Raw genomic sequence first — 72,089 nt, 5'->3', positions numbered from 1 at the left:
GTTAATGTTTGGTATACTCGTGTGACGACCCCACTTCTCCCAAGGGCGAACCCAAGGGTATCGGCGGGCCGCCTGCCTAGCTCGCGCCAGGACTCAAAACCTAAACTAATAAAACTATATAAATCGAAATAGCACCATATACAATATATACAAACCCCAAAAGTGTTCTAATTACATTCTTCAAAAGTACCTGCTCATACTATTATATCCTTATAATTATAACCAAAACCAAAGAGTAGACCCTAAGGAGGGTCCTTATACAAACCACCACAACAAAAACAAACATCCTAATTGTCCAACTATTACAAGCAAACCTAACTATACTAGTGTATGTGTCAAAAGTCCCCGCGTCGGCCCCTGCTAAGGAAAACAAAAGGAAAGGGGTAAGCTATATATGCTTAGTAAGTAAACAGGGGCAAAAGCGTAAATTTCACGTAACAACAGTTACACAGTAAGAGTAAAGCAAAAGCAGAAAAATAACATCACATAATAAGGATACGGGTGGCTCCAAAGCCAATTCATGTGCCATGTATGATCTCCTGCCGACACTCCGTCGACCACAAATAATGGTCCGTAGAACTCCACTTGTTCTCCCACCGTACACCTTATCACCCTTTCTGGCCAGACACCTCACAAACTTGCTCGAGCGAACGAAATTGAGCTTGGTTCACCAGCTCGGGTCACAAACTTGGTCCACATAATCGGTGAACCGGATTCACAAACTTGGTGACCTCAAACCAGGTTGGACTGACTTCGACCAAGCCCTAACCGGCTTGAATAGTCCATCTAGGCCATGAGATCGGGCCCCAAACTCACAAACTTCACAAAATTTACTCAAAAGTCACCCCGAGCCGCAAGCTCAAGGGGTTTAGTTCCAAAATGATTCATATACATGTGCCATGTACAAATATGTGCGTAAATTAGGGTTTAGGTCGAGTACGATAAAGTACACCCTCGCCTAGGTACCCTTTTCATACATATCGAAACACATAGGCAACTAACACATAAGAGCGGCCTGAATACTTACTCAACGAACAAAAGAGCAAAAGTTTGAAATTTGTGCCGCGAGGAGTAGCTAGTAGGCCCCACCGACTCCACCTAGCTAACCACCATCTGAAATAGAAGATTGCGTCACATAATATCATAAACGGCTACTAATATGCCTAAAACAAGCAAAACGGCAAAATCGGCACTTACGAGTGCGGAAACGGCATACGGAAACGGGATTGGTAACCTAATCGCTTTGCCGTCAAAACTGTTTTGAGCCTAATTGAAGCTACAAGTGTCGGATCAAGGTACATGAGGTACCGTTGCGAAGCTAAGAGGAAGGGTTACAGTTTTCATGAAGACACCTCAATCCGGATCTAAACGGAAATAGGTCGAAAGTACAGAAAACCGTTCCAGGAATTCGCACTCTAGAGTAACGAACAGGGTATGTTTGCTGGACCATAACTCCCAGCTCACAAATCTAAATCAGGAAATTACAAAGGCATTAGAAAGCTGAGACATAAGGCTAAAACTTTGATGTTTTGGCCAAGACCTGAATTGATGTGTGCACGAGCCTCGGCCCACGCAATGACCCAGTCCGAGTCCCATTAGGCCCAGTCACACGTGCACGGGCCAAGCTTTTCAAAGAATCACTCCAAGCCCTGGTGAGAGTCGTCCAAGACCAACATGGAGTTCACAAAGATATTGAGGGCTTAGAGAGAGACCACCGGGCCATTTACACCTTGATCCAAGCCCATGAAGACTCAAGTGGGTCACCAAGAGCTTTGGCCGAGTAGGGCCTTAGCCTTTGATAATTATTAGATTGGATTAGTTTGGTTAGTAGAATGGACCGGCCCATCTTTACACTAAGATGGCCGACCACCCTCTTAGGGTTTCTTTAGGGTTTTGCTTGTTACCTTTTAGCCTATAAATAGGCTAGCTTTGTAAGGTTAAAGACACAAGTTTTACGAATAAAATTCTTAGTACTTTCGTTTTCTTTCTAGAGAATTCGAGCCTTTAACTTGCTTTGGCAAGGGTTATTGAGCAATCTTGCGTCCTGTCCTTGATTGTTCATCCGACCTATTCCCCTGGAGTATTCACCTTCATCGGAGTGTCGTCTACTACCTAAGTCAAATCGTGTCGTCCGTTTGACTCTAGGTTCCGCAAACCAAGCGTTGGACAACCTCGCTAGATCCTTGGGCAAACGTGCTACGCGTCTCGAAACGTGTTGATCGAGGAACGTATCAGTTGGCTTCAGAGCTGTGGTTGAGGTATCTTCCGTTATATCCGTAGCTTTGTCTTAGTTTTGCTGTTCTTATTAGATTCCGCTGCCTTTGTTACCAAATTCTGTTCAAGTAGTTACATCTTTGATGCGTCATTTGTCAAAAAAAAAAAAAACAAATCTGACCGAGTAGTTTCTTGTTCCAAGTCGTGTCCCTTGTCATAAAATTCTGGTCATAGTTGTTGTCTTGTTGCGCCATTGATCAGTCAAAAAAAAAATTCTGTTTTGCATCCCGTTTGTTCTTGTCGTTTGAGCATTATTCCAAATCTGTCCGGAGTCTTTGTCATCTTGTCGTGACAATTTCTGGTCGGTATTGTGTTCCCAAAACTGTCCGTAACTTGTGTGTTTTGAATCGTGAATTGTTCTTCAAATCTGTCCGCCACCTTTGTCCATTATTTCTGTCCAAAGTCGTGCGTATTGTTGCTAGCTCTAGTCTGACCAGACGTGGTACTCTTGTTGCCTCAATTCTGCCCAGCAAGCCGAAACTAAAACAAAAAAAAAAAAAAAAAAAAGGTGCGGCTAGGGTTTGTGCGACTAGGGTTTTCTTTAGGTTGCCCAAATCTGTCCAAGTGTTCAATTGCTTATCTAAGTTGTTTTAGTTAGTCTTTCTAAACTGATTTGTGGATCAAACTTGTTGGAGTTGAGAATCTTGAAGGAAACTACAAGCATCTAGGATTTCTTGAGGTTCTTGAAACTAATCTTGAAGTTCTTGAAACTTATCTTGGAAGTTTTTGTAAGACTTTGTGGTTCTTGTTCGTGATTGTGGTAAGGAAGCGGGCTGACCAGTCCTACTCTATTACTCGGCCAAGTTGTGGGTTGTTCTTAAGTTAAAAAAAAAAAAAAAAACAGAAACGCAAGAGAAAAGAAAAAAAAAAGAGAAAAGAAAGAAAACAGCATTCGGACAACAAGAATCCAAGAAGAAAGCCGTATTATTATTGCCAAAACTGCCTTGTTACCTCTTGTTCCAAACCAGAAATTACAACAAGAAAAGAAAAGAATTCAAAAGTTTTGGCCAACCTCTTCTTGAAAATCTTGATCACCTTGGATCTTGATCACTTGTGTCACCTTTTGGAATTCTTGAGGGTCTTCCTTGTCTTGGGGTTTGAAGAGTTGCACTTCCTTTCGTATAAAGAGTTTCTTGTAAGATCTTGCATCCATACGTGGCTTTCTTGGTTGAGGAGTGAATTTCTTGGGAGATTCTTGAGTAACATCACTCGCATGCCCTTGGGAGTCCATTGGAGCCGAATTTCTGGAGTAACAAGGACCAAACCTGTCTTGTTGGAGAGAGGGCCGAATTTCTTGTTCTTGGAGTAGAGAGGGAGCCGAATTACTTGGGTAAGTGGCGGCTGTGAAGAGGGAGTTTTATAGGAAATATAACCGACTTAGGGAAGGGTTTCAAGGAGGGAAGAATTCTGGAAATTTCGGTTGAGGGGGGAGACAAATCTGTTTAGGAGTCCCAACTCCTACTTGCTTTCCAAAGTAGTTAGGAGACTAAGTAATCTACTTGGATAGCTCTTGGACACCTCCTATATTTTCTCCTCCATTTTAGGATACACTCCTAAATTCTCTCATCCACTTTAGGAAACCACTCCTACATCTTAGGATTCTTAGAGTTTCCTTTCTTGGCAATATTTTCCAAATCTGTCCACCGGCCCTAAGCCTTTCAAAAACCGTTCGTCCTTCACCAACATCTCACCCAAACCGTGTCCTTCACTCTTGAGTACTCTTGTGGGGAAAGGATTGGTGACGATTATTGGACCCGAGCAACATTTCTCAACTACCTAGACCAACAGGTAAAGATACTTGGTAAGTCTCATAGAGTGAATTGAGCACTACACACGAGCGTGAGGGATACACTAAGGGAGTGAAGTGAGGATTATATTTGCACTTCCTTTGCTTGTTACTAACCTTTGCAGGGGCATCAAGAGAGGCATGGAGCAAGATCAACAACCACCTTCCAAAGACTACTCTCTATTGTTCACCGCCATGAGGCATGAACTCAAACGCATTAGTGAGCAACAAATGGAGGAGTTGCACACCCGATTTGACGAGCTCGCCAAGAGTCTCACCCCAGGCTCGCGTTCTGGATCACGCAACTGGAGTAGCCGTGGCCTCAAAGGAGCACCCAGTGAGGACTACTCCGCCAGTGAAGACGATGAGCAAACTGAGAAGCCTCGACGGGACACGCCCAAGACCGAACTCAAGGGGCTTAAAATTCAAGTCCCTGCATTCAAAGGCAAAAGTGACCCTGAAGCTTACTTGGAGTGGGAAGGCCGTATCGAGATGGTCTTCGACTGTTACGATTACAGCGAGGAACAAAAGGTTAAAGTTGCTACCATGGAGTTCACCGACTACGCACTCGTCTGGTGGGACCAAGTGAGGACCAATAGGAGGAGGATGGGAGAACCACGTGTCCGGACTTGGCGAGAACTCAAGGCACTGATGCGCAAGCGATTTGTTCCTAGCTACTACAATCGCGATTTCCACTCTAAACTTCAAACCCTCACTCAAGGCAACATGAGTGTGAAAGACTACTACAAAGAGATCGAGATGGCCATGATGAGGGCCAACATTCAAGAGGACAATGAAGCCACGATGGCTAGGTTTCTTAGAGGTCTCAATCCTGACCTTCAAGAAACCTTGGAGCTCCAACATTACTTGGACATGCACGACCTTCTAGAACTCGCTATCAAGGCCGAGCGGGGGAAGAAACTAAGACGAGGAGCACGTCCTTTCCAATCTTCTAATACCACTTCATGGAGGGGCAACCAACCAAGAAGGGCGACCCACGAAGTTGGAAATGCGGCAACACCCACCTCTTCTAACCGAGTCCAAGGTAACTCTTCTAACCGCAATTCCTATTCTACCTCTAACAAGGTTTCCGATGCATCCAGGTCCACCTCAAAGGCACCGCATGAGACTCCTAAGCCTAGGAGTAGGGACATCAAGTGCTTCAAGTGCCAAGGGTTTGGCCATATTCAATCTCAGTGCCCAAACCAACGGGTCATGCTCATCACTCACAATGGCGAAATTGTGTCTGATGATGACGAATGTGCGGAGATGCCCGAACTGGTCGAAGACGACTGCCTGGAAGAAGAGTCAGCTGGGGAGGCTTGCTCGCCTACACGAGGAGAAGTCGGTTGCTTGGTGGCACGGCGAGTGCTAACCGCCCGCGTTAAAGAGGACGAGCAGCTACAACGCGAAAACCTATTCTATACCCGCTGTAAGATAGGCAACAAGGTGTGTAGTCTCATCATCGACGGTGGGAGTTGCACAAATGTGGCCAGTTTGCTCATGGTTGAGAGTCTAGGACTCCCCACTACCAGGCATCCAAATCCTTACCGCCTCCAATGGCTAAGTGAGGATGGCGAGGTACGAGTCTTCAGACAGGTCTGCATTCCCTTTTCAATTGGTACCTACACTGATGAAATCGTGTGCGACGTAGTGCCAATGCATGCTACGCATATCATTTTGGGAAGGCCTTGGCAATTTGACAAACACGTCACATTCGATGGAAGAGCAAATAAGTACACACTTTTGCACGATGGCAAACGTAAGGTCCTTACACCTCTCACACCTGCACAAGTTTATGAGGACCAACTACTATTGCAAAGGGAGTGTGAACAAGACCGTCAAAGAAGGAAACTAAAGGCGGTCGACCCTGGTAAAAGCTCCACTTCTACATGTGAGCCATCAACCAAGGGTCAAGGGAGGTATACATGACAAATCACCTACCGCACCTACCACTAGGAAGCACAACATGATTATTAAGGCAAAAGATGTTCGAAAAGTGGTGAACTCTAATCAGCCTATCCTTCTCATGATTTGCAAGCATGTGCTTTTGGATGTTGCTGAGCTCGATAAGGCATTGCCTGCGAGCATAGTTGCTCTTTTACAGGAATTTTAGGATGTTTTCCCTGACGAGGTCCCTGATGGCTTACCACCCATTCGGGGAATTGAACACCAAATCGACCTCATTCCTGGCACACCATTGCCCAACAAGCCTGCTTACCGCATGGGCCCTGAAGAGACCAAGGAGCTTCAAAGGCAAGTTGATGGCCTCTTAGGTAAGGGTTGGGTAAAGGAAAGTCTAAGTCCTTGTGCTGTGCCTGTGATACTTGTTCCCAAAAAGGACGGTACTTGGCGTATGTGCACTGACTGTCGGGCTGTGAACGCTATCACTGTCAAATATCGTCATCCCATTCCTAGACTTGATGATATGCTTGATGAACTCGATGGTGCCATTATTTTCACCAAAATTGACTTGAGGAGTGGCTATCATCAAATTCGGATGAAAGAAGGCGACGAGTGGAAAACAGCCTTCAAAACCAAACATGGTCTCTATGAGTGGCTAGTCATGCCTTTTGGCTTAACTAATGCCCCTAGCACCTTCATGCGACTAATGAACCATGTGTTGAGACATTTTATTGGCAAGTTTGTCATTGTTTACTTTGATGACATCCTGATCTATAGTCGTAGTGAGCATGAGCACCTAGAGCATGTGAGATTAGTTCTTGAGACACTTCGACAGGCGCGTCTTTACGCCAACCTCAAGAAGTGCACCTTTTGTACTAACGAGCTTGTGTTTTTAGGCTATGTGGTAAGTTCGCAGGGCATCAAGGTGGACAAATCCAAGATTGAGGCCATCGAGCAATGGCCAACTCCCGCATCCGTCCCTGACGTGCGCAGCTTTCTTGGATTGGCGGGTTTTTACCGGCGCTTTGTCAAAGATTTTAGCACCATTGCCGCCCCGTTGACCGCCGTGACAAAGAAGAATGACAAGTTCCACTGGGGAGAATCACAAGAACAAGCATTTCTCGCCCTCAAGGACACACTCACACATGCACCTGTGTTAGCATTACCCAATTTTCACAAGACTTTTGAAATTGAATGTGATGCTTCTGGTGTAGGTATTGGAGCGGTTCTCATGCAAGACAAGAGGCCTTGTGCCTTCTTTAGTGAGAAACTGGGAGGAGCTGCATTAAACTACCCCACATACGACAAGGAGTTGTACGCATTAGTGAGGGCCTTGGAGACTTGGCAACACTATCTTCGCCCTCGGGAGTTCGTGATACACACTGATCACGAGTCATTGAAGTACCTCAAGGGACAACCCAAGTTAAGCAAGTGGCATGCCAAATGGGTAAGCTTCATTGACACCTTTTCGTATGTCATTTAGTATAAGACTGGCAAAACGAATGTAGTGGCTGATGCATTATCACGTAGACATTCGTTGCTTGCCCTTCTGGATGCCAAGTTACTAGGGTTCGAAATGGTTAAGGAACTCTACACAAATGATCATGACTTTGGTGATATCTATGTTGCTTGTGTTAAGAACCCGCATGGAAAATACTTCTTGCATGATGGGTTTCTATTCCATGTAGATAAACTGTGTGTACCTAATTCTTCTATTCGTGATCTGTTGATTTGAGAGGCACATAGTGGTGGTCTCATGGGCCACTTTGGCATCACCAAGACTCTGGCCATGTTGCAAGAGCACTTTTACTGGCCTCATATGCGTAGAGATGTTGAACGCATGGTTGGTAGATGCGCTACTTATCACAAGGCAAAGTCTAAGACAAATCCATATGGCTTGTATACCCCATTACCTATCCCACACCATCCTTGGGTTGACTTGTCTATGGACTTTGTGCTAGGTTTGCCTAGATCACCAAGGGGTAATGACTCCATATTTGTAGTGGTTGATAGATTTTCTAAAATGGCACATTTTATTCCTTGTCACAAAACTGACGATGCATCTCATATTGCTACTTTATTCTTCAAAGAGATTGTCCGTCTGCATGGCATGCCTAGGACTATTGTTAGTGACAGAGATGTGAAATTCCTGAGTTACTTTTGGAAGACTTTGTGGTCCAAACTTGGCACTAGGTTATTATTCTCCACCACTAGTCATCCTCAAAGCGATGGACAAACTGAAGTTGTCAATCGCACACTTGGCACTTTACTTCGGGCCTTGATTAAAAAGAATCTTAAGTCTTGGGAGGAGTGCTTACCTCATGTTGAATTTGCCTACAATCGAACTGTGCATAGTGCAACACAATATTCTCCCTTTGAGATTGTTTATGGCTTCAACCCCCTTACCCCCCTTGATCTGGTGCCCTTACCTTCCTCTGAGCACACAAGCTTAGATGGGAAAAAGAAAGCTGATTTTGTGCGCAGGTTACATGAAGTTGTGCGAACGAACATCGAGAAGCGAACGCAGCAGTACATCCAGCAAGCCAACAAGCACCGCCGCAAGATGATTTTTGAGCCTGGAGATTGGGTGTGGCTACACTTGAGGAAAGAGCGATTCCCCAAGCAACGTCAAAGCAAATTATCCCCAAGAGGTGATGGACCATTTCGGGTACTCCAAAGGGTCAATGACAACGCCTACAAATTGGAGCTACCTGGGGAATACAATGTTAGTGCAACCTTCAACGTTGCGGACCTAAGCCCATTTCTTGACGAGAAGGATCCAGATTTGAGGGCAAATCCTTCTCAAGAGGAGGGGACTGATGTGTGCACGAGCCTCGGCCCACGCAATGACCCAGTCCGAGTCCCATTAGGCCCAGTCACACGTGCACGGGCCAAGCTTTTCAAAGAATCACTCCAAGCCCTGGTGAGAGTCGTCCAAGACCAACATGGAGTTCACAAAGATATTGAGGGATTAGAGAGAGACCACCGGGCCATTTACACCTTGATCCAAGCCCATGAAGACTCAAGTGGGTCACCAAGAGCTTTGGCCGAGTAGGGCCTTAGCCTTTGATAATTATTAGATTGGATTAGTTTGGTTAGTAGAATGGACCGGCCCATCTTTACACTAAGATGGCCGACCACCCTCTTAGGGTTTCTTTAGGGTTTTGCTTGTTACCTTTTAGCCTATAAATAGGCTAGCTTTGTAAGGTTAAAGACACAAGTTTTATGAATAAAATTCTTAGTACTTTCATTTTCTTTCTAGAGAATTCGAGCCTTTAACTTGCTTTGGCAAGGGTTATTGAGCAATCTTGCGTCCTGTCCTTGATTGTTCATCCGACCTATTCCCCTGGAGTATTCACCTTCATCGGAGTGTCGTCTACCACCTAAGTCAAATCGTGTCATCCGTTTGACTCTAGGTTCCGCAAACCAAGCGTTGGACAACCTCGCTAGATCCTTGGGCAAACGTGTTACGCGTCTCGAAACGTGTTGATCGAGGAACGTATCATGAATCCACTCAGAACAGAACGAAAATTGAGTGCCAAAGTACCCGTCAGAACTGTCCAGATTCAAGGCAGTTCTGACGATCGATCTTGTTTTGGTCATAACAGGAGCTACGGAACTCGGATTTCGACGCACTTCATACCGTTTCGAAGCCAAAACCAAGATCTACATTTCTTATGAAGGAGTTGACACCCAGATTGTGAGGCCCCAGTTCGTTCTACGTTGAGATATTCATTATTTGGGCGGTAACGTTTGGTTTGGGAGTATTTCGAAAACCCTAAGTAGGGATTAAGATTTAAACCCTAAGTTCCGGCTAAGATTGAAAACCCGTTTTTTCTACATTTTCTTTATTAGAAAATTCTCCAGATAATTTTTTTTTGAGTAAATAGAGTTTTTAGATGATTTTTCTACTATTAGTTAGTTTTTGAGAAATTAAGAACGTATATCGGATGTGGGACCCACTAGTGCGAAAAGTTCGGAAAAATTCGGCCAATAAGGTTAAGTTTCGGATACTGTGTAAAATTTATCGGGTGTTAAGAGATAAGTAGAGTGTGTGAAATGATTGATGTGAGAGAGAAAAGAAAGGATAGGATTGCATTTATGAGAGTGACAAGTGTCACTTCCTTATTGGATTGAACTTAAGAAACACTATTCACATTTTTGACTTTTTTGACCAAAGGATTAAATATCTCAAAATTCATTCAAAATTCACCATTTTTCTTTCTCCATAGCCGGCTCTCTCTCTCTCCCTTGCAAGAAGGAGAAAAAAACCTCTTCAATCTTCAAGCTTTCCACTAGCAAATCATCTCAATCAAGCACATAAATTAGTTTCCTTTCCATACAACTTTTCTAGTTGGTGATAGTGGGTGGTTTAGTGAAGCTTTTTGGAAGAGCTAAGGTGTTCATCATCTTCCTCTCTCTTGTTATTAGGTGAGTGATGCTTAAACTTCCCTCCTATACTTAATGATGGTTATTTTGTGCCTAATGGTGGCTTGAGTAATGGAATATGTGATTTATTTCTTGATTTGAAGAGTTTTGGTGAAGTTTTCCATTTTATGATGATTTTTCTGGTTTAATTGGATTATGATGGTGTGGTTGTTTATGATGATTGGTAATGGTCTATATAGGCTCTAGTAGGTGCAAATTAGTGATAAATGCAATCAATTTTGGATTTGGAAGAATTTCTGGAAAATTAGGGTTCTTGGTTGAACATTCTGTCCGAAATTTTAGGTCATAGATAGAGGCCGAATTTGACTTTGTTCAAAACATGAAAGTTGTAGGTATTGATGATTTTGAAGTTCCTGCAAAATTTCAGGGCATTTGGAGTAGTATAGAGTGAGTTATGCCGTTTTTACTGTTGCTGTTTTTGGTGAACAGAATGTCCGAACTGCGATAGTAATTGTCTATTTTGACTGGAATTGGTTTGGATTTTGTTGTTGGTGTCTTCTGATTAAATGTAACTTGATGTCTTAGCTTTCATATTCCTTTGGAATGAATGCTTTTGGACCTGTATAGACTGACTTGGACTGATTACAGTTTTGTGTGATTTGGGAACCTGCAATTACGGTTCTGGGTTGGTTTTCTGCATTTTTGTCTTAGTTGTGCTAGGATTTGGATTGAGAGGCCTTCTACATTGTTGTAGCCCCTTAAGTCCTGGATATACCTGTAAAGTTTCAGGGTTAACGGAGTGGTATAACCTGATTTATAAACGAAATACTCAGACCTGTTTTGACCGTCAAATTCTGTTCTGTTCTTCTATCCGGACAGTTTACGACTGGAACTTTGGTTTCACGTTTGACTAGGTTACAAGCTGTTTGGGCTTGCGACCAAAACACCAAACTTATAGCTCTATATCAGAGCTTTCTAATGCCCTTGGAATTTCATGAATCGGATTTATAGAACCTGAGATATAGCCGAGCAAATAAGGCCTGCCCATGAAAATGCCCATTTTCTGGTCAGATCTGTTTTGGTCCTGATGACCAACTTCCATTCCGAATTTGGATTGCCGACCTTCATGAAAGTTGTTCCATTTGGAATGAAATATCTAACTGCCAATTTTCAGCTCTTTTGCCCATGTGTAGCATAGAAAACAGTTTGCACTCAAAACTGACCATTTGTGCATTGGCCAGATTTCGTATGTGATTGTGTTTGGTTCATTTGGGGCTGAAGCCTCCAATTTCAGTTCTGGATGTCTTCATAAAAATTGTTGTTCATCCTTTAAGCTTCGATATGGTGTCTCATACGCCTTAATCCGATATTCATAGCTCAACTTATGATTACAATAGAAACGAGTGTCAAATCTGCCGTTTCCGCTAACGGCCGTTTCCGTTTCCGTCCGTCATATGTACGTGCGCGCGTGCCGTTTTTGCCGTTTTGTTTGTTTGAGGCACGATAGTAGCCGTTTACGATATTATGTGACTCAATCTCCTATTTCAGACGGTGGTGAGCTGGGCGGAACTAGTGGGGCCCACTACTAGCTGTTCATTTCGATCCGACTTCGTACTTTTGCTATTTCCGTTTTGAGTAAGTATGCAGGCCAGTTTGGTGTGTTTTCTTTGCTATGTGTTTGAGATGTGTGAAAAGGGTACTTAGGCGAGGGTGTACTTTATCGCACTCGATCTAAACCCTAATTTGAATGTATAATTGTACTTGGCATATGTATATGAACCTTTTGGAACCAAAACCCCTTGAGCTTGTGGCTCGGGGCGACTTTCGAGTAAAGTTTGTGAAGTTTACAAAGTTTGTGAGTTCGTGGGCCCGACCTAAGACCTGTTTGGACTATTCGAGCCGGTTAGGGCTTGGTCGAAGTCAGTTCAACTTAGTCTGAGGTCACCAAGTTTGTAGGTTCATGTTATGAACCAATTTTGTGAATCCGGTTCACCGAGAAGGTGACCAAGTTTGTGACCCGAGCTTGTGACTCAAGCTCAAGTTTGTGATTTCGTTCGCCCGGGCAAGTTTGTGAGGTGACTGGCCAGTGAGGGTGATAAGGTGTCGGTGGGTGTACAAGTGAAGTTCTACGGACCATTGAGTGTGGTCGACGGAGTGTCGGCAGGAGATCACGCATAGCATATGAATTGGCTTTGGAGCCACTTGTATCCTTATTATGTGATGTTATTTTTCTGCTTTTGCTTTACTCTTACTGTGTAACTGTTGTTACGTGAAATTTATGCTTTCGCCCCTGTTTACTTACTAAGCATATAGCTTACCCCTTTCCTTTTGTTTTCCTTAGCAGGGGCCGACGCGGGGACTTTTGGCTCGTACACTAGTATAGTTAGATTGGCTTGTAAAAGTTGAACAGTTAGGATGTTTGTTTTAGTTTTGGTGGTTTGTATAAGGACCCTTCTTAGGGTCTATCTTCTGCTGGTTGTGGTTATAGTGTATTAGAGTGGTTTGACTCGAGACTTTTGAGGATGTAAATGTAACTTTTGGGATTGTATATATATTGTATATAGTGCTCTTTCGATTTATCTAGTTTTATTGTTTTAAGTTTTGAGTCCTGGCGCGAGCTAGGCAGGCGGCCCGCCGATACCCTTGGGTTCGCCCTTGGGAGAAGTGGGGTCGTCACAGTTGGTATCAGAGCGCCTAGGTTAGAGGACTTGGGCAATTATGGGACATACGTGATAGGTTTATTAGGATGACGTAGGATTATGTGATTCTCTTTAAGTTGAATGATATCTTTTAAGCTGAAATGCTGGTTGACTGACGACTTAATGTTTTGTAGGTATGTATCCGGGCGGTTCGAGTGGTGCGGGACCCAGTGGCGTGGGACCGAGATTTCCGAGTTCGAGAGTCGTAGAGGATCGAGTGCTGCGTAAGCGGGCGATCCGCTATCGGCAGAGGCTGGGAGAGCCTTACACTTTGTACTCCCCTTTCGGCCAAGTGTCGTGCCGACCCTGTGCGTGCTGGTATACTTTTGGCTATCCTGACGAGGTCGTCTTGTCATTGGATGACGAGCGTTATCACCTAGACAGGACAGTCGACTCTTTGAGAGCGCAGCTGGAGGAGGCCAGAGAGGTTGGCCAGGGGCGGGTGTCACGCATTAGGCACTTGGAGCGGAGTCTCCGAGAGGAGAGGGAGAGGACGGATGCTTTGCACCGTCAGCTCCAGGACACACACCAGCATCTCTTCGCTATGAAGAGGCAGCTGAGGGACAGGGCTCGGAGTATGTCTGTTGACTGCGAGCTCTTACTAGATTTAGCCGCAGAGGCTCCGCCACGAGCCACCGGTCTGGAGATGATGGATGAGGTGGATACGTTAGGTTCCGTTGGGAACCTGGGTCCTAGGGGAGACGCATAGGGCCGCTTTTGTACTTTTGACTGTTAGGCGGGTTACTTTTGTTAGCACTAATTCGGCTAATTCCTTTTGTTACTTAGCCGACTAACTAGTTTTGGAGCCGGAGTGCTCGTGTATATTGGGTTTTGTACCGACTGGAGGTCGGGTAATGTGTAAATCTTTTGGTGTGACTGTGTAAATATGTGTATATATTTGAATAGAATGTTGAATTTATCTTTTGTGTGCCTTTTGTGCGTAAGTTTTGTGTCTCTTCTTTTGCTCATAGTCTGGATAATAAGTATACGGATTGTTCCGAATTATAGACTTGTACACTAGATGGCCTCCGGTACTCGAGGTGGAGGTAGAGGGCGAGGACAAGGCCCTGAAATGGAACATGAACAAGAGCCAGACCAAGTAGCTACAGCCATCCAACGAATGGCTGACTTGATGGAGCGTATGATTGACCAACAGGCTCAGGGCCACGGGAATGCTGCTGGAAACCCTGGACATAATCCGGGACATAATCATGAGGGCGAGGACCGTGCCTTAGAACGGTTCCAAAAGTTTACACCTCCTAAGTTCATAGGAGGACCTAATCCTGATTTAGCAGAAACCTGGATGGACCGAATGCTCGATATATTTGCCGCGCTTAGGTATTCGGAAGAGTGGCAGATATCTTTTGCTGTTTTCCAGTTTGAGGGGCCGCTCGAGCCTGGTAGAATGTGATCAGAGCTAAGTGGGAGCGGGAACAAACCCCTTGGACCTGGATCAATTTTACTCGAGAATTTAATGAGAAGTATTTGCCGCCCATCGTGCAAGAGAAACGGGAAGATGATTTTATTCGCCTGCGTCAAGGTGCATCTAGCGTGGCAGAGTACGAAACCCAGTTCACTAAACTTTCCCGCTTTGCACCAGAACTGGTGTTAACGGAGCAGAAACGAATCCGTCGCTTCGTTCAAGGTTTAAATGTGGAAATCCAGGAGTCGCTAGCAGCTGCTCAGTTGAACACGTTTAGCCAAGCGCTAGAAAAAGCACAGCGGATTGAGACTGCCAGAGGACAGGTTAAAGCCTTCCACGATCGGAAAAGGAGGCAACCTAGCTCAAATGATTCCATGGTCGGACAAAGCTCGCGAAACGAGCCACCTGCCAAGATAACGACAGGTACGGATGGTCCACGACCTGCAGGGACCCCGAAAAACTTTGTGCGGGGTCAGGTCGTGCAAGAGGGGCCGAGGAGTGTCCAGCGTGGAGGGGCAAGTACAGCCGCCAAGTCAACCTGTGGTTTCTGTGGGGGCAATCACACCGATGAAAATTGCTGGAAGAATAGTTCGGTACGCAAATGCTTCAAATGTGGTAGCACCGAACACCTGATTGCCCGGTGTCCTAAGATGAAAAAGGACGAATTTAAGTCACCGACTGAAGGGACCACAACTAAGCCGTCCAATGCAGTGGACAATCGACCTAAAGGGCCAGCAAGAATGTATGCAATGGGTCAACAGGAGGCGATTGACCCTTCGGCAGGTTTTGAAGGTACACTTTGACCAATGAATTAATTTTGAGGACGAAATTGTCCTAAGTGGGGGAGATTGTGAGGCCCCAGTTCGTTCTACGTTGAGATATTCATTATTTGGGCGGTGACGTTTGGTTTGGGAGTATTTCGAAAACCCTAAGTAGGGATTAAGATTTAAACCCTAAATTCCGGTTAAGATTGAAAACCCGTTTTTTCTACATTTTCTTTATTAGAAAATTCCCCAGATAATTTTTTTTTGAGTAAATAGAGTTTTTAGATGATTTTTCTACTATTAGTTAGTTTTTGAGAAATTAAGAACGTATATCGGATGTGGGACCCACTAGTGCGAAAAGTTCGGAAAAATTCGGCCAATAAGGTTAAGTTTCGGATACTGTGTAAAATTTATCGGGTGTTAAGAGATAAGTAGAGTGTGTGAAATGATTGATGTGAGAGAGAAAAGAAAGGATAGGATTGCATTTATGAGAGTGACAAGTGTCACTTCCTTATTGGATTGAACTTAAGAAACACTATTCACATTTTTGACTTTTTTGACCAAAGGATTAAATATCTCAAAATTCATTCAAAATTCACCATTTTTCTTTCTCCATAGCCGGCTCTCTCTCTCTCCCTTGCAAGAAGGAGAAAAAAACCTCTTCAATTTTCAAGCTTTCCACTAGCAAATCATCTCAATCAAGCACATAAATTAGTTTCCTTTCCATACAACTTTTCTAGTTGGTGATAGTGGGTGGTTTAGTGAAGCTTTTTGGAAGAGCTAAGGTGTCCATCATCTTCCTCTCTCTTGTTATTAGGTGAGTGATGCTTAAACTTCCCTCCTATACTTAATGATGGTTATTTTGTGCCTAATGGTGGCTTGAGTAATGGAATATGTGATTTATTTCTTGATTTGAAGAGTTTTGGTGAAGTTTTCCATTTTATGATGATTTTTCTGGTTTAATTGGATTATGATGGTGTGGTTGTTTATGATGATTGGTAATGGTCTATATAGGCTCTAGTAGGTGCAAATTAGTGATAAATGCAATCCATTTTGGATTTGGAAGAATTTCTGGAAAATTAGGGTTCTTGGTTGAACATTCTGTCCAAAATTTTAGGTCATAGATAGAGGCCGAATTGGACTTTTCTCAAAACATAAAAGTTGTAGGTATTGATGAGTTTGAAGTGCCTGCAAAATGTCAGGGCATTTGGAGTAGTATAGAGTGAGTTATGCCGTTTTTAATGTTGCTGTTTTTGGTGAACAGAATGTCCGAACTGCGATAGTAATTGTCTGTTTTGACTGGAATTGGTTTGGATTTTGTTGTTGGTGTCTTCTGATTAAATGTAACTTGATGTCTTAGCTTTCATATTCCTTTGGAATCAATGCTTTTGGACCTGTATAGACTGACTTGGACTGATTACAGTTTTGTGTGATTTGGGAACCTGCAATTACGGTTCTGGGTTGGTTTTCTGCATTTTTGTCTTAGTTGTGCTAGGATTTGGATTGAGAGGCCTTCTACATTGTTGTAGCCCCTTAAGTCCTGGATATACCTGTAAAGTTTTAGGGTTAACGGAGTGGTATAACCTGATTTATAAACGAAATACTCAGACCTGTTTTGACCGTCAAATTCTGTTCTGTTCTTCTATCCGGACAGTTTACGACTGGAACTTTGGTTTCACGTTTGACTAGGTTACAAGCTGTTTGGACTTGCGACCAAAACACCAAACTTATAGCTCTATATCAGAGCTTTCTAATGCCCTTGGAATTTCATGAATCGGATTTATAGAACCTGAGATATAGCCGAGCAAATAAGGCCTGCCCGTGAAAATGCCCATTTTCTGGTCAGATCTGTTTTGGTCCTGATGACCAACTTCCGTTCCGAATTTGGATTGCCGACCTTCATGAAAGTTGTTCCATTTGGAATGAACTATCTAACTGCCAATTTGCAGCTCTTTTTCCCATGTGTAGCATAGAAAACAGTTTGCACTCAAAACTGACCATTTGTGCGTTGGCCAGATTTCGTATGTGATTGTGTTTGGTTCATTTGGGGCTGAAGCCTCCAGTTTCAGTTCTGGATGTCTTCATAAAAATTGTTGTTCATCCTTTAAGCTTCGATATGGTGTCTCATACGCCTTAATCCGATATTCGTAGCTCAACTTATGATTACAATAGAAACGAGTGTCAAATCTGCCGTTTCCGCTAACGGCCGTTTCCGTTTCCATCCGTCATATGTACGTGCGCGCGTGCCGTTTTTGCCATTTTGTTTGTTTGAGGCACGATAGTAGCCGTTTACGATATTATGTGACTCAATCTCCTATTTCAGACGGTGGTGAGCTGGGCGGAACTGGTGGGGCCCACTACTAGCTGTTCATTTCGATCCGACTTCGTACTTTTGCTATTTCCGTTTTGAGTAAGTATTCAGGCCAGTTTGGTGTGTTTTCTTTGCTATGTGTTTGAGATGTGTGAGAGGGGTATTTAGGCGAGGGTGTACTTTATCGCACTCGACCTAAACCCTAATTTGAATGTATAATTGTACTTGGCATATGTATATGAACCTTTTGGAACCAAAACCCCTTGAGCTTGTGGCTCGGGGCGACTTTCGAGTAAAGTTTGTGAAGTTTGCAAAGTTTGTGAGTTCGTGGGCCCGACCTAAGACCTGTTTGGACTATTCGAGCCGGTTAGGGCTTGGTCGAAGTCAGTCCAACTTAGTTTGAGGTCACCAAGTTTGTAGGTTCATGTTATGAACCAATTTTGTGAATCCGGTTCACCGAGAAGGTGACCAAGTTTGTGACCCGAGCTTGTGACTCAAGCTCAAGTTTGTGATTTCGTTCGCCCGGGCAAGTTTGTGAGGTGACTGGCCAGTGAGGGTGATAAGGTGTCGGTGGGTGTACAAGTGATGTTCTACGGACCATTGAGTGTGGTCGACGGAGTGTCGGCAGGAGATCACGCATGGCATATGAATTGGCTTTGGAGCCACCTGTATCCTTATTATGTGATGTTATTTTTCTGCTTTTGCTTTACTCTTACTGTGTAACTGTTGTTACGTGAAATTTATGCTTTCGCCCCTGTTTACTTACTAAGCATATAGCTTACCCCTTTCCTTTTGTTTTCCTTAGCAGGGGCCGACGCGGGGACTTTTGGCTCGTACACTAGTATAGTTAGATTGGCTTGTAATAGTTGAACAGTTAGGATGTTTGTTTTAGTTTTGGTGGTTTGTATAAGGACCCTTCTTAGGGTCTATCTTCTGCTGGTTGTGGTTATAGTGTATTAGAGTGGTTTGACTCGAGACTTTTGAGGATGTAAATGTAACTTTTGGGATTGTATATATATTGTATATAGTGCTCTTTCGATTTATCTAGTTTTATTGTTTTAAGTTTTGAGTCCTGGCGCGAATTAGGCAGGCGGCCCGCCGATACCCTTGGGTTCGCCCTTGGGAGAAGTGGGGTCGTCACACAGATCGTACGGGATCAAAACGGAAAAATGCATGGTCAGAAGCTGAAATTCAAAACGTACACAATTTCAGGGTACAAAACAGGTGCGAGTGTTTTGGTCATAACTCGAGCTACACAGATCCGTTTGACCGGAAATTTTGCAGATATATTCAGGACTTAAGAGGCTACAATGTTGAAGAAGGCTACTCAGTCCAGTTTCTATTGCAACCAGGTCAAAATTGCCATATACTACCCCAGAACCGTAAAAACAGGCTCACAAACCGCATTCTGGTTCAAACATCATAAGTCAGGCTACCTAAGTCCAAACCAAGTGATTCCAAAGCCATCCAAAAGATAAGAAACAGGGCTACAATTCATCAGAAGACCTCAACAACAAATTCTTAAGCATGCCCAACCAAATTCACCAATTACAGTCGCAGTTCTCAAGTTCGGGTAAAAACAGGACAGCAAGGGTAATTCTGTCTTTTCTCAAGTTACGCTACTCCGATTGACCTGAAATTTTTTTGGTATCTCTAAAACATCATTCTATACAACTTTCATGTTTTAACCAAAGGCTAATTCTGTGAGGACTCGCAAATTCCTTGTATTTTTCCTCAAAAATACCCTTTTATTTGAAAATTAGTATTTATCAAAGGCCACTACCCAAATATTTCACATTAAGTGTAGATAAACCTAGAAAATAGGGTTTTACGCTTCGGTTTCAAGTTTGGAGCGAAATTAGGGTTTTCACGATTTTTCGCCGGATGAATTTTCGGTACAGAGTAAGAATTAATTTGGGGATTAAAAGTGACTTTTAAGTGAGAAATAATATGTGACTAGTGGCAATGATATAAGGTTAGTGAATGGGAAGTAAAAACCCTAGTACGTGAGTTTTTAAGAAAAACGGCGCGATCCGGCGGGTTCCGCGCACTACCGATTGAACGTACCGTTTGACCACCATTTTTCTTACCAGACAAATTTATTGAACTTGAGCAAAATATCTTCTCTCTTGGCAGCAAGCTTGACCGAATGTGAGGCTACAAAATAACAAGAGAGAAAGAGAAAAAAAGAAAGGTGGTGGTGGCGACACTTGTCACCACCTCATGGCTTCTTAACCCAAGACTAATATCATCCATTTAACTCCAACACTTAGCAAATTTCCTCTTCATATTGTTGCTGCTGGCCGAGAGGAGCAAGGAGAAAAACAACAAGGGAAAACATTTCATTTCATCTTCAATCCAACAACTAAGTGAGGAATCAAACAAAATAAACCGATTAAACTTGTTCTTGAGTGATTAGCTAGTGGTTTGTGGTGAGACTTTGGAAGGAGAAAACTTGGGCTACTCTTAGTGACCTCTAGTCAAGGTAAGAAAGCTTCTCTCTCTAAGTTTTACTTTCAATCTTGTGAAATTAAGCTTAGCAACTTGATTTAGTGGTGGAATCATGGATGATTATCATGTTTTAGAAGTTTTCCCCTTTTTATTTCATGAACTAGGGTTTGGGGAAATTCTGCCTAATTTATTATATGATGCTTATATGTTGCAATTGAGGTTTTATAAGGTGTTTTGGTAGTGATTGGACCAAGAAATTAAGGAAAGATTCACTAAAAACTAGAAATTCCAGAATCTGGAAATTTTCCCCAACATTCTGTCCGAATTTGTAACTGTATGTTAGAGGTCGATTTAGCCTTAGGTCAAAGAAGAAAAGTTGTAGATAATGGCATTTTATAGGTTCCTACAAAATTTCAGATCAATCGGAGCAATGTAGGACGTGAAAAGTCCAAAATACCCTTACTGTTCTAAGTATTTCCCAGCAGTCCGTTTCTTCAGTTAAGTCCCGCTTATCACGTTTTTTGACCAGGATCCATTCTGATTTAGCTCTGGGCCAAAACATGAAAGTTGTAGTGTTCTGAAGTATCTTTAAAATGCCTCTAATAACACCTGAATTGGATTTTTGTACACTGATTTATGACCATTACAGTGTTCTGCGTTTAAGCAGCGAACGAATTGGTTTCTGGTTTAGTAATTTGAGAATTTGACCAAGTTACATTAGAAACTGGACCAAGTGACCTTCATGAACATTATATCCCTGTGTCTTAGCTTCGAAACGGTATAGGTTTTGTCTTAATCTGATAAGCGTAGCCTCGGATAAGTTATTTCCGCATTCGCACGTCAAATCTGTCTTTTGCTAAATTGAATTTCTGCACTTGTTATTACTGTATTTCTTATTCTTATGATATTGTGAGCCTATGGAACGGCTCTTGACTTGAATTGCTTATGTGTGATGTTGGGTTGTGGTTGAGGAAAAATAATGAAGCCAAAATGGCTGGAAAATTAGGTAAACACAAAGGGCGTGCTGCCCAAATTTTCGCCCAAGGGCTAGGTTTCTATTTGAACTTGTATACTTTTGTTTGGCCAATACCATGACCGGTTTTCCATTTTAAAACATGATTTCTCATCCTTGGGTTCAAACAACCCTCTTCTTACTTGAAAGTCATCTTTACACGTTTTACTCCTAATTAGTCGGGTTTCTTTGTTTCCCTTAAATGTTTTGCTCGATAAACTGTAATATGTTCTCTTGTTCAACCTTAGGTTTCATTGGTGATTAAGGGTAATATCCGGAAGGATATTTTGCACGATATTTTGCATTTCTAGGTGAGTGTTCCTTATTTGATTCTATGGCTTGTTGTTATCATTTGCTAATGTGTTAAGTGCTTTTAATGATTTCCAAAACGAGCTTCCTAGGCGAGTGTGTACTTTATCGCACTCGACCTAAATAACTGTGCAATTTTCAAGGATTTAATGATTGAAATGTTACTTGCGCATGAATGTAAGCCTTTTGGGCTGAACTGGCCATTGCCCCTTGTTACCGGTCGTCTCGAGCCAGAAGCGGACTCGATCGGGCGATTAGGGACTTGGGTGAACGTTTGGTATACTCGAGTATTACCCTGTAGGTTGGTGGAGACTGGCCAACGGCCAGGACGGGGGTGAATGAATGAATGAATGAACGAACGATCGAACGAGGGTTATTGATAAACGAAAAATGCAGTTTCAAATGATTGGAGGAATAAGGGGAAATGTCAGGAGAACGAATGAACGAAATAACGAATTGCTCCTTGTGAGCCGTATCCTTTTAATGAATGTGTTACTATCGCTTTCCATTGTAAATGTTTCTTGAATTATTGATACTCCATGTTTAATGTATTGGATTGATTATCTGATTATGTGTTCGGAACCTCACTGGGCTTTTAGCTCATCACTTTAGTTTTGTTTTCCTTACAGGGGAAGGCGAGCGAGGACGTGAGCTTGAGATAGACTAGCCAATCTAGTTTTGTTTCTTTTGTTTCTTTTGTAGTGGTTCTCGCCTAGTGCTTGGCACGGGCTGGACGTGTGAAGGATTGAGAACCCTTGTATATTTGATGTTTATATTCTCTTTTGGGTTGGCAATGTATATAAGTTCCGCTTTAAGTTTGGATCAATGCCCTATTTATTCTTGTGATTTATTTCAATTTTTAATTGAGAACTGTAGCGAACGACCGAGTCCCGGCGAGAGCTGGGCAAGCGGCCCGCCGAACCCTCTGGTACGCCTTAGGGGGAGGTGGGGTCGTTACAAATTCGGCCTCTAACTATGATGAACAGTGCCAGGCAGAAAGTAGAACTTTGAAACCCTAACTTGCTAATTTATCTTCCAAACCATAAATTTGCTGCAATTAACTACCATTCACACCAACTAGCTTCATTCTCAATCATTTCCAACCATCATACATGACCACATAATATTAATCATATGCAAACAGAAAAATCCCAAATAAATAGAAAACTTCACCAATCTTAACTAAAATCAAGAAATAATCCACCAAATCACACTTATAACAACCACAAGTCATTAATTAAACATCATTAGATAGAAGAGAGGGTTTCCATAGTCACTCACCTTATCAACACAAGAAAAGAGACCACTTAGCACCTTAAGCTTCCAAACAACTTCACTAGTCACCTCACAACTACTAAGAGAAGGATTTTTATGGAGAGTTTTCGAATTTAATCGGTTGAAATCGAAGATTGAGCAAGATTGAAGCTAAGAAAGTGAAGAGGTTTTTTTTCTTTCTCCTTGGAGAGTGGCCGGCTATAAGGAGCTAAAAATGAAGATGATTTTGGTAATTTTTTTTGGGTTTATTTGGTCAATTAGTAAAAAGGTGAATAGTAGTCAAAATTGTAAGGTTTAATCATATGGTGACACTTGTCACCCTATTTAATACATACATATCCTTTTGTCTCTCTCCACTCTCATCCAGATAACAACCTTTAATTATCTCATAACACCCGGTAAATTAAACCCAGTATCCAAAACTTAACCTAATTGGCCGAATTTTACCGAACTTTCCGCGCTAGTGGGTCCCACGTCCGATATATGTTCTTAATTTCTCAAAAACTAACCGATACTAGAAAAATCATCTAAAAACTATATTTACTCAATAAAAATTATCTGGGGAATTTTCTAATAAAGAAAATGTAGAAAAAGGCGGGCGATAAATAAAACTCCACTTAAGTTTTCTAATAAATTGTAACACTCGAGGTTTGCTAATCTAGAGTTTGCTAACCATTTCAAACTAATACATAAACTAGGGTTTTCAATCTTAACCGAGATTAGGGTTTCCTCCTTAGACCTAACCCTAACTTCACCACACCGAAATAATGAATAACCCTAATATCAACTTACGAACTGATTGGGGCCTCACAACTCGAGTATGACCACGAAGTCTGGTGGAGACTGGCCATTGTCCAGTAGGGGGAAAATGAAATGAATGAATGAATGGCAAGAACAATGGAGGGTTTTCACTTACAAATGAAATTATTTTTAATGCTGGAGGAATAAGGAAATAGTTGGTGGAATGAATGAATGAAGGGCTCCGTGTGAGCATGTATACTTTTAATGAATGTATTATCATTACTTTATATTGTAAATATTTTCTGGATTACTTGTTATTACATGATTAATGTCCTTGTTTAATTATTTGGCTATGTGTATGGAACCTCACTAGGCTTTTAACTCATTCCGTTAGCTTTGTTTTCCTTACAGGGGATGCGAGCAAGGGTATGAGTCCTGTGCAGACTAGCTTGGTCTAGTTTTTTGAAATTTTATTTTTTTTATTGTTCTCGCACTAGTGCTCGGATAGGGTTGGATGAATTAAGAACTAAGAACTTTCATTTTATTTGGAATTGTACTACTTTTGAGATAGAAATGAATGTAAGTATATGTTCTAGTTTGCAATTTGTTATTTCACTTTTCCTTGAGGTTATATCTTATTTTGGTTTGAAGAGATACAACGATTCTTGGCGAGAGTTGGGCAGGCGGTCCACTGAACCCTTTGGTTCACCTTAGGCGGAATGGGGGCTGTCACACCATCCTTATAATAACGTCATACCCCTTAATGGCTAGACCTATCAGGTCGACTACCAATTTCCGCTCACCAACCCAAATGTCACAATTTCTATACACCCCATTAGCAAGTAAAGATTGGTTACCCGTAGGTGTTTTCACTTCTAAGTCATATGGTAGCCTCTCGGCTTTCACATCAATTCCATACATAAATGTGGGGTTGACAAAAGAATGCGTTGTACCAGGGTCTATCAAAATCTTGGCTAAACGATGAAAAACAGGAATCGTATCTTCCACTACCTCCGATAGCTCAGGTACCGACTGTTGATCCAAGACGTACACTCTAGTTGGCACCCTTGGTCTGGTCCTTCCTACATTGGTTGGTTTAGGGTTTGATTTACCAGCTGGTTGGGCATCACTAATCAGTGGGCAATTGGCGATCTGGTGCTCAATACTTCCACACCGTAAGCACTTTCGAGCCTTTCGCCAGCAATAATCCTCAATGTGGTTGGATTTCCTATAGTACCCACAAGACACTCGAGAGGTGGATGTCTGGCCTCCCTGCGAGGCATTTCTCGCCTGTCCGCTTCCACTTGGGGCTCCTCTTAGAGTGACTCCCCTAGATGTCCTTGACATTCTTCCACCGCCAGCTTCTCGACCCACTTTAGGAGGTGGCATAACCCGATCACCTTGTACCTGCCCCTGACTTCCACTAGGTGCACCCCTTTTCTTTGCATGAAAGACCTTCACCTATGCCCTTGCAATTTCTATCTCTTGGGCTTTCTCTAGAACCATCATGAAGGTATTAATTTGTGCCGCCGCCAAGGCTTCTTGTATTTGAACATTTAGTCCCTGTACAAATTGCCTCACCCTCCTTTGCTCCGTAGCTATCAATTCAGAAGCAAACTTGGATAACTTGGTGAACTGAGTCTCATACTCAGATATAATTAGGGTTCCTTGACGGAGCTTGATAAAATCGTCCTCCCTCTTCTCCTGAACTATCGGTGGGAGATATTTCTCATTAAACTCCCGCACGAAATTCAACCAAGTCCATATTGTCCCCTCTCTCTCTCCCACTTAGCCCTAATTACGTTCCATCAAGCTCTAGCTGTTCTCTCAAATTGAAATAGAGCAAAATGCACCTGCATTTCCTCCGTATAGTTCAAGGCAGTGAAAATATTGATCATCGTCTCCAGCCACCTCTCGGCTATCTCAGGATCTGATCCTCCAAGAAACTTAGGAGGAAAAAACTTGTGAAATCGCTCTAGGGCCCTATCTTCCCCTATTTTAGGGTCCCTAGATTGATTAACAGGGACTTGCCTGCTGCTCTACCAATCGAGCGAGAATATTGGTCATTTGTTGAATCACCGTTGCCACCTGATCCCCCTATTTAGCTCGGGGTCAAGGTTGTGACTCAACTGTTGCACCTTTCTCCACTCTTGGTTCTTGTACTGGTTCTTATACTTGTTTAGCCCCACGGCCACGGTTAGAACCGCGTCCTCGGGTAATTCCATAGTCTTGATTTCTCCTACCTTCCATGCTTCTATTGGACAATAGACTATATAGATATAAGCAATATAAAGTAGCTATAAAGCTCAGTGAAAACATTTCTAAATCATAAAGTAAAGACAATAAAACACGTTTAAAATAAACACTTCCGTTATATACATATCAAAATAAGTCACATAACAAGTTATAGAGTACTGTACATGCCAACGTAATCAAGTCAAGAGCTTATAATAGCCAAGGGACATAGAACAAAACCAACCGCAGTGTATATCAACCTTAACACGTCAATATCAAAAATAAAAGATGACGTGTCATCCCAACTATGTCCCTAACTACCCCACAAAATCCCTCGAAACCCTAGATCCCTAGTCTAGTCAGTCACCGACCCGACCGACTCTGCCTTCTCCTCAGGTGCAGCCGGCTTCTCCTCGGGGTCCTCCTCAGGATCCTCCTCAGAATCATTAGAGGCGGCGTTCCCTTGACCTCCCTCGACCAAGTTCTGCACTACTTCCCCCACCAGGGCCTTACACTCAGTCAAAATATTGTCAATTCGGTCTCTTACTTCCCTTACTACTTGAGCAAGATGACCGTGAGCCTCCTGAACCTACTCTCGAAAGGCATTCGTTCGCACTTGCTCCTCAAGGACAGAAGCCTCAAGCTCACAGATCCTAGCTGCTTGCATTCTCAATACGGCCTGCAGACGCTCAATCTCTGTCTGGCATCTACGATTGACACTACCCAATCTTCTGCCCTCATCAGCTATAGCGAGAACTACCCTATCGAGGTAGGAATAGGTCCGCTAGCAGTCACAATGTCGGACCCTATGTCTTGGAGCCCACCGACATACAGGCCCTCCGGGATGCTCCTAGTAGCGAAGTACTCACCGAGGTCGTTCGACATTCCCGTTCTTACCACTCCCATTCTCGCCATTTCCTTCCATTACCAAGTCAAGCACCTATTCTCTAGGGTTTTGTAGACACCAAAATTTCATTTATTTGATTGTTTAACTTTATGTCTTATGAAATTCAATTTTGGTTTTATTCTTGTTTTATTTTATTTTATTTTATTTTATTTTATTTTATTTATTTATTTATTTATTTTATTGATTAGATGATAGTTAATGTTCATTTTTTGTTTATTTTTATATATTAGGTTTATCATTTTCTTTTTTACGGTATATTTGCATTAAAATTCAAAAAAAAAGAGGAGCCATGCGCGTGTGTAGTTCACGCGCGTCAAAACCCCATGGCTTCTTAGAAGCCATGGGAGAATCGTAAAGGGAAAATGCAGTTCCGTTTCCTATCATTTTCCACCATTTCCTTCCTTCATTTTTTCACCATTGGATCATTCCAGCACCACTCCACCTGGCCTAGATCCAAACCTCAAGAATCTGATGGAAACAAAGCCAATCGAATGGCTCAAAAGTAGGCGGTAGAACTAGGAGTTCCTTTTGAACCCTTGAGATGAGAGTTGGTGATGTAAGGGCGGAAGCAAAGAGAAGACCGTAGAGGACACTTTGCGGAATTGATAGAGTTGAACCCAAACTTGGACCACTCAAGAACGGATTCAATGGTAGAGGACGCTACAATCAAGTGTGTTTGCTTGATTGATAAGTCAAGAAACAACCTAGGATCAACTCTAGGATGTTCAAACTAGCTTTCACAAACTAAGGGAATTTGCCACAAGAATGGACGAAATTCTGGAATTTTATTAATAATATCGCAAAAACTGAATGTAAACATTAACTTGGGGTTATTTATAGCCTTGTCTAACCCTAATAGACCTTCGCAAATAGCAAAGGAAATTCGGCCAGCCCTTGGGCCTTCTCTTGGCCGAAACTAACCCACTAACTACTAACTAACTAACCAAAGCATAAATAGACTAAGGCCCATATAGCCGTATCTAAGCTCAACATGAGCTACTCAATCGCAGTCCAAGCTTGATCACTTGCATCTTCAATTGTAAGCAACACTTTGGTAGCTTGCAAGGATCCTCCATGTCAATTCCTTCAATGCATGGTCTCTCTTGAGCTTGGGCGGCATGAACCAGTGCTTGAAGTAACTCTTTGGATCTTTTAGCTCGTGCACGTGTCACTGGGCCTTGAGGGACCTTCACGGGGTCTACTTGAACACCATGGGCCTCTTGCTCATTCGCATCAAATGATCTTACCAAAATTCCCTACCTGTCGGTTTAGGTAGTTGAGAAATGCCGCACAAAGTCCACAAATGTCACCCAAACTTTCCACAAGAGTAACCAAGGAAATAAGACACAAATGGAATGCAAAATGTGACAAGGAGGCACGATTTTGGAAGCTTCCTAATTGCGGACAGCAATGGAAGATGCGCTAGTGTGAACAAAGAGGAATGAAACCCTAGTTTCCTAAAATGAAGGAATGTGTCCAAGTGGAAATAAAAGAGTTATCCAAGTTGTACACTTAGTTTCCTAATTGATTTTGGAAACAAGTTAGTTTTGGAAACCTTTTAGAAAACCCTTTCTTCTTGAAACAACTTTTAGAAATTTCCAAATTCCCTCCAAGAAGAATTGCGCAAATCTGATTGGTTTATGAAACCTTTTGGAAAAATCCCTTTCCTTCTTGTAACAACTTTTAGAAGGTTCCAAATTCTACTCCAAGTAGTATTGCGCAAATCAGAATTTCCTTCTCCCAATTCGGTTGCCTTCCTTTTTTTTCTCTCTTATTTTGTTTTGCCAACCGATTCTTCCTCTTTTTTTTTCATTCTATTTTGTCCCCTTTTTTTTAACTTGTAACAAACAAACACAACACAAAGCTTTGACCGAATGGATTATTTTTCCAGATTTGCGTTCGGCCAATTCAATCGCACAAGACACCTTCAAGAACGTCCAAGATAATTATCAAGAACTTCAAGATTGTGATCAAGAAATTCAAGAAATCCTAGATTCTTGTAGGTTCTCCCAAGATTCACAAACACCAACTAGTTTAACCAAAAATCAGATTTGAAAAACAAGCAAACAACTTGGATGACTCACAAACAAGTTTGGATAGATTGCAACTCGAGAAACCCTAGCGGAATAAGGAAACCCTAGCAGCCGCCAAGTTACTTTTCTTGCTGCCCAAGTGACAACAAACTAACGAGACAGATTGGTCGACTCCAAACAAAATTTCGCACGCCACAAGTGCACACAAACCACGGGTAGAATTGACACGCAAACAAAGAACAAGACTACGGACCGAATGGAACCAAACGAACAATGCAACCACGGACAGATTTGTGGTGATTTACAGCAGAATTTCTGACCAAACAAACTACACAAACAAGGTCAGATTTAGCGCAACGTTGAGACACAAAAACGGACAGAAATTTCACCAACAACACACCAAAACACGATGGAACCCTAGTGACTCAACTTCGAACAGATTTGCAAAAGCAACTACAGCAGAATTGAAGACGCAAGACAAACACAAGAAACAAGTTGCAGACAGATTTGATTATATTGTTTTTTTTTTAACAAGGCAGTGGAAACAAGGAATTTGTAGACGACAAACAAAGACAACACAACGGATATAATGGAAGATACCTCCACCTAAGCTCTAAAGCCAACTGATACGGTCCTCGATCAACACGTCTCGAGACACGTAGCACGTTTGCCCAAGGATCTAGCGAGGTTGTCCAACATTTGGTTTGCGGAACCCAAAAACCAAGACGGACGACACGACTTGATTGAAGGTGGTAGAACGACGACTCCAATCGAGGTGAATACTCAAGTGGATAGGTAGGATGAACAATCAAGGACGATCACGGGATTGCTAAGAACCCTTGCCAATGCAAGTAATGGAATTGTACTCTCAAATGTAAGAGAAACAAAAGCTATGTTTATTATCATAAAATGACTAACTCTTGCTTGTACAAAAGGCGCCCTTTTATAGGCTAGAAACCTAGGAGGCTAATCCATTTTGGTCAAGGATTGGCGGCCCATATACCTAATCTAGAAAAGGAAATTCGGCCCATACCTTGGCAAGAGTGGGCCGACTTGCACAACCAAATGAAAATACTAGCAATTCAACTAATGACTCGATAAACCCAACTAACAACAACTAATACTACTACCAATCGAGCCAAGATGCATTAAGGGTATGCATGGCCAAAACTTGATGTTTCATGGGCTTGGATCAATGTGTAGACAACTCGCTTAGCAACTTCCAAGCCTTCAATGTCTCTATGAAAGCCTTAAGTCAAGGACGCCATCCATGCACACATCACGAGCATGAGTTAAGAAGCTGAGTGAGGAACTCCAAGGGCTTGTTCATGAGATACAAGGCCAAGAAATTGTCCCCAAGGTCATTGAGGGACTTGAGCATGAAGGAATGAAGGTCATCCATGTGGTGCACGTCAAAGAGAACCATGTGTGACCCTTCTCTAGTCACATTTGCTGTTTTAGTAAAGTCATTGTAATAAGGGCTTAATGGTCCATAGCCTTGCTTTATTTATCTAAGGGATGACCTCATAAGGTTCAGTCAAACCCACAATTCTTAGTCTTATGGAAATAGTCAAGCCTACAATTCTTAGTCTTAGTCAAGCCCACAATTCTAGACTAGTTCCATATTATTTAGTTTTTCATCTCTATGTAAGGCTATAAATAGCCCACACTTCCAACGGTTTTAGGCATTCAAACAATAAATCAAATTTTGAGAGTTTTCTTGGTTTCTCCAAGGCTTCTTGAATACCTTAGAATTTCTCTAGGTGTTCGTGACTTATCAATCTAGAATCGCACTAGGTTGTGGCGTCTTCTAACATTATACCAAGGTTCCTTAACCACGTGGTTAACGGGTTGAGGTCATCCGCTCCAAACTTGGTGTCCTCTTTGTCGATCCTAAAGCTAATCTTTTACGGGTTTCGTCACAAGGTTGGCGCCGTTCGTATCATCAAGTTTCGTGTTTCCTCATGGTTTACTAAGCTTCTCGATCAAACCTATGCTGGCTCGATTCGTAAAGTTAGCCAACGAGTTTGGGCGTCCCCCGAATATGAATATAAGTCGATGAGACAACACTCCAATCGACGATCACAAATACGATTCACAACCACATCATTTCACACGAGTCGATTATCAATTCATATAGCAAAATTCGATCATAATTTCATTTAAAAGAGAATGAGTGCGATAAAACACACACTCGTCACGGCAATTCTAATTGACATGATTAACAAGAAGCAATTCACGTATTCCATAACAAATCATGCACTTGACACTCACCAAGTCAAAAGTGAGTAAGTGATCAAACAAGCTTTTAGGCGTCCGCTCTGAGATTCTCTTGAAGATCCTCTTGAGCGCTTGAAGAAATAACGGTTGTCTATCACTCACAACCATGCATCAATCAAGAAAGAATGTACACTTGTTTAAACTAAGTCAATGTCTTAAAAGAGAACCTTAATCTCTCGAAAATCGAGGTTCAAAAGTGAGGAGTTAAAGTCCTAAGACAAACTTGCCTCTTCCACGAGATCGATTTTAAAACGGTCTATCGATATCAAAAGAAAGTAACAAATTCTTAAAAACTCATTCCCTAAGAAATCGTGAAATTTCAACTTTGCGCGACAATCTTTGGAATCAAATCTTGAGTTTAGTACGTCCAAAAATATAAAACTTTGTACTGTCGGAAACTAGGTTCGAAGTACTAAAAGTTCCTAGAAGACACTTTTCCAAGATTCTAAATGGAAAGCATTCATTTTTCAGATCAAAGTTTCAGTTCCAAGAAACAGGTTTGAACCAGTCTTGGTTTTCCAGCAATCTTTGGAAATTCGGCATAATTCACAGAAAGTGAATCAGCCCTTGAAATTGGTAACACAATAAGAGTTCCAAACAAGGTTTCAAACACGATAAATGGAACTAAATTCAGAGTTTTGAGCATCAATATGTAACAGTTCAAAGTTGGCGAAATCTTGCAAACTGATTAGTAAATTTCCAGATTTCCAGAACAATATTTGAGGCATCATTTGGATATCAAAATGGTATTGAAATTAAACCAAATTTGGTACACTTAAGCTTCCATATGTAGACTACTTCTCTATCAAATTATAGGTAAAAAATCATGTGGGAAGGTGGTTAACAAAATGGCCAAAGTTCGTGAAATTTTCAAAGCAAATCTGCCAACCACCTCTTTCTTTCTTTCCAAAGGTTTTTGTCCAAGGAAATCAATCCCAATTCAGTCCATTTTTTAAACCAAGGTTCCAGAAGCATTTAATAAGCAATTTATGGGTAATTGACATCAAAATTTTTGAAGCAAAACATCCCAAAACAATCCTGACCATTTGGCTTGCAAGAAGGGAAAAACTTTGCAGTTTCCAGCTTTGTTGCACTTTTGAAATCAGACCACATCTCACTCAATACAAGTTCAAATTAAGAATGGTTTATGGTGTTTTAAACTAGGTTCAAAATGCTACATTTCATCAGAAAGAGTCATTTCCAAAATCAGTTCACAAGTGAGAGAACATCAAGCCACAAGATGCAGTTCTCCATTCCTCTCGGACAGACAGTCACAACAGGACAGTCAACTTTGTTGAATCATTAATTTTCACTCAGTTCGAACTAGTAGGTGATTTTTATACCATTGAAAGAATATGAATGTCTAGTTTTGAATGCCGCTGACGGCACTCAATTTTGACTTTTGTACAACAAGTTATGTTCGGATAAAGGAGCACTGTCCGAGACCTCTACTATACGTTTTCTAGATTTGATTCTTGCCAAAGCTCAAGTTTTATACAACCAAATGAAACGATTTTTGGAAGACACTTTGTACACACAATATACAACATATATCCATCAATTTCATAGTCAAATAACCAACAAAAATTTGAAATGCAAGCAAGATAACTGCAGGACAGTTTCAGCCAGCACTAATCTCATACATTTCTCAACTTTCTCTCCATTTTCTAACCGTAATCCTTTCATATAACACATAAATACAACAATCAAACATTTTAATCCTCAAGTCAGCTACCTATAATCCACCTCAAGACCGCTAGCCTAGAGATTAAAGCAAGAAATGTGTGATACCCCAACTTTTAGGATACTATTGTTGTTTAGTCTCAAAGAGGATATTACGATTTCTTTAGTTTATTTAAAAAAAACCCTAGTTACTTGTGACTAATCGGTTTTCTTAAATCTGAGATGTTTTAATCGAAACCCTACTTTTAATCTATGGAATTGCAAAATCTCGCACATTTTTCTTAAAATTCCTTTTACTTGGAAATTATTACTTTATAATAGCCTTACCACCTAATCACCCCACAATAAGTGCAAATGAATATAGAAGTAAGGGTTTTTCCTTTTCGTTTTCAAGTTAGTGCGAATTAGGGTTTTTACGCCTATCCGTAGTGTGACTATCCGGTACCGAGGGTGAATCAAATTTGGTGATTAAGAATGAGTTTTAGATGATATTAAGTGTGTGATTAGAAGTGATAATAATAAGTTAGTGAATTATAAGTTAAAACCCTAATATACGCGATTTAAAAAAAATTGGCCCGAACCGACGGGTATCGCTCACTACCGATTGAACACCCCACTTGACTATCACTTCCCTACCACAACATATCCTTGATATTATTTCAAAATGTCTTCCTCATCCTCAGCTCTCTTGGCTGAAATTTTTGACTCAAAAATACAAGGAAAAGAAAAATAATTGATATGGATTTTGGTGGCGACAAGTGGCGGCCATCCATGGAATCTTGCCTAACTAATTTTTCTCCATATTTATCATCACAAAACACACAATTGCTCCTCATTTCTTCCTACCAGCCGTGAGCATAAGAGAGAGAGAGCAAGAGAAAGCAACTTCAATTCATCTTGAGTTTGAACCATTTGAGTGAGAAAAACAATGTGATACCCCGACTTTTAGGATATTACAGTTTCTATATTTTATTTTTTTTGTTTTAAAACATTGCTTTGTTTTAAAGATTAGAAACCCTAAGCTGTTTACGATTAAAGGTATGAATTTCGAGGTCGAAATTCTCTTAAGGGGGAGAGAGTGTGAGGACTTGCAAAATTTCTTATATTTTTTGTAAAAATTCCCTTTTATTTGGAAATTAGTACTTTTAAATAGAAAATTATTATTTTTAATAGCCTTACTACCCCATCACCCCACAATAAGTGCAAATGAATATAGAATTAAGGGTTTTCCTTTTCGTTTTCAAGTTAGCACGAATTAGGGTTTTACGTCTATCCGTAGTGTGACTATCCGGTATGGAGTGGGGATCAAATTTGGTGATTGAGAGTGAGTTTTAGATGATATTAAGTATGTGATTAGAAGTGGTAATAATGAGGTGGTGAATTATAAGTTAAAACCTTAGTATACACAATTTAAGAAAAAACGGCTAGAACCGACGGGTATCGTTCGCTACCGATTGGCTACCAATTGAACACACCATTTGACCACCATTTTATCAAGTTAATCTCCTTATTATTAGAGCCTAAATATCAGCCAAAATCTGATCATGGTCGCCGAATTTTTTGACCCCTAAAAGTCGGGGTATCACAATCTCCCCTCCTTAAAAGAATTTCGTCCTCAAAATTCATTCATGTACAGACTAGCGTAGTCTAGTTGTTTTGAATTTTGAATTTGTACTCACGCTAGTACCCGACTAGGGTTAATTGTACTCGAATTGTAAACACTTTGATGTATTTTGGTGTGTAGAACCTTTGTATCTGAATTTGAGCATCAATATATATATTAAGTTGAAGTGGATGTGTTATTTATTTTGTATGGATGTACGTTATTTTTCTTGAGCTATGAGTGAGTGAGTGTGACGCCCCCACTTCTCCCTAAGGCGAACCAAAGGGTATCCGCGGGACGCCTGTCCAACTCTCGCCAGGACTTGAAACAAATCCAATTCAAACATAGTCTAATACTAACAACGAAAGTCGGAATAAAGGTACGAAATCATTTCCATACATAATTATCCAGTCTTGCATCACAATTTCAAATTTACAAACACTTTCCCCAAAAATATACAACATCCAAAAGTGTCTATGATGTGCGACGGATCTAGACGAACACCAAGTTGGGATGATTTGCGGAACTTTGACCCTTCTAGAATCGCGAGCCACGAACTAAGGAGATTCCTTAACCCAAGACTAGCAAATTTAGTGAACCAAAAGTAAAGATAGAAGAACGCCACAATCAAGGAGACTACTTGATTGATAAGTTCAATGAACAGCTTGAGATTGATTCTCAAGTATTCAAAGGAAATTCTCTTGAGGCAAGAGAGAGTGAATAAACTCACGAATATTTTATAAAATCTGAATTGTCTTTAATGAATGAAAACCTAGGCTATATATAGCCTTACAGGACTCAAACCCTAGAATGTCCAATGGACGACCTTGCCCTTCATTTAGGGTGAAAATATCTAACTACTAATGGACTAAAATTAAGACTCTGAATTCGGCCAAAGTGAAGTAAAATTGACCGAAATTATTAATGCTAACAACAACTAATAATGGTAACTAAAAAACCCTAATTAGCAAGCTAGTATTCCATGAACTAGTCTTCATTTGGTTCTTCCATTTGAAGGAAAGTGTAGAGAGTAGTTTCTCCATTACGTAATCCTTCAATGGTCCTCAAGTCATCACCAACTCGTTCTTGAATCGTGCAAACAAGAGCTTGAAGTGAATCTTGAATTCTCCTAGCACGCGCTCTTGTAATTGGACCACTGGGTATTTGCATGACCTGAGCACTAGAAGTTTGAGCAGCCTTGAGCCCCTCCTCATTAGTCCCCTCCTCTTGAAGGCGATTTGTCCTCAAATCAAACTCATCGTCTACATGAAAAGGACTCAAGTCAGATACATTAAAAGTAGCATGTACCCCATACTCACCTGGAAGTTCAAGTTTGTAGGCATTGTCATTTATACGCTCCAGGACTTGGAATGGACCATCTCCCCGTGGAAGTAGCTTACTACGCCTTTTGATTGGGAACCTCTCTTTGCGCATGTGTATCCATACCCAATCTCCAGGCTCAAAGATCATCTTGCGACGCCCCTTGTTGGCACTTTGGATGTATTGAAGTGTACGCTTCTCGATGTTGGCTCGCACCTTAGTGTGTAACTCATGTACATATGCAGCTTTGTTCTTACCATCCAAGTTAACTCTCTCATGAACAGGTAAAGGAGTTAAATCCAAAAGTGTGAGAGGGTTAAAGCCATACACAATTTCAAAACGGCAAATAATGTGTAGCAGAATGAACAGTGCGATTGTATGCAAATTCCACATGTGGTAAGCAATCTTCCCAAGATTTAATGTTCTTCTTAATAATTGCGCGCAATAGGGTAGATAAAGTCCTATTAACAACCTCGGTTTGACCATCAGTTTGTGGGTGGCTAGAAGTAGAAAATAGCAATTTAGTACCTAGTTTACACCACAAAGTTTTCCAAAAATAGCTAAGGAATTTGGCGTCCCTATCAGAAACAATAGTGTGTGGCATGCCATGTAATCTAACTATCTCACGAAAGAATAAATCTGCAACATGCTTAGCATCATCTGTTTTAAGACAAGGAATAAAATGGGCCATTTTTGAGAAACGGTCAACTACCACATAGATTGAATCATGTCGTTTTCTAGTCCTAGGTAGTCCAAGCACAAAATCCATTGACAGATCAACCCATGGTTCATGTGGAATTGGCAAAGGTGTATAGAGACCATAAGGGTGTACCTTTGATTTTGCTTGGTGACAAGTCACGCACCTCTCAATGTGGCGTTCCACGTCACTCCTCATGCGTGGCCAGAAGAAATGTTCTTGGAGAATCATTAAGGTCTTGGCAATGCCGAAGTGCCCCATTAGCCCTCCTACATGAGATTCTCTTACTAAGAGTGTGTGCATGGAGCTCTTGGGAATGCAAAGCTTGTCCTTGTAGTATAAGAACCCCTGAGAGATGAAATAATGCTCACGAGAGTGTCGTGGCAAGGAGGAAAAAATCTCACCAAAATCTGAGTCAGTTGCATAAAGTTCTTTAAGGAATTCAAAACCAAGCAACTTAGCATCTAATGTAGTGATAAGTGTGTGCCTTCGCGAGAGTGCATCAGCCACTACATTCGTCTTACCTGTCTTGTATTTGATTACAAAGGTAAAACTGTCAATGAAGGTAATCCATCGTGCATGTCGCTTACTCAACTTGTCTTGGGACTTGATATGCTTGAGCGACTCATGATCTGTGTGCAAGACAAACTCACGAGGGCGAAGGTAATGTTGCCATGTTTGTAGAGCTCGCACTAAGGCCATCAGTTCCTTATCATATGTTGAGTAGTTTAGAGCAGCTCCATTCAACTTCTCGCTAAAGTAGGCAACTGGGCGGCCCTCTTGAAATAAGACAGCACCAATACCTAAACCAGAAGCATCACACTCTACTTCAAAAGCTTTGTCAAAATTAGGTAAACTAAGAACAGGTGCATGTGTGAGCTTGTGCTTAAGTAATTGGAAAGACTTAGCTTGTTCCTCTCCCCAATGAAATTGCACATCTTTCTTGACAATTGACGTAAGTGGGGCAGCAATTGTGCTAAAATCCTTGACAAAACGCCTATAGAAGCTTGCCAAGCCATGGAAACTTCTCACCTCACTTACAGTGGTAGGGGTTGGCCATTCACTAATAGCCTTTACCTTGTCTTGATCAACATGAATTCCCTGCTCACTTACAACATAGCCTAGGAAAACCAATTGATTTGTGCCAAAGGTACACTTCTTAAGGTTAGCGTAGAGGCTCGCCTTGAGAAGTGCATCTAGGACCATTTGTAAATGCACAACATGCTCATCTAGACTCTTACTATAGATCAAAATGTCATCAAAGTAAACGACCACAAATTTACCAATGAAAGAACGTAAAACATGATTCATGAGTCTCATAAAAGTACTTGGTGCATTGGTTAGCCCAAAAGGCATGACCAACCACTCAAAAAGTCCATGTTTTGTCTTAAATGCAGTTTTCCATTCATCTCCTTCTTTCATGCGAATTTGATGGTAACCACTTTTCAAATCAATCTTAGTAAAAATGATTGCACCATGTAATTCATCAAGCATGTCATCCAAACGAGGTATGGGATAGCGGTACTTTACCGTGATGGCATTAATTGCCCTATAATCAGTGCACATTCTCCATCCTCCATCTTTCTTTGGAACAAGTAGAACTGGTACAGCACAAGGGCTTGGACTCTCTTTAATCCAACCCTTACTAAGCAACTCCTCCACTTGTCGTTGTTGCTCCTTGGTTTCCTCAGGATTGGTCCTATATGGTGCCTTGTTTGGAAGGGAAGATCCAGGAATGAAATCAATTTGATGTTCAATTCCCCTTAATGGAGGCAATCCATTAGGTATATCCTCAGGAAAGACGTCTTGATACTCCTGTAAGAGGTTAGTAATAACACTAGGCAAAGAAGCATCAAGAGCATTACTGAGTAAGGATTCCTTGCCAAATAAAATAAATAAAACCTGATTAGAATGCAAGGCCTGTCTCACATCTTTCACCTTGGCAAGCATGCTGGGTTTTCTCTCCTGTGTCGGCTCTAAGGCCGAAAGAGAGTGATCCAACTTGCTTGAAGTAGGGTCGGCCGTCACCAATTTCTTAGCTTTGGCGTTGTCCTTCTTGGTGGTAGTATGCAAGTCATACTCTTTTTGTAGACTAACTTGATCCTCATGCACTTGTTGAGGTGTAAGAGGTGCAAGTGTAATCTTTTTACAATTATGTATGAAAGAGTATTTGTTCAAGAAACCATCAAAAGTGACTCTTTTGTCAAATTGCCAAGGACGCCCTAAGAGTATATGTGCAGCTTGCATTGGTACTACATCACACATAACATCATCTTCATACCTACCAATGCGAAAAGTAACCAAAACTTGTTTATGAACACGTACCTCTCCACTGTTGTTTAACCACTGAAGCTTGTAGGGACGGGGGTGCTCACTAATTGGCAAGTTTAGTTTCTCCACCATCAATGCACTAGCAACATTAGTGCAACTTCTGGGGTCAATCACCAAGCTGCATACCTTGTTGGTCACATGGCACCTAGTGTAAAAGATGTTGTCACGTTGAAGCTCATCTTTACTAGCTTGAGTAGCTAGTGCCCTTCTTGCTACCAATCCAACTTTGTCTTGAGTTGGAACTTCCTCTATCTCATCTTCCTCTTCAACCAAGGAAGGCATGTCTTTGTAATCCTCCTCTTCATCATCAGTGACAATGTCTCCATTTGGTAGGACAAGCATAGTCCTTGGGTTTGGACATTGACTTGCAATATGCCCAACTCCTTGATACCTCCAACATTTGGTGTCACGATTCCTAGGTTTTGAAGTTTCAATTGTTGGCTTGGAAACAACCTTGGAGTCGGTTTTGGTAAAAGGTGACCGTGAGCTTGTCCCTTGGTCGGGCTTGGATTTTGGAGTGTTCCAAGCATTCGGACCTCTCTCTTCCCTTCTAGGCTGGAATGGTCGAGTAAACGTTGGTGGATGAGGGTTATAATTTCTGGTTGTACCCCTCCTCTTGAGCCTTTGCTCAATCTTGATAGCCTTCTCCACCATATCTTCTATCTCCACATAGTATTGAAGCTCCAGTTGATCGGCTATTTCAACCCTCAGACCACTGAGAAATCTTGCCATTGTAGCCTCTCGATCTTCTTGAATATCAGCTCTCAACATGGAGATTTCCATGTCCTTGTTGTAGTCCTCAACTGAGCGTTGACCTTGTGTCAAGGTTTGAAGTTTTTGGTACAAGTCTCTATGGTAGTGACTTGGTACAAATCGCTTCTTCATCAGTCTCTTGAGCTCAGTCCAAGTGGTTATAGGTGGTTCTCCACACCTTCTCCTGCTTGTAACCACTTGTTCCCACCAAACTATGGCATAGTCGGTGAATTCTACTACGGCAAGTCTCAATTTTTGTGCATCGGTGTAGTCATTACAATCGAATACTAGCTCCACTCGACTTTCCCATTCAAGGTATGTATCCGGATCAGATTTGCCTTGGAAAGGGGGAATCTTCATCTTAATCCCCTTGATTGCATCACCAATGGCTCTTGTGTTTCTCCTCGGTCTTCTTTGCTCGAATGCCTCATGATCCGAATCGGCATTGGAATCACTAGATTCCTCCAGGGTGGATTTGCCCCTAGATTTCCTAGAAGAAACCCTAGATGAACTTAGTTGATCAATCTGCTCATGGATTGTTTCCAACCTTTGGTCAAATCTCCTCTGCATTTCCTTCCACATTCGTCCATTTTACGTGATAACTGAGCAATGGTAAGTTCATTTTCCTGAGACATGGTGAAACCTGCAAAACTTGACAAATTGTTAGTAGAAAATGTCTCGCTTGCTCCCTGAAGTGTTTCACTCCTCTCGTGTTTTCACTCAAGTGTTTTTTTTTTTTGTCACTCTAATGCTCTCACCACTCACTTCTCAAGCCACTTGATTGTTTCCTTTGAAGAAATCAGAAATTTTCTCAAAGACGTTCAATCAAACCTTAATCAAACAAGAAGCAAGAGTAGAAACGGAAAGCTCAAGTAATGAAATCGATAAGGAATGGAATGTCCAAGTACAATGATGGAGTTTCCCAAGTGTTTACTTAATTTCCTAATTGATTTTGGGAACCAAGTTAGGTGTTGGATTTATTTGGAAAATTCCTTAAAGTCGGCTAAACCAAATCAGAATTGTTACCAAAAATTTCCAGATTTCGTACCCTTTAACCTTCCTCAAAATCGGCCATACCAAATCAGGGTTATTTCTAAAAATTTCCAGATTTCCTTTTCCTTATGCCTTTCCTAAAGTCGGCTGTTCAACCAAGTGCAAAACAGATTTTTGGTAGCTTCCTATTCTACCCGAAACTATCCTCCAAAATTCCAGAATTTCCTCTTCTTAAATCCCTCTCAAAGTCGGCTAGAACTTCCTAAAAAATTGTCCAGATTTGGTAGCTTCTAAATTTTTTCCAGAATTTCCTCTTCTTAAATCCGATCCTTACCCTCCAAAATTTTTGTCCCTTACTCTCCCTCAACAACAAACAATTCGGCCCCCCTCCTTTTTGCTGCACACAAGGACAGATTTGACTCTTGGTCCTAGGCAATGGCTTCACAAGATAATGCAAGTGATGTTACACAAGAATTTCCCAAGCGGCTTTTTGTACGAAGAGAGGTGCAAATCTTCAAGAATCAAGATGGTCAAGATCCTCAAAAATCTCAACGGGTGATACAAGTGATCAAGGCTCAAGGTGCTCAAGATTTTCAAGAGGAGGTTGGTCAAAACTTTTGAGTAGTCTTTTTTTTTTGTTTGATGTAATTTTCTGGTTTGTTGGAACAATTGCAACAAGACAAAATTTGGCAAATAAAAGTGCGGCTTCCTTCTTTGTTGTTTGCTACCCGAATGCCTTTTCTCTTTTCCTTTTTCTATTTTTTTTTTAACTCTAAGAACACACAATTACTCGGCTGTTTTTTTTTTTTTTTTGGGTAAAATTCCAGAATCTAATGTCAAACCAATGTTCTCCTTCAATCCTCCAATAATGATCAAGACATGTATCAAAGTTTCAAGACTTCAAGATTAGTTTCAAGAAACTCAAGAAACCCTAGATTATAGTAGTCCCTCTTCAAGATTCCAACCCCAAACAAGTTTACCCACAAAAATCAGTTTAGGAATTAATGAAAACAACTTGGTGGAATAAACTAAAGTTTGGACAGATTTGGCAAGAAACTCGCGCCCAAGGAAACCCTAGTTGCAAGTGAAACCCTAGCCGTCGCAATTTTTTTTTTTTATCCAAACAGAATATGCAAGGCACACAACTCGGTTACACTTGAAGGCAGGCTTCAAGACAGAATCACACAACAAGTAATGCATGAAGTGGACGCGAAGCAAAAGAAAACAAAGAGCGACGCAACAAGAACAAGCAAGGCGGACATAAATTTTTTTTTTTTTTTTTGTAATAATAATCGCACTTAACACAAAGAGAGACACGACCAGTTTTGTAAAATAAAATTGACCAGAAAGCTTACGAACAAACTCAACGGGATATACTTGATGTCGTCGACTGGCTCTGGATACCAACTGATGTGCGACGGATCTAGACGAACACCAAGTTGGGATGATTTGTGGAACTTTGACCCTTCTAGAATCACGAGCCACGAACTAAGGAGATTCCTTAACCCAAGACTAGCAAATTTAGTGAACCAAAAGTAAAGATAGAAGAACGCCACAATCAAGGAGACTACTTGATTGATAAGTTCAATGAACAGCTTGAGATTGATTCTCAAGTATTCAAAAGAAATTCTCTTGAGGCAAGAGAGAGTGAATAAACTCACGAATATTTTATAAAATCTGAATTGTCTTTAATGAATGAAAACCTAGGCTATATATAGCCTTACAGGACTCAAACCCTAGAATGTCCAATGGACGACCTTGCCCTTCATTTAGGGTGAAAATATCTAACAACTAATGGACTAAAATTAAGACTCTGAATTCGGCCAAAGTGAAGTAAAATTGACCGAAATTATTAATGCTAACAACAACTAATAATGGTAACTAAAAAACCCTAATTAGCAAGCTAGTATTCCATGAACTAGTCTTCATTTGGTTCTTCCATTTGAAGGAAAGTGTAGAGAGTAGTTTCTCCATTATGTAATCCTTCAATGGTCCTCAAGTCATCACCAACTCGTTCTTGAATCGTGCAAACAAGAGCTTGAAGTGAATCTTGAATTCTCCTAGCACGCGCTCTTGTAATTGGACCACTGGGTATTTGCATGACCTGAGCACTAGAAGTTTGAGCAGCCTTGAGCCCCTCCTCATTAGTCTAGTCAATTACAATCAAAACACTAATACAAAAGTGCCTCAAGTCGGCATTTGCTTAACTCCTTCCAATCGGGTTCCTGTTAAGGAAAACAAACTAATGGAATGAGCCAATACTCAGTGAGGCTAAGAAACACACATGCAAACACATAACCCAAGTAGCAACAACAATTACGTTGTAGATGAAGCTATCAAGTTCGAATAATTCACACTTCAAATAGGAAAATAAACGGAAACAATTCAAGGATACTGTAGCTCTCAGGAGCTAAATTCCACGTAGTCGAGTCAAAGTCTTGATCACAGCTCATGTTGACACTCCGTCAACCACATAAGTATCAAATCCGTAGATACACCACTTTTCTTTGAATCCCGTCACCGTTACACCCCTTACCGGGCCCGCTCATCAAAGTTTTGATAATACTCGAGTATATCATGGCAATACTGCGCGAGTAATGCCGAGCAAGATCTCTCCAATAGATCATGATCTACGAATATCTCATGGTTTGCTAAGCTTATCGACCAAGCCCATGCTGGCTCGAATCGCAAAGCTAACCAACGAGTTTGGGCGTCCCCCGAATACAAATACGAATACGAATACGAATATAAGTCAATGAGCAACGCTCAAATCGACGATTCCAAATAGGAATCACAAATACGAATCACATAGACGAATCACAAATACGAATCACATCCACATTATTATGTACAAGTCGAATATGAATTCACATAGCAAAATACGAATATAATTTCGTTCGAAAGGGAACGAGTGCGGTAAGTACACACTCGTCTCAAAATTTCAAATTCACATAACAGATAGGAAACAGTTAACCACTTAGCAACAAATTCATGCACTTGACACTCACCAATCAAAATAAGAGAGTGAGTGCGTAAACAAGCCTTTAGGTGTTCCCCTCGAGATCCTCGTAAAGGTCTTCTTGAGCACCTGAGCAAACAATAGTTATCTATTACACACTATCACTTGAAAATCCTTTCTTATCAAGAGAGGGATTGTACACTTGTACAATCTAGAAAATACCATGGAATGGGGCTTTACTTGCTCAAAATTTAAGGTTCTAAAGTAGTATTTATTAACACAAGTAAAAACTGATTTCCTTCATGAAGACAAGCTCAAAATGGTCAATTAGTATTGAAGGATAGGGAAGAGTTTCAAAAACTCAATTCCCGTCAAGTTTGAAAATTTTCTATTTGAGGTTCAATTTTTGAAAAATTGTATCTCACTCTTCGTATGTCCAAAATTGGAAAACTTGATACCGTTAGAAACTACTTTCAAAGTACTAAAAGTTCCTATATGACATTTTTCCAAGATTCCAAATGGATAACATTCAAAATTCAGCTCAAAATTGCTGTTTTGGACCATTGAGACAGTTTCTGGGTTGGTTTTTGGCCAACTTTGAAAATTCGGCAAAATTCACACAATGCAAACTAGCCTTTGAAATTTGGAACTCAATTAGAGTTACAAACAAAGTGCAAAACAAAACAAGCGGGACAAGAATTGGAATTTTGAGCTCCAAGATATGGCGGCTCAAATTTACTGAAAAAGTGAGACCGTTAGGCCAAATTCCAGATTTAATTCACGAACGTTGGGACTTTGATTGAACATTCAAACGGACTCGGTGTGAGAACCCGTAATTTTCTTATTTTCTAGGTTTTATTCTTTTTAATTGCGTGATTTTCTGCATTTTCTTTATTAGGAAAATTTTCTAGATAATTTTTATGAGTAAATATAGTTTTTAAATAATTTTTTTAGTATCGGTTAGTTTTTGAGAAATTAAGAGCATATACCGGATGTGGGACCCACTAGTGCGGTAAGTTCGGTAAAATTCGGCCAGTTAGGTTAGGTTTTGGATACCGGGTTTATTTTAGCAGGTGTTAAGAGATAATTAGAGGTTACCCAATGGATGAGATTTGGAGAGACAAAAGGATAGCCATGCATTAATGAGAGTGACAAGTGTCACCTTGTGAGTTGCCCTTGCTTTTGACCACTATTCACCACTTTATCAATTAAACAAAAATTGACCCAAAATTACCCTCCATTTCAAGCTTCTTGGCCTGCCATCTTCAAGAGAAAAGAAAGGAAAAAGCTCTCAAATTTCTTGCTCCAATCTTGCTCAATCTAGCAAATCAACCGTTTAATTTTCCAAATTCTCCAAAAAAACCTTAGTTGAGTAGTAGTGAGGTTAGTTGTGAAGTGATTTGGAAGCAAGAGGTGTTAAGTTGGTTCTTTTCTTGAGTTTGCAAGGTAAGTGACTAAGACACCTTTCCTTTGATCTTAATGATGTTCAATTGGTAGCTTGTGTGAGTTAAAGAGCTAGTTTTAAGTGATATTTCATGACTTTTGGTTGAGATTGGTGAATTTTTCTATCTATTCATGATTTTTCTGTTTTATATGTTTTATATTGGTTGGCCATGGATGATGGTTGGAAATGGTCTAGAATGAAGTTATAGTGCGTAAATTGTAGCGAATTGCGGAAAATTTCCACATTGTGCGGAAAATTCCAAATTAGGGTTTCAATTTTTCCCTGTTCTTCCCGGTACTGTTAGACCTAGTTAGAGGCTGAATTACCCTTAGGGTAAAACATGAAAGTTGTATTAAATAATATTTTATAGTTGCCTACAAAATTTCATCCCAATCGGAGTAACGTAGCCTGTGAAAAGACCGAAATACCCCTGCTGCCCTGTTTCTGTCCGAAACTGATAATCAGCTTCTGTAATTGGTTAGTTTGACCGGGAATAATACTGAATTGATTGTCGATGTCTTCTGAAGAATTATAGCCTCGTATCTTAGCTTTCAACTGGCTTTGGAATTACCTGAATCGGAGTTGTTTGTGCTGAGATATACTTGAATGAATCGGGACTGCTAGTTGAATTTCACAGTGAGCTTCGAACTGGAAAATCTGGGGTTGTTTTGATAAATTTGACCTAGTTAGGGTGAGAACTGGACTAAGTAGTCTTCATCAAAGTTATAGCCATCTGTCTTAGCTTCGAAACGGTATAACTTGTACTTCAATCCAATAAGCGTAGTTTCGGTTAAATCCGATACGCTAAGTAGCGGTGAATCTGCCTTTTTGGTTTCCTAGCTTAAAGCTCATTTCCGGTCATTTTCCTAGCTAAATCTTGTACTTGAATGACTTTGAGCCTATTGAACGGCTGTTGTGATGAATTTATATTGTGTATGACTTTGGGATTGATTGAGAAAAATACTGAAGCCATAAGTGGCTGGAAAAATAGGTAAATACAGAGGGCATGCTGCCCAAAATTTTTGGGCTATGAGATTCCTTCAATTGAGTTGATCTTAGTACAAATGAAAGGTTTTAGGGGTTGTTTGTAACCCTAGGATCAACTGTTATTTTTTTGCTCAAAAGTCATATTTTATTCTTTTGTACTAGTACTTAACCTGGAAAGACGTACGACATGTAGTCGAGCCTCACTTGTGCATTCTGTTTACTCGATTTTGGATATGAAACCTTCAATTGGTTTACTTTGATGATTTTAGGGTTTCTTGGCAATTAAAGCCAGTTTGAAGTGAAAACTTTTGAAGTATCTATACTTGAACCGGTGAGTGTACAACTCCCCTCATTTGCTGTTTAACTTGGTTTCTGCCCCTGCAATCTGCGATTTAAATGACTGCACTATCTGTTTATTCTGTTTGAGACGAGGGTGTACTTTATCACACTCGTTCTCTTATCTGTCCATATGCCTATTTACTGTGTATAATCTGTTAACTGTATCTGAGTCTGTTCGGACGTCGTTTGGAGGCTGGTATCCAACGACCTTTCTGTGACCTCTGAGCTCAACACCTGTGGCTAGTTACTCAAGTCGGGCCGGCAAGGGCCTGGTCGATTAGATAACGAACCACAGTAGTCTGTTTTGGGAATCTTTGGGTATTGAGACTCGTGATTCCGGTATACTCGAGTATTACCATTACTGTTCCTGAATGGAGTTCGGGCCCGGTAGGGGTATGTTTGGTGGACAAAAATTGGTGTAAAGTGGGGTCTACGGATATGTTGGTTCTATTTACGTTGACGGAGAGTCAACGGGTTCGGATCAAGTACTGCAAATGGAAATCTGGCTCCTGAGAGCCACTTGTATCCTTTCCCTTTGAATCACTGTGTCTAAATGCTTTCCTTTATATCTGGTATATGTATCTGATTGATTAAACGTGAAAGGCCATGATTTTACCCCTATATGTTTGGTACCTCATTGAGCGTAAGGTCACCCCTTTCTGTTGCCTTTGTTTTCCTTACAGGGGACAAACTTGGAAATAACGGTTTTGGAAGAAAAGGGTCAAGCTAGTATATATGTCATATTGTTAAACTCTTTTGAAAACGAAGCCCTAATTGTATTTTGTGTAATATGAGTACCTCGGATCGCACTGTATGTTAATTTGTTCAAGACTTCAATGTAAATATATGTATAAGTGTTTAACCTTGTCTATTAAATGTATTCCGTTGAGACTATGATTCTATGGTTTGGTAGGCATGTTCTCACCTTAGTAGTTTCCAATTGTTCATTTTCTTTGGGTCCTATCGCGCGTACTATGTTGGGTTTGTGTGAATCGATTCCGTAGTCCAAGCGAGAGCTGGGCAGGCGGTCCGCCGAACCCTTTGGTAATTGGAGGAGAATTTCGGACCATTGGTAGGTCTTTTAGGATCTGGTATATGTAGTATTATTTGATATAAAATTAGTTAGAAAACTTGTATAAGAATCGTAGCAATGGACCATTTGTTTACAAAGTTCAAAAACCGGCAAAACTGGAAACAAGGCAGTCCACAAATCCGAACTTGAGTTCTGTTTTTCTTTATGCTACGTGCTGATTCAGAAGTTTCTCAAAACATGAAAGTTGTAGCCTCATAAGTCCTTAATATGCCTACAAAATTTCAGGTCAAACGGATCAGTGTAACCCGAGTTATAGCCAAAACAGTCACTCCTGTTTTGAACACTGGATTGTGTTACGATTTTAGATTTTTGCCTCTGACCATGCTCGGTTCGCCCTGATAACGTGCGAACTGGGTGTTTGAATCTTCATAATAAATGTAGATCTTGGTCTTAGCTTCGAAACAGTATAAAGTTCATCCAAATCCGAGTTCCGTAGCTCCAGTTATGACCAAAACAAGAATGGTTGTCAGAACTGCCTTTGAATTTGGACAGTTCTGACAGGAACTTTGGACCCATTTTTCACCCTGCTCGGTCTTGATTCAGGTTTTTTCCAAAACATAAAAGTTTTAGTATTATGACATACCTTTCCAACACCTTTGGAATTTCTTGATTTGGATTTGTGAGCTGTGAGTTATGGTCCAGTAAACAGACCCTGTCCGTCACCCTAAAATGCAAACTTCTGGTACTGTTTTCCATAATTTTGACCTGCTTCCATTTAGATCTAGATTAAGGTGTCTTCATAAAAATTGTAGCCCTTCCTCTTAGCTTCGCAAAGGTACCTCATGTACTCTGATCTGACACTCGTAGCTTCGATTGTGTTCAAAACAGTTTTTGACACCAAAACGGTTATGCTGCCATTTCCGTTTCCGTATGCCGTTTCCGCGCATGCATGTGCCGATTTTGCCATTTTACTTGAGTTATGCATGTTAGTAGCCGTTTGTGATATATTGTGATGCAATCTTCTATTTCAGACGGTGGTGAGCTAGACGGAGACGGTGGGTCCTACTAGCTACTATACGTGACGTGATCTTCGCTCTTTTGCTATACTTGCTTTTGTGTAAGTATTCAGGCCGTTTTTGTGTATAACCTGCTTATGTGCTTTGGTATGGATGAGAGGGTACTTAGGCGAGGGTGTACTTGATCACACTCGACCTGAACCCTAATTTGTACTTGTGCTTCTTTATGAGCTGTGTATATATGAATTATTTTGGTGCTGAACCCCTTGAGCTTGTAGCTCGGGGTGACTTTTGTGAATTTTGTGAAATATGATGAAGTTGTGGGCTCGATCTCAAGACCTAGACGGACTATTCGAGCTGGCCGGGGCTTGGTCGAAACCAGTCCAACTTAGTCTTAAGGTCACCAAGTTTGTGGTTCTGTGAACCAAGTTTGTGAGCCGAGCTTGTGAACCAAGTTCAATTTTGTTTCATTTGTTCGAGCCATTTTATGAGGTGACTGGCCAGTGTGGGTGATAAGGTGTACGGTGGGAGTAAGTGGAGTTCTACGGACCCTTATTTGTGGTCGACAGAGTGTCGACAGGAGGTCACACATGGCACATGACGTGGCTTCGGAGCCAACCTGTATCCTTAACTTGTGTTGTCACTTTTATATTTTCAATTTGACATCTTTGTGACGTAATTGTTCGTATTACTGTGAAATTTATGTTTTTACCCCTGTTTACTTACTAAGCATATAGCTTACTCCTTTCCCTTCGTTTTCCTTAACAGGGGCCGACGCGGGGACTTTGGGCACTATCACTAGTATAGTTAGGCTAGGTTTGTAATAGTCGGAGAGCTAAGATGTTTATTCTTGTTTTAGTGACCTGTATAAGGACTCCTCTTTGGGTCTACTTTATATTTTTGGTTATTAGCATAAGATAAGCTAGTAGTATGGATAACTCCTTTTGAGGATGTAAATACTCTTTTGGGATTGAATAGTACTCTTTTGGTTTATATAGTTTTATTTGCTTTGTGTTTTGAGTCCTGGCGCGAGCTAGGCAGGCATCCCGCCGATACCCTCGGGTTCGCCCTTGGGAGAAGTGGGGGCATCACATTTTCAACAAAGGAAGGTTTTGATATTACGTGTATTTGGGTGAACGATATGTATATACGTGTATGTGTTGGAAGTACGGTTGAGCGCGGCAATTGAACTAGGATTATTTTATTTCTTTGCCTACATTTTATACTTTCCTTGGAAATATTAAAATTTCTATGCATTTTTATTTTTCTAGTATGAGTTAGTGGACGTTAAATGTGAAACGCATTATCGATGTGGGGCCCGCTAGTGCGATAAATGTAGTGATTAAGAGTGAGTTTTAGATGATATTAAGTGTGTGATTAGAAGTGATAATAATAAGTTAGTGAATTAGAAGATAAAACCCTAGTATACGCGATTTAAGGAAAAACGGCTAGAACCGACGGGTAACGTTCACTATCGATTGAACACACCTCTTGACTACCACTTCCCTACCACCACATACCCTTGATATTGTTGCAAAATATCTCCCTCATCCTCAGCCCTTATAGCAAAAAATGTTGACTCAAAATGCAAGGAAAAGAAAAAAATTTTGGATGGATTTTGGTGGTGCCACTTGTTGGCCATCTATAGCCCTTTGACCAAACCCTTTTGTCTTGCCTTCTTATCTTTCATTTGAGCTCATTCTTCATCATTTTTTTTTGGTTTGGCTGAGAGCAAGGAGAGGGAGGAGAGTGAAGAGATTTTTCCATTTCCAACCTTGAATCCAACCTTTGTAAGTGAGAACAAGAAAAACTAAACCGATTAATCATTAGTTTGGAAGCTTGGGAAGCTTAAGGAACCAAAAATTTCAAGAAGTAGTGGAGGATCACTCTTGCAAGGTCTTGTCTTGAGGTATAATGGCTGATCACTCTTTCTTTCTCCATTAATCATGATTAAGTTGGGTATTAATGTTAGAGTTGTGCTTGTGATGCTTGTTTCAAATGGTTTTGATGATTGGAAGGAGGAATATTGAGTTAGGGTTTTGATTTATTCACTCATATTTCTTGTGGGTTAGGTGTTATATGGTGTATATATATGGTATATAATCTTGTAAAGGAGAAAGTAGTGGTAATTTTAAGGTAAAAATGTGAATTATAGCTTGACTATAACAAAAGTCCAGATTTCTGGAAATTCAAGCTTCAGTTCTACCCGGTTCCATTTCTTGATGTTAGAGGCTAAATTAGGCTTAACATAAAACATGAAAGTTGTAGATAATGATGTTTTATAGTTTCCTACAAAATTTCAGCTCAATCGGAACAACGTAACCTATGAGAAGACAAAACTACCCCTAACTCTCATAGGTTTAGTCTAATGGACAATTTTGAAATTTCACAACACTAACCATGTCTGTTCACCCTAATGTGTATTGAATTAGCCTTTGGCCAAAACACAAAAGTTGTATTGCTATGTCTTAGATTTCCAACGCCCCTAGAATCACCTCGTTTGAACTTCGGTAGCCTGAGTTATTGTCGTTTACGCATAAGGCAGTTAACAAGCCTGAATACGAGATTCTGGTTCTGTTATTTGAGATTTTGACTTCGATACACTACAAAATGGACTAAGTGGTCTTCATCAAAGTTGTAGGCCTTTGTCTTAGCTTCGAAACAGTATAAATTTCACCCCAATCTGATAAGCGTTGCTTCGATTGTGTCCGTTACGCAAAACAACGTCAAATCTGTCTTTTGTTTCTTGACTCAACCTTCATTTCCGCACATGCTCCTAGATTGATTTTGTACTTGTATGACTTGGAGCCTATGGAATGGTTATTCAAATGAGATGATTTTGTATATGACTTTGGGTTTGATTGAGGAAAAGAATGAAGCCATAAATGGCTGGAAAATAGGTAAATACAAAGGGCGTGCTGCCCAAATTTACGCTCGAGAACTAGGTCGATATACTTGCGACTTGAGTAAGGCTTGAGAGCTAATACCACGTGAACCATCTAGGGTATTTACGTTTTCTTTGCCACTTCGACTCAAATAGCGATTTTAAAGTTTTACAAGTGAGTCTAAGTTTTACAAATATTTTACTTATGTCCTTTGGTTTCAATGTACTCTTTTCACTACCAAAACCATATTGATACTTTGTACTAGTATGTATTCAACTTGTCTTTGACTCACTTACATCTTTGATGGTTGAAGCATAATGTGTTCGTTTGATTATTAGGGTTCCTTGGTGATTGAGAGTATTATCCGGAAGGAAACTTTGGACGTTATTTTGCTTAAATAGGTGAGTGTTCCTTGTTGTTATGTTACTCTTGACTATATGCCTTGTTCCATGTTATGGATATTTGATTGAATGTTAAATGCTTTCAATGATTGCTAAAAATGAGTTTCTAGGCGAGTATGTACTTTATCGCACTCGACCTAAATGAATGTGAAATTTTCAATGATTGAACGATTATATATGCATGAATGTAAGTCTGATGGCTGAACTGGGCCCTGACCTTCGTTATTGATCGACTCGAGCCAGAAGCGGACTCAGTCGGGCGATTTAGTGACCCTGGGTGAACGTTTGGTATACTCGAGTATTACCTTGTTGTCGGGTGGAGTCCGGCCAACGTCCCGAAGGGGGTGAAATGAAATGAATGAACGAGTGGCAATGAATGAAATGAAGGGTTTTACTTATCAAAATGCATTTTTAAAATGATTGGAGGAATAAGGGGAATGATAGGACAATGAACGAACGAACGAACGAACGAATAGCTCCCTGTGAGCACGTATCCTTTTAATGAATGTGTTGTTATCGCTTTTCCTTATAAACCTTTCTTGAACTGGATTAATTATTTGATTATGTGTTCAGAACCTCACTGAGCTTTTAGCTCATCCCTTTAGTTTTGTTTTCCTTAACAGGGGAAGGCGAGCAAGGACGAGAGCTTGATAGAGACTAGCCTAGACTAGTTTCTTTGATTTTGTAATGGTTCTCGCCCTAGTGCTCGGCACGGGCTGGATGTATGGTGAATTGAGAACCTTTGTATATTCGATGATTGTACTCCCTTTTGAGATAGCAATGTATATAAGTTGTGCTTTAAGTTTTGGATCGTTGTTATGTTTATTCTGGTTTCGATTGAGGATTGAAGTGAACGACTGAGTTCCGGCGAGAGCTGGGCAGGCGGTCCGCTGACCCCTTTGGTTCGCCTTAGGGGGAGGTGGGGCTGTCACAGTTATACTTTCCTTGACTTCATGGCTTGTTGTAATTCTTGATAATGTGTTAAGTGCTCTTAATGATTGCCAAAACGAGTTTTCTAGGTGAGTGTGTCTACTTTATCGCACTCGACTTAAATGAATGTGAAAATTTCAATGATTCAATGATTGAAACGTTACTTGTGCATGAATGTAAGCCTTTTGGCTGAACTGGGACCTGCCCTTCGTTACGGATCGACTCGAGCCAGAAGCGGACTCGGTCGGGCAATTTGGTGACCCTGGGTGAATGTTTGGTATACTCGAGTATTTCCTTGTAGTCTGGTGGAGCCTGGCCAACGTCCAGGAGGGGGTGAATGAAATGAATGAACGAATGTCAATGCAAATGAGGGGTTTTACTTACAAAAATGCATTTTCAAATGATTGGAGGAATAAGGGAATGAAAGGAGAATGAATGAATGAATGAATGAATGGCTCCCTGTGAGCACGTATCCTTTTAATGAATGTGTTATATCGCTTTCCATTGTAAATGTTTCTTGGCTTTATTGGCTTTATTGGTTAATGCATTGGCTTTATTGTTTGATTATGTGTTCGGAACCTCACTGAGTTTTTAGCTCATCCCTTTAGTTGTTTTCCTTAACAGGGGAAAGCGAGCCAGAACGGGAGCTTTGTGTAGACTAGCTTAGTCTAGATCTTTGAATTTTGTAATGGTTCTCGCCCTAGTGCTTGGCACGGGCTGGATGTATGACGAATTGAGAACCTTTGTATATTCGATATTTGTACTCCCTTTTGAGATTGAAATGTATATAAGTTTCGCTTTAAGTTTTGGATTGTTTCTATATTTATTCCTGTGGTTTTATTCCGATTTTAATTGAGGACTGAAGTGAACGACTGAGTCCCAGCGAGAGCAGGGCAGGCGGTCCGCCAAACCCTTTGGTTCGCCTTAGGGGGAAGTGGGCTGTCACAGTTGGTATCAGAGCCTGCTTCGCGTGGTCTCTGCGCGGAGTGAGCTTGGGCTAAGTGGTGAATAAGTATGAAGGACTAAGTGCTCGTTCGAGCATAAGCTATGAATTGTGAATGTTATAGGCCTTAAATCTTTCTCGTGGTATCTGAGGATCATAGATAGGTACGTCAGGTAGGAATTTCGATTGTAGATAGTTTACTCTTGGGACTGGCCAGCTCGAGATGTGAATTGTCTTATTTCGGATTCTCGTGCCCGAGTACTCTAGAGTTCAGGCGATGCTAAGTATGTGAGATTTGCATTTTGGGAACATGAACAGGCTTTGTTTGGCTAGAATGAGTACAAGAGGTCAACGGACGTTTAGTTTGGATAGAAAGTGACGTGAGAGACCGGACAGGGTTATTTAACTGAGACTGGAACGACATTGTCTTTTCTTTTGATTCGTCCTTATATTGTTACTACATGACGTTAGTTTGTGTATTTGTGTATATGATTACCTATCTAACTTGATATGTATGTGTGTATTTGATCATCTGTCTCCTTGATATATGGTGTGTTATGTGTGTATATGTCTATTGGTGTAGTGGTGTGCTAGAATTTAGTTACTTTAGTTAACTTACTGTGTTTATTCATTAAATTACCTTTTGGAAAAGAGAGAGAGAGAGAGAGAGAGAAAGAAGGGTATGGAGGGAAGAGGTAGTCGCGGACGTGGTCGTGGTCGTGGCCGTGGGACTAAGCGAGCCCAAGAGCCAAGAGAAGAAAGGGAAACAACAGTTGAACAAGAACAAGGACCGAGGGTTGAAGCCGAGGACCAAATGGCGACGGCAATTCAACAAATGACAAACATTTTAGCAAGGTTGGTGGACCAACAAGGTCAAATACCTGTGAATCAACCCCAGAACCCTGAAATAGGAGAAGATCGGGCTCTGGAGAGGTTTCAGAAGTTTGCTCCTCCGAAATTCCTTGGAGGGTCTGATCCGGATGTAGCTGAACAGTGGCTGGAGGCCATGATCAACATCTTTGCAGCTTTAAACTACACTGAGCAAAGACAAGTGAACTTTGCTGTGTTTCAATTTGAAGGACCGGCCCGAGCATGGTGGAATGTGATTAAAGCAAAGTGGAAAAGAGAACGGACTGTATGGACATGGGCGAACTTTATAAGAGAATTTAACAAGAAATACCTCCCACCTTTAGTCCAAGAAAGGAGGGAGGATGAATTTATTGGGCTACGCCAGGGAACCTTAAGTGTGGCTGAATATGAAACGAAATTTACCAAACTATCCAAGTTCGCTTCCGAATTAGTGGCCACGGAACAGAGAAGAGTGAGACAGTTTATACAGGGATTGAATTTGAAAATTCAAGAAACTCTAGCGGCGGTTCAGGTTAATACGTTTACGGAGGTCCTTGAGAATGCAAAGGTACAGGTAAAAGCCTCCCAAACTCGGAAAAGAGGTGCAGCTGGTAGTGTGGTTAAAGAACTTAGTGAAACTATAGCACCTTCCAAAGTGCAGAAAGTGAACCCTTTACCCCATCCGCCATGGACAATAGAGGCGTTAGATGAAAGGTCTACAAAAGGAAGCCAAATCAGACATGAGGAGATTTCTCAAGAAAGCCAAAAGGTGGCTTCTCACTTGACTTGTGGCTACTGTGGAAAGGCCAATCACACCGAGAATGATTGTTGGCGAAAAAGGCGAAAGTGTTTGATTTGCGGAAGTGGTGATCATCAAGTTAGTAACTGTCCGAGGAGACAGCCACATGAAAGTAGTACTCCGCAACTGGATGGAGCCAAATCAAAACAAGCGAATGAAAGAGGGAATCGAACAAGTGCACTGGCGAAGGTTTATGCGATAGACAACCAAACAGTTCCGGACACGTCTGAAACAAATAAAGGTAAAACAAAAAAAAAATTTCCAGGACGAAATTTCTTAAGGGGGAGAGAGTGTGAGAACCCTAAAAATTTTCACATTTTCTCAGCCTTTTGTTTATTCTCACTTCCCCTTTTAAGTGAAAATTTGTTAACCATTTGTTTTAAACAAAGGAAGGTTTTGTTATTACGTGTATTTGTATAAGATATATGTATAGATGTGTATGTGTTGGAAGTACAGATGAGCGCGACAATTGAATTAGGAAAAAAAATAAAGATGTGAAAAAGTGAAGGGCCAAATCCGGCCAGTTCTTGGCCGGATTGTTGAAGGGTTTTAAAAAAAATTTATTCTCCTCTGCCTGGAATCCGGCCGGATTGTGACGTGTCACTGGCAGCCACCAACTTTGACCGTCTGTTTCCTTCCTTTTTTATACTATTTTTTGGCCCAAAATATCTTCATTTCTTCCTTAGCTCAGCCGTGCACCACATAGAGAAGAAAGAAAGCTCTTCATTTCCTAGTTTCAATTTTTGCCCGAATCTTGAGATTTCACCGTTGGATTTTCAAGCTACTCCATACGAGGGTGTACTAAGGAGGTTTCAAGCTTTTGACGGAGTGATTTTTGAAAGGGAAGTTTTAAGTTCCTACCTTTCTTGAGTGATAAGGTGAGTTGCTAAGAAAGTTCCCTTGTTGTTTTGATAATGGTATATTAGTGCTTCGTAGCGGTTAAATATGCTATATTGTGGATGAATCATGGTTTTAAGTCAAGTTGGACCAATTTCTGATTTATTGGGAATTTTTCTGATTTTATATGATAATCATGGGTTGGCCTTGGATTGATGGAGTGAGATGGTGTTAAATGGAGCTTTTGTGCATTAATTGCGATTGTTTGCGGAAAATTTCCGCTTGTGGGGATAAATTCTGGTTTTAGGGTTTTATTTGGGAGTTTTCTTATGGTTGGCTTTTAAGCTTCTAATTAGCTTTGATTGAGGGATATTGTGGCCTAATTGGATGTGTTTTATTGCTTATGAACCGTATGTGTGATTGTGGTTGATTCTTGTAAGATTGGGTATTTGATTGTAAGGTGAAAGTAAAGAAATTAGGGGGAAATGCCGTCCGTTATTTTCTTGTAATGTGAGTGAGTTAAAGTGGATTGGAAATGTGATTTTTGTGTCAAGTTGGATGTATTTCATTGAGAACTACTTTGGTCCTCTTGAAGGAGGTTAGATGAGCTACATGTTATGTAAACTTTTATACTTTCGTTTAATGAAGGTGGTGACCGTTTTAACCGTTTTCAAACGTAGTGCATAGCTACCACTATCCAGTTTTCACCATCAACTGATTACTTATTTCTTGCCAAAATAAAGAGGAATGGTTTAGGGTTTTCTTAGGAATTGTGTCCTCTTTTCACATGATTTTTATCAGGACCTTTGTTATATAATGAGCCACATAAACGATCTAGAAACAATATTTCTTAGCCTATCTAGTTGGATTCTGATTTGTCTTTGGTCCAAGTGTTTTCCGTTAGAAATTTTATAACCCTTTTGAGTTTAGTTTTGCGTTTGGTTTATGAAGCCCTAGTTACCTCTGTCCACAGATCCAAATACCCTCTTTTCACTTGAAAGTCATCTTTATACGTTTTACATGTAATTAGTCGGGTTTCTTCGATTTCACTTAATTGTTTTGCTAGATAAACTATAATATTATTTCTCGTTTAATCTTAGGTTTCATCGGTGACTAAGGGTAATATCTGAAAGGATATTTTGGACGTTATTTTGCATAACTAGGTGAGTGTTCCTTGTTTGTTATACTTTCCTTGACTTCATGGCTTGTTGTAATTGTTGATAATGTGTTAAGTGCTCTTAATGATTGCCAAAACGAGTTTTCTAGGCGAGTGTGTACTTTATCGCACTCGACCTAATTGAATGTGAAAATTTCAATGATTCAATGATTGAAACGTTACTTGTGCATGAATGTAAGCCTTTTGGCTGAACTGGGCCCTGCCCTTCGTTACTGATCGACTCGAGCCAGAAGCGGACTCGGTCGGGCGATTTGGTGACCCTGGGTGAATGTTTGGTATACTCGAGTATTTCCTTGCAGTCTGGTGGAGCCTGGCCAACATCCAGGAGGGGGTGAATGAAATGAATGAACGAATGTTAATGCAAATGAGGGGTTTTACTTATAAAAATGTATTTTCAAATGATTGGAGGAATAAGGGAATGAAAGGAGAATGAATGAACGAATGAATGAATGGCTCCCTGTGAGCACGTATCCTTTTAATGAATCTGTTATTATCGCTTTCCATTGTAAATGTTTCTTGAATTATTGGTTATCCATGGTTAATGCATTGGCTTTATTGTTTGATTATGTGTTCGGAACCTCACTGAGCTTTTAGCTCATCCCTTTAGTTGTTTTCCTTAACAGGGGAAGGCAAGCCAGAACGGGAGCTTTGTGTAGACTGTGACGACCCCACCTCCCCCTAAGGCGTACCAGAGGGTTCGGCGGACCGCCTGCCCAGCTCTCGGCAGGACTCACTCACTCGAATCACGTGCACACAACAAGAACCATTAATAATATCCACAATTCAAGCTTATAATTTACATTGATAGAAATCAAGGTACAAAGTCTCGATACTTAAACTAATTCAAAACTTATACAATCCAAGTACACAATGTTCCGTTCGGGGAATAGCGTGAGTACAAAACCAAATTCAAAACAAAGTCTAAAGTAACTAGACTACGCTAGCCTTTACACTTCTCACGCTTCGCTCGTACCCCTGTAAGGAAAACAAAACTAATAGGGTGAGCCGAAGCCCAGTGAAGTTCCAAATATCAAATTGGCCAACAAGCAAGGAATAACATAGTAATAGTGAAATAGCGAGCAAACAAGTCATAATCAGGGAAATAGTACTTCAACTAGTCAAATAATATCAAGTTTGCAATCACAAATAAGGATACGGTAATCATATCTCGGCTCCATTCCAGCTTGATCAATGGGTAGTTGACACTCCGTCAACTTTCAAGTAATAACAAATCCAAAATAAAACTTCACTACACGCCAATCCCCGTCCACCGATATACCTCCTTTCTCGGGCCCGCACGCCACACGAAACACGGGTGGTAATACTCGAGTATACCGGATTGCCGAGGAGATAACACTCCACTCGACTTAACTAGTAACCCAGGGTTCGTTATCTAATCGACCAGACCCTTGCCGGCTCGACTCGATTAACTAGCCACAGGGTTTCTGAAATTCCAGGCATAATATAATTCATGTGCATGTAGAGCAAGTCAAGTATATTCAATAGCAAGAACAAGTCATATTAGAGCAAGTGCGGTAAAGTACACCCTTGCCCTATCATTCATTTTCATGTAATCACACAAGTCAAGTAAGGAACACAGGTATCAAGTACAATCGGATATTTGAAAGCACTCACCACAATAGTGCTTCTAGTTCTCGCGTCGAGGTGGTACTCCGAGTTTGGAGTCCAAATCTGCTAGAAAATTTCAGTTTGAGAACTTTGAAATACGAGTAGGATTCGAAACTTAAACGTTCCGTTCATTAAGAATCGACCAATTGAAATTCATTTGAAAGACACTCGTGAAAACTTGCTTGCTTTTCAAATCATAAGGTTTTGTAACATAGATGCTTGGAAATAATACTTGAGTTGAAAGTACAAGGAAATTCAAGTTTACATTGGCCATTAGGCTTTTCCTCAAGGGTACAAGTTCAGCCAAGTCCTAACGTATAACACTCGAGAAACATAGTAGCAAAGTTCCTTGCTAATTCAAGTAATAAGTACCTAACCTTCACTCAAGTCGCTAATATAGTTTTCTAGTCCTCGAGTAAAAATTCGGGCAGCATGCCCTTTGTGTTTACCTAATTTTCCAGCCATTTAGGCTTCATTATTTTTCATCAACCACAACCCAACATCACATATATCAGCAATTCATGTCAAGAGCCGTTCCATAGGCTCACAATATCATAATAACAAGAATCACAACAATCACAAGTGCAGAAATTCAATTTAGCAAAAGACAGATTCGACGTATGAATGCGGAAATAACATATCCGAGGTTATGCTTATCGGATTGAGGCACAACCTATGCTGTTTCGAAGCTAAGACTCAGGGCTACAATGTTCATGAAGGTCACTTCGTCCCGTTCCTAATGTAACTTAGCCAAATTCTCAAATTACTAAACCAGAAACCAATTCGTCGGCTGTTTAATCGCATTACACTGTAATGGACATAACTCAGTGTACAAAAGTCCAATTCAGGTGTTCTTAGAGGCATTTGAAATCTAATACAGAATGATACAACTTTCATGTTTCGGTAAAAAGCTAAATCGGTACGGCTCCTAGTCAAAAAACGTGATAAACTGGACTTAACTGATGAAACGGACTGCTGGGGAAATATTTAAAATAGTAAGGGTATTTTGGACTTTTCATGACCTACGTTGCTCCGATTGAGCTGAAATTTTGTAGAAACCTATAAAATACCATTCTCTACAACTTTCATTCTTTGACCTAAGGCTAATTCGGCCTCTAACATACAGTTACAAATTCGGACAGAATGTTGGGGAAAATTTCCAGATTCTGGAATTTCTAGTTTTTAGTGGAACTTTCCTTAATTTCTCACTCCAATCACTACCAAAACACCTTATAAAACCTCAATTGCAATATGTATACATCATACATCAAATTGGGCAGAATTTCCCCAAACCCTAGTTCATCAAATAAAAAGGGGAAAACTTCTAAAACATGATAATATCCATGATTCCACCACAAAATCAAGTTGCTAAGCTTAATTTAACAAAATTGAAAGTAAAACTTAAGAAGATAAGCTTTCTTACCTTGACTAGAGTTCACTAAGTGTAGCCCAAGCTTTCTCCTTCCAAAGTCTCACCACAAATCACTAACTAATCACTCAAAGACAAGTTTAATCGGTTTGTTTTGTTTGATTTCTCACTTAGTTGTTGGATTGAAGAAGAAATGGAGTGTTTTCCCTTGGTGTTTTTCTTCTCCTTCCTCTCGTCCAGCAGCAGCAAAATGAAGAGGAAAGTTGCTGAATTTTTGGTGTTAAATAGATGGTCTTTTGTCTTGGTCAAGAAGCCTTGAGGTGGCGACACTTGTCTTTTAAGCCTCAAATTCGGTCAAGCTTGCTGCCAAGAGAGAAGATATTTTGCTCAAGTTCAATAAATTTGTCTGGTAAGGAAAAATGGTGGTCAAGCGGTGTGCGTTCAATCGGTAGTGCGCGGGACCCACCGGTTCGCTCCGTTTTTCTTAAAAACTCACGTACTAGGGTTTTTACTTCCCATTCACTAACCTTATATCATTGCTACTAGTCACATATTATTTCTCACTTAAAAGTCACTTTTAATCCCAAAAATTAATCCTTACTCTGTACCGAAAATTCATCCGGCGAAAAATCACGAAAACCCTAATTTTGCTCCAAACTTGAAACGGAAGCGTAAAACCCTATTTTCTAGATTTATGTACACTTAGTGTGAAATATTTGGGTAGTGGGCTTTGATAAATAATAATTTTCAAATAAAATGGTATTTTTGAGAAAAATACAAGAAATTTGCGAGTCCTCACAAGACTAGCTTAGTCTAGATCTCCGAATTTTGTAATGGTTCTCGCCCTAGTGCTTGGCACGGGTTGGATGTATGACGAATTGAGAACCTTTGTATATTCGATATTTGTACTCCCTTTTGAGATAGAAATGTATATAAGTTTTGCTTTAAGTTATGGATTTTTGCTATATTTATTCCTGTGGTTTTATTCCGGTTTTAATTAAGGACTGAAGTGAACGACTGAGTCCCGACGAGAGTTGGGCAGGTGGTCCGCCAAAACCTTTGGTTCGCCTTAGGGGGAGATGGGGCTGTCACAGCACTTACCACACTAGCGGGTCCCACGTCCATAATACATTCCAAACGTGACATGTACTAATTTATACGAGGAAAATGATTTAAACACTATACTCACTTATAAAAATCTTTGAAAATTAATATAATAACATGAAGTAAAGAAAATGCATGTGAAGAAATAAAATAAATATAACCTTGTTTTTCGGGTTCTCACAGCTTAGGCGCTCAAGGGGATCTTGAGGAGAATCCCGGAGCCGACTACTAAAGGCCTTTGATTTGGTGAGTGTCAAGTGCATGTTAAATGCTTATGTGATTGAAATGTGAATTGTACAAGTGTTATACATGATACGTAAACTTGTCGAGACGAGTGTGTACTTTATCGCGCTTGTTCTCCTTTAAGTGATGCTACAATTGAATTGTGCTATGTGACTTGATATTCGAATTGTGTGAAGTGAATTGTTATGTGAATTAAGTGAAGTGTTGCTATTACAAACCATATTTGTGTTGTGATGTTGAGTGGAGTGAACCTCCTCGACTTATGTGTACACTCGTGGTGTGACGCCCCCACTTCTCCCAAGGGCAAACCCAAGGGTATCGGCAGGACGCCTGCCTAACTCTCACCGGAACTTACTACAATCCGTAATTCAAAAGTTCGAAATACTTCAAATATTTTCAATATATAATTAAAGTATTTCAAAACATTTCATACTTACAATTAGTTAACCTTCAAGCTTAAATACAACCCAACGGAATATGTACTATAGTCATCTACTCTAATACAACTTAAAGTCTCAAAAGGAAACAACTTAGTATTATTCACGAGCACTCTCGGTCTTGAACCTTGTTAAGGAAAACAAAAACGTGGAATGAGCTAAACAGCCCAGTGAGGTTCCAAGACACTCTAGCAGTTCTAAAAGCATAACACATGTATGGTTCAAGGTTGTATATTGGCACATTAACATGAAACAGTTATCATTATACAGAAATAAACACATATTGAAGGATACGGTGTTCCAGTGGAACCATTTCTGTCAACTTCACCTTATAACTTCAGATCCCTCGGTTTATCTGGCTATCACCTTATCCCTCCAGTGATAATACTCGAATATACCGAAACGGTGGTCCAGGGTTCCAACCTACCCGACCGAGCCCAGTCCTGGCTCGAGCAGGTTAGTAACCAAGGGCAGGATCCAGTTCAGTTTAGAGCTTACAACATGCGCAAGTAATCAAGTAAATCGGTTGAACGGTAGAAATTTGTCATTTTAGTAGGTCGAGTGAGATAAAGTACATACTCGCCTTAAAACGATGGCAATTTCATAAGAGCAATTATAGGTAACACTTAACACTTAAACACGTAAGCAATATGCCGTAATTTCATATGAACACGAAATTTGCGGTAATCAAGTAAGCAGCTAATTAAGTAATCAAGTAAATCGATAAACGGTAGATCGGTTGAATGGTAAATCGATAATCGATAAATCAGTAAATCGGTAAATCGATTGGACGGTAGAAATTTGTCATTTTAGTAGGTCGAGTGAGATAAAGTACACACTCACCTTAAAACAGTGGAAAAGTTCATAGGAGCAATTATCGGTAGGACTTAATAGTTAAACACATAATGACCATGGAGTAAACATGTCGTAAAACTATTCAAGTCACGTACTCCTAAATGGAATACTTACCAATTCAAAACAAGTGAGTAAGTGCTCAAACAAGTGTTTAGGCGTCCGTTTCGAGTGCCTCTTGAAGGTCCCCTTGAGCGCCTGAGCAAATAATAAATGGGCTATCACACATTATTGTTTATAATCCCTAGTTAACAAGGGTGATTGTACGCTTGTACAATCTAAGAAAATATCATGAAAAAGAGCCTTAATTACTCGTAAATCGAGACTCAAAAGTGGGGTTTAATAATGCAAGGAAAAACTGTTTTCTCTCAAGAAATCAAGTCTAAAACAGTCATTTTGTGAGGGCCCGAAAATTTTTCAAATTTCTAGGCTTTATTTTATTTAATTGCACACTTTTATACCTTTTCTTTATTAGAAAATTCCCCAGATAATTTTTATGAGCAAATATAGTTTTTAAATCATTTTTCTAGTATAAGTTAGTTCATGTGAAATTAAGAGTGTATATCGAATGTGGGACCCACTAGTGTGGTAAGTTCGATGAAATTCGGCCGATTAGGTTACGTTTAGTATCCAGGGATTAATGTACTAGGTGATAAGAGACAATTAGAGGTTACCTAGATGGAGGATCATTGGAGAGACAAAAGGATAACTCTAAGTCTAAAAGGTGACAAGTGTCACTTTGTGACGCCCCGAAAAGAATGAGTGTGAGAACCCGGAAATTTTCTAATTTTCTAGGGTTTATTTTATTTAATCGCCCGCCTTTTCTATATTTTCTTTATTAGAAAAATTCCCCAGATAAAGTTTATGAGCAAAGATAGTTTTAAAATGATTTTTCTAGTATCGGTTAGTTTTTTTGAGAAATTAAGAGCGTATTTTGAACGTGGGACCCGCAAGTGCGGTAAATGCATTATATTTTTGACAACTTGTTGGAATTTTGTATTAAGTGATATTATTTTACAAAGTGTTAAGATATTTGTATTGGAGAGACAAAAAGATAAGTTTTAAACCTAAAGGTGACAAGTGTCACCATAAGATTTAGTCTTGAGTTTGACTACTATTCATAACTTTACCATTTAAGTAAAATTGGCCAAAAATCTCTTCATTTCTTACCCCTCTTGGCCGACTTTCTTGCTCAAAGAAAGAAAGAAAAGCTCTCAATTTTCTAGTCTCCAATCTTGCCCAATCTTTCAATTAAACCGATTAATCTTCCAATTACTCCATAAAACCTCTTAGTTTGGTGGAGTTGAGCTTGGTTGTGAAGTTGTTTGGAAAGCTAAGGTGACTAGTTGCTCTAGCTCTTGTATTGCTAAGGTGAGTTGTGAAGGTCCCCTCTCCTTCCTCTAATGATGTTCAATTCATGATTGGTGGTGGTATAAGATGCACTTTTATGGATTATATCTTGATTTTGGTTGAATTGGTGAAGTTTTATAATTATTGGGGATTTTTTTGTTTTCATATGGATATGATTATGTGGTCATGTATGATGATTGGAAATGATATTTAAGGAAGCTAGAAGGTGGAAAAAGTGGTAAATTGCAAGCAATTTCTGTTTTGGAAGAAATCTGGAAAAATTAGGGTTCTAATGTTTACATTCTGCCCGAATTTATAGCTCATAGATAGAGGCCGAATTGTCCTTGTCTTAAACCATGAAAGTTGTAGGGAATGACATTTTAGAGGTGCCTACAAAATTTCAGGTCAATCGGAGTAGTGTAGAATGAGAAAAATCGAAATTACTATTGCTGTTTTGGTTTTACCCGAATGTAAGAATTGCGCCTGTAATTGGTTGTTTTGGTCAGGATTGCTTCCGAATTGGTTGTTGAGGTCTTATGATGAAATGTAACCCTATTTCTTAGCTTTCAGCTGGTTTTGGAATTTCTGGATTTGGACTTGGATAGCCTGATTTATGATGTTTCCGCTAGAATGCGTTCTGTGAATCTGTTTTTGTGATTCTGGTGTAGTATCTTGCATTTTTGACCTGGTTACACTCGAAACTGGGTTGAGTGACCTTCTGAAATATTGTAGCCCTATCTCTTAGCTTCGAAACGGTAGGTCTTTCACATTCATCCGACAATTGTAGCGCCTTTGGTACCATTACCGCAAAATGACGTCAAAACCTGTTTTTCTGGTTTTGAGCTTAACTTTCATTTCCGGACTTTTCCCTAGCTTGACTTGCACTAGTACTACTTGGAGCTTGCTGAATGGCTATTGGATGAACTTTTTGTTGTGTGTGTACCTTTGGGATGGAATGAGGAAATAATGAAGCCATGATGGCTGGAAAAGTTAGCAAATTCAGGGGAAGTGCTGTCCGAACTTTGAAGGGATTTGTTTGCATTGAGTTTGTGATCTAAGACTTGGATTTGAGCAAGGCAATGTTATATGCTGGATGATTTCGGAGCCGCGGAGGTGAGTGACCCTAAACTATTTCCATAGTACTTGTGAAATGTTTCTTGCATTATGTACTCGATTGCATATCATGCGTGCTTGCATGTGAGTTCATGACATGATTTGGCTTCAATGAGTTCTGGGAAAGTCTTGTGCTGGACACCAACGTCTCCACCATTTTCGTGAGTTCGTGACATGATGGAGCAAATGTAACATCCCGAATATTAGGAGGTTGTTTGTGAAGAAAATATTAAAGTGTATCTCTTTGGGTTTGATTTAAAACCTATTTTTGTTTTAAAAAGACTAGAAACCCTAATATTGTAGCCAAAAATCCTAGTTTACTTGTGACTAACCGGTTTTCATAAATCTCTCATATTTTAATTGAAACCCTAATTTAATTACTGGAATTGGAAAATTCCTCACGTTTTCTTAAAAATTTCTTTTTAGTTGAAAATTATCATTTATTAAAGCCCTACAATCCAATTATTCCATGATAAGTGCAAATGAATCTAGAAAGTAGAGTTTTACGCTTCGGTTTCAAGTTTGGAGCAGAATTAGGGTTTTCGCGATTTTCGCCGGATGAATTTTCGGTACAGAGTAAGGATTAATTTTGGGGATTAAAAGTGACTTTTAAGTGAAAAATAATATGTGATTAGTAGCAATGATATAAGGTTAGTGAATGGGAAGTAAAAACACTAGTACGTGAGTTTTTAAGAAAAACGGCGCGAACCGGCGGGTCCCGCGCATTACCGATTGAACGCACCACTTGACCACCATTTTTCTTACCAAACAAGCTTATTGACTTGTGAGCCAAATATCTTCTTAATTTGCAGCTGGTTTGACCGAAATTATGAGGCTAGAAATGTAAGGGAAAGAAAGAGAAAAATGGAAGGTAGTGGTGGCGACACTTGTCGCCACCTCAAGGCTTCTTGACCCAAGACCAAGACCATCCATTTAACTCCAAAATTCAGCAAATTTCCCCTTATTTCTGCTGCTGCTGGCCGAGAGGAAGGAGAGGGAAAACACCAAAGGAAAACACTCCATTTCTTCTTCAATCCAACAACTAAGTGAGAAATCAAACAAAACAAACCGATTAAACTTGTCCTTGAGTGATTAGTTAGTGATTTGTGGTGAGACTTTGGAAGGAGAAAGCTTGGGCTACTCTTAGTGAACTCTAGTCAAGGTAAGAAAGCTTATCTCTCCAAATTTTACTTTCAATCTTGTTAAATTAAGCTTAGCAACTTGATTTTGTGGTGGAATCATGGATGATTATCATGTTTTAGAAGTTTTCCCCTTTCTTATTTGATGAACTAGGGCTTGAGGAATTTCTGCCCAAATTGAGGTATGATGTATATATGTTGAAATTAAGGTTATAAGAGAGGCTTTGGTAGTGATTAGACCAAGAAATTAAGGAAAGTTCCACTAAAAACTAGAAATTCCAGAATCTGGAAAATTTGCCCAACATTCTGTCCCAATTTGTATCTGTATGCTAGAGGCCGATTTGCCTTAGGTCAAAGAAGGAAAGTTGTAGAGAATGGTATTTTATAGGTGCCTACAAAATTTCAGCTCAATCGGAGCAACGTAGGTCGTGAAAAGTCCAAAATACCCTTACTGTTTTAAGTATTTTCCCAGCAGTCCGTTTCATCAGTTCAGTCCAGTTTATCACGTTTTTTATTAGGATCCGTTCTGATTTAGCTCTTGGCCAAAACATGAAATTTGTAGTATTCTGTCTTGGCTTTCAAATGCCTCTAAGAACACCTGATTTGGACTTTTGTACACTGAGTTATGTCCATTACAGTGTAATGTGATTAAGCAGCCGACGAATTGGTTTCTGGTTTAGTAATGCGAGAATTTGGCCAAGTTACATTAGAAACTGGACTAAGTGACCTTCATGAACACTGTATCCCTGAGTCTTAGCTTCGAAACGGCATAGGTTACGCCTCAATCCGATAAGCGTAGCCTCGGATATGTTATTTCCGCATTCATACGTCAAATCTGTTTTGTGCTAGATTGCATTTCTGCACTTGCTATTGTTGTGAATCTTATTATTATGATATTGTGAGCCTATGGAACGGCTCTTGTCATGAATTTCTTATTTATGTGATGTTGGGTTGTGGTTGAGAAAAACAATGAAGCCTAAATGGCTGGAAAATTAGGTAAACACAAAGGGCATGCCGCCCAAATTTACGCTCGAGGATTAGAAAACTATATTAGCGACTTGAGTGAAGGTTAAGTGATTATCACTTGAACTAGCGAGTACCTTTGCTACTATGTTTCTTGAGTGTTATACGTTAAGACTTGGCCGAACTTGTACCCTTGGGAAATGAAATAATGATTGCTCGAAGTACGTTTTCCTTGTACTCTCGACTCACATGACAATTTCAAGTATAAATGTTACAAAGCTTTATCGTTTAAAAAGCAAGCAAGTGTTTCATGACTACTGTCCGAGTGAATTTCAATTTCTTGATTCTTATTGAACGAAACGTCTAAGTTTCGAACTCTAGTCATGTTTCAAAGTTCTCAAATTGAGTTTTATCGCAGATTTGGACTCCGAACTCGGAGTATAACCTGAAAGTGACCAGTAAAAGCACTATATCTTTTGGTGAGTGCTTTCAAATACTGAATTGAACTTGATACTTGTACTTGATACGTGCCAATATGATTACATGTCACATGCGTGAATTGTTAGGGCAAGAGTGTACTTTATCGCACTTGCCCTTACATGATATACACTTGTTTATTGTTGCAATTGATTTGACATACTTATTATGATGTGCGCACTCCCTGGAATTCCAGACACCCTGTGGCGAGTTACTCTAGTTGGGCCGGCAGGGGCTTGGTCGATTGGGTAACGAGCCCTGGGTCTCTTGCTTTGCCGAGTGGAGTGATATCTCCTCGACTAATCGGTATACTCGAGTATTACCACCCGTGTTTATTGAGGATTTTGGGCCCAGTAGGGGGTGTGAATGGTGGACGGAGAGTAGTGTAAGTGGTGTTCTACTGGATTGGTTCCTTTACTTGAAAGTTGACGGAGTGTCAACTACTATGTGATCAAGCTCCTGATGATGAATGGAAGTTGGCTCCTGAGAGCCATCCGTATCCTTATGCTTTGGAATGATTATTGTTTATTGGATTATAGAGTCTTCTGAAAACTTTTACACTCGCTCATTTTGAGATTGCTCACTTTTATGAACTCTTCATGCTCGTTACTTTGCTATATCGAAAACTTGTATTTATAAATAATGGTCAATTTGCTATTTGGAACCTCACTGGGCTTTTAGCTCATACCACGCTATTTGTTTTCCTTACAGGGGGTACGAGTGACGCGTGAGACTTGTAAAAGACTAGCGTAGCCTTTTGTTTTGACTTTTGACTTTTGGTCTTGTACTCGCGCTATTCCTCGAATGGAACATGTTGTACTTGGATTGTATACGTTTTGAACTAGTTTGGTGTATTGAGGCTTTGTACCTCGATTTCTATCAATGTAAATTATAAGCTTGAATTGTGAATGTTATTTATGGTTCATGGATGTGTGTACATGACTCGATTGAGATAGTGAGTGAGTCCTGGCGAGAGCTGGGCAGGCGGTCCGCCGAACTCTTTGGCACGCCTTAGGGGGAGGTGGGGTCGTCACAGATGGTATCAGAGCTCCTATTGAGCTCGTGCCGGGAGAGGGTTCTCGGACTGTGGGGATTGACTTGTTAAGTATGGAACAATTGTCTATTGTTGGGGACCTTAGATATGTATGTTGGGTAGGAATCTCTAATACGGGTGATTTGCTCTTGAGCCTGGCCAGCTTGAGTGGTGAATTATCATATTTTCGGATTCTTGTCCCCGAATACCAAAGAGTGACACATTTACGATAAGTTGAGATCTCGCGTAATATTGGGATAAGTTTGGATTGCGAAAGCAAAGGCACGGGGAATGCGAATAGTATGGACTTGAAATATATTGAAGATATTCATGGGATTTGGGATCCTTCTTATTCACGTGTTTCGAGCCTTGATTAAGTGTAGTGCCTGAGCGATACCTAGGGTTAATGCTCTATAAGTTATGTGACTTGTTTTGATCGAATGTGTTGTATTGCCTTGTTTTATGATTTAGAGGGGTTTATGATTTGCAATATTCTGTGTTATGTTGTTTATATTGATATAGTTACTTAGTGGTTATATTCTATCATTAATTAGTTGGTTATATTGTTATAGTTGATTAGCTGCGAAACATGGAGGGTAGAAGAAGTCAAGCTAGGGGAACTAACCGAGGACGCGGTCCTAGCCGTGGCCGCGGGGGTAGACAGGCACAAGAACCGGTACGGGAACCGAGAGAGGAAAGAGAGGCAATGGTTGAACCACAACCTGAACCCCAGGCTGCAGGGGGAGATCAAGTGGCAACTGCCATTCAGCAGATGACTAACATCTTGGCTCGTTTAGTGGAGCAACAGGGTCAAGGCCCTGTAAACCAACCTCGGGACCCCGATATGGGGCAGGATAGAGCTTTGGAGAGATTCCAAAAGTTCTCTCCACCCAAGTTTTTAGGAGGGCCAGACCCGTTTGAGGCTGAGAAATGGCTGGAGGCCATGATAAATATTTTTGCTGCCCTAAACTATACGGAGGAGAGACAAGTCCAATTCGCTGTATTTCAGTTCGAGGGGCCATGATACGTTCCTCGATCAACACGTTTCGAGACACGTAGCACGTTTGCCCATGGATCTAGCGAGGATGTCCAACGCTTGGAATTGCGGGGTCTAGAACCAAACGGACGACACAATATGATTCAAGACGGTAGACGACACTCCGATGAAGGTGAATACTCCAGGGGAATAGGTCGGTAGAACAATCTAGGACAGAACGCAAGACTGCTCAAAACCCTTGCCAAAGCAAGTAAAGGGGGTCGAATCTCTCTCTCAAGAAGAATCGAAAATATGCAAAACTTTATTGATAAAACGTCTCCCTTTATGCTTTACAAAGCAAGCCTTTATATAGGCAAAACTAATGAAACCCTAATATCGTAAGGCTAGAGGGTCGGCCACTCTTTGGACAAGGTGGGCCGACCCATGGACTCAATAAAAAGGGCCTAGTGGTTTGGCCATCCTTAGACAAAGGTGGGCCGAATCCATGGCTAACAAAAGGACTAATCTAAACTTAAGACTCCTAACACTAAGGCTTAAGGCCCTATTCGGCCAACTCACTTGGAGGCCCACTTGACTCTTCATGGCTTGGATCATGGTGTAGATAACTTGACTCTTCATGGGCTTGGATCATGGTGTAGATAACTTGATTGTCTCCTTCCAAGCCTTCAATATCTCTATGAAAGCTTGAGTCAGGGCCGCCATCCATCTCGCTATCCGTGCACACATCAGTCCCCTCCTCTTGAGAAGGATTTGTCCTCAAATCTAGATGGAGATGAATGATACTAACAAGAGATAGTAGCATGACACCTCAAATCTCCACATATTGGCCCTCTTAGATTGAATGATACTTGCATATGTTATGATTAAGATAATTCGGTGCACATGTCTCTTGGTCAGCTTCAAGGGGTTCTCAAACAAGGACATTCTCCAAGGTAGGAAGGAACGTGTGTAAGGCTTGTGAACGTTCCAGGTTGCAGCCCAAAGCTCGCTAATTAGCCTTCGCACCCAGACATTCACATGCACTTCATAACGATATTCATTGAAACTAGAAAAGCCTTGAACCTGGTTGTGCAAGGTGGTGTAATTTAGCCCTAGGCACTGAATCGGCACAACTTGCCACTCTGGAGGTGGGATACTGAGCCACCCGTGTTGCACATCCATAGAAACATGAACTAGTGAGGTAAGAACAGCACTCGGATCTTGATTGACACCCTTGCGGGCATCACCCAACATAAGCGGCAAGAATGAAGTGAAATTCACCCCATACGAATCACATGCATTCGCGTAACACGCAGTTGGAACAAGCATGAAATCAGGCTGCAACTCTTTAGTCGTAGTTGGAAAATTTTGGATAGCTTTACAATACTTCTCGTCAAAATAATGGGCTCGAATGACTCCTCCCATGGCGCGGACAGGTTTGAATGGAGATTGTTCCATGGATTGATACCAAAGAGATTTAGCTCCTAGGAGACAAACTCCATGGAAACTCGCAAAGTGTCCAAGTGACTTCGGAATGGAACATGCCATGACCAACTCTACTTGACTTTGTTTAATCTGCACAAAAGAAGAGGTACTAAACACAACACATGTTAGCTTGTTAGCAAACAAAACGTCCACACTTTCAACTTTTGCGAACATGGCCAACTCCTCCTCTTTACTCAGCAATAAGGCCAAATTATTCTTGCCTTTTCCCACTTCATTCTTCTTGGACATTTGTTCATTTATTGCACTTGAGTTCGGATTTTTATTGGCTAGCTCTTGTTCATGGCTCGGTGGCAACTCATTCGTACATGGCTCTTCAATCAACGAGGGACTAGACTGAATTTTCCCCTTATCACCACCAGTTGGCACATGGGTAAGTTGATCCAAGTGTGAATCCAACACTTGGCTAAGTCTTTCCATCATATCATCAATCAATGCTTCAGTCCGACTCCGGAATTTATCCTTTGATTCACGAAGCTTTGCCTCAATTCGAGAGTTCGCGAACGCCTTGCCTTGATTGTCAAGGCACTTCGTAGATGAATCTTGTTTGCTTGAGGTTGATCTCAATTTTGATGTTCGGTGCAAACTTCTTTGCTCCTTCTCATCATACTCATCACAATCTTGTTTATACCTTTCATATACACACAAAGCACGGTGGCGTTGCATCTCCTCCCGGAGTGAATGATACCCATGTTGTGAACTGGATTGCATGGAACTAGAGTACTTGTGAGTAGGCATCTTGAGACCCCTCCTCTTGAGAGGCTCATTCTCCAAGAATTCTTGGTTGTATCGGTAAGACGCAACTTCTCTAGGCATGAGTGCGTGACCTGCCAAAATGGTAAGCAAAGAAAAGGAGATTCCTCACGTCACACAAGCTCACGTGTATGTGCTCATCCCTCGTGTATCTCTCGAAGCATTCTAATGGACTTACCAAATACCTTTACCTGTTGGATTAGGTAGTTGAGAAATGCTGCTCAAGTCCAACAACCGTAACCAACCTTTCCACAAGTGTAACCACAAGAATGTAGGAGAAAATGTAGGAAAGTGTTCCTAAAATCTAGGAGAAAATATAGGAGCAAATGTAGGAGAAAATGTAGGAAAGTTTCCTAAAATCTAGGAAGAGAATAT

General features: G+C 40.6%; 1 protein-coding gene across 1 annotated transcript; it reads right to left on the bottom strand.

Moving 5' to 3' along the window:
• Nucleotides 1-25,929: 25,929 nt before the first annotated feature.
• Nucleotides 25,930-39,763, bottom strand: LOC140021243 (uncharacterized). The gene is made up of 6 exons (XM_072072009.1): nt 38,423-39,763; nt 37,573-37,912; nt 36,622-36,900; nt 36,264-36,507; nt 26,191-26,335; nt 25,930-26,082 (listed from the first exon to the last, which is right to left on the bottom strand). The coding sequence occupies exons 1-6, from the start codon at nt 39,761-39,763 to the stop codon at nt 25,930-25,932; spliced, it is 2,502 nt and encodes an 833-aa protein (XP_071928110.1).
• Nucleotides 39,764-72,089: the final 32,326 nt, after the last annotated feature.

Source organism: Coffea arabica, chromosome 11e (genome assembly GCF_036785885.1).
Source record: "Coffea arabica cultivar ET-39 chromosome 11e, Coffea Arabica ET-39 HiFi, whole genome shotgun sequence".
Lineage (NCBI taxonomy): Eukaryota > Viridiplantae > Streptophyta > Magnoliopsida > Gentianales > Rubiaceae > Coffea > Coffea arabica.
This window is presented reverse-complemented; position numbering and strand designations above follow the sequence as displayed.

Excerpts from the sequence above, each read along its gene's own strand:
- LOC140021243 (XM_072072009.1), bottom strand. The coding sequence starts at position 39,763 with ATGTGGAAGGAAATGCAGAGGAGATTTGACCAAAGGTTGGAAACAATC. Across the intron at positions 36,901-37,572 it reads CATGCTTGATGAATTACATG|GTATTGGTGCTGTCTTATTT; the intron begins GTGCAATCATTT and ends CTTCTGGTTTAG. Across the intron at positions 26,336-36,263 it reads GTGGAACGCCACATTGAGAG|GGTAGTTCTCGCTATAGCTG; the intron begins GTGCGTGACTTG and ends CTACCTCGATAG.